Raw genomic sequence first — 72,089 nt, 5'->3', positions numbered from 1 at the left:
TGTGAGGGGAGCCTGTATCCCCAGGAGGAGGGGTAGGTGTTTGGGTAAAGGAGAGTTTGATGAAAGACTTTATTTGTGGCCTTTTCCCTGACCACTTCTCCTGGGTGAAAGAGAAGAGTCACCTGCCCAGCCATGAATGGTTTGTAACAGAGCAGCCAAGCAGCCCCAGAGCTGAAGTGGAGAGAAGAGGAGACAGCAGTAGGTGCAGACTGATAATCACTATCATTTTTCACCCTTCCCTCTTCCTCTATAATCCAACTAACTATTTGCTGGTAGAAAAATTATAGTTAATATTTTTATTAAAAGTAAATAGAACTAAAACTTTTGAAAGTAATAACAGGATAATGTTTGGTTCCAATGGGTGATTTAGTGAGAAGTATGTAAATGCTGAACAACTTTAGTCATAATTGGAATAAAATTAATAATTTACAAGGTATGTTAAAATGTGAAGGGTAGAAACGTAAGAGTAAAGACCTTCAAAAATGCTCTCCTTCATAAAAGCAATGAGAAAACTGCCGTGCTTAAAGAACTTTGTCAGAACACGGGAAATTAACTAATGGCATATTATAACCTAAGGAGCATTTATTCCAGAAAAATGGCTTCATCTCAATAAGAACAGGGTGCTTTGTTGTGTTTTCTCTTTCCCTAGTCGCTTCTCTGCTCTCTAGCAGAGCTCTATGCTGGGAAAATAAATGCCTGTGTTCTTAGTGAACACTAGGAGCCTTTCAGCCACTAGAGGGAGCACTTTCAAAGCTTCATTCCTAGTAAATTATTATGATCTGACTTGTCTGGTCATACCCTGAAGACCCCACTTGCAACAGAGTCTGCATTTTCCTTAACTTTGAGCTCTCCTACTGTGAGCTGCCCTTTACCCAGCAGGCAATTGTTTAACTTCAGGGCTGCCTGAGGTAGTGGATAACAGTGGATGCATAGAGACTAATTAAAACTTTATAAGGGATGGAGCCAACCCCATGGCACAGCAGTTAAATGCACACATTCCACTTCAGCGGCCCGGGGTTCACTGGTTTGGATCCCAGGTACAGACATGGCACTGCTTAGCAAGACATGCTGTGGCAAGAGTCCCAGATATAAAGTAGAGGAAGATGGGCACAGATGTTAACTCAAGGCCAGTCTTCCTCAACAAAAAGAGGAGGATTGGCAGCAGATGTTAGCTCAGGGCTAGTCTTCCTCAAAACAAAAACAAAAACAAAAAAAACCTTATAAGGGAAAGCTGGAAAGTGAGATATGTGTGGAGGCTTTGAAAAGCTCTGACATATTCCTGGAATTTAGAAATCTAAGCACATGCATATGGCTAAGTGCATGCTCAAAAAAGGCCTAAAAAATCTTCATCCTAAGACATGGCTAACACTCAGGCTCTGTGCAAGCTGGAATTGAACTCTAAAGGCACAGTTGTCAAATCCCTGGATGAGTGTGGACGACAAGACCAACATGCACACAGAGAACTTCCCTCAGCAAAGATTGGGAGGCTTATTGGGCACAGGTGTTAAAGCAAATTTGCAAAACATTAGTTGATTACCAGGCTAAATGAGCAGAAACATTAGTAGCCACACACAACAAAGAATGCAAATAAGAAGAATGAGTTCAGAAATGGACCTAAACAAACAGGAAAAACTACAACATACAGCAACAACAACAAGCCCCAGAAAGGGAAAGAATCTGATTTTTAGAGTTTCCATGTTATACTACTTTAAATGTAATTTACTTTTCAAAAGTAATTTAAAAGTTATACTACTTTAAATGACTGGTTTTCAACAAAAAATTATAAGGCATGCAAACAAACAAGAATATATGACACATTCACAAGAAAAAAAGACAATATCCCTGGAAAAGATCAATCAATGGACTGATTTGACCAAGACTTTAAATCTGCTCCTTTAGATATGTTCAGATAACTAAAGGAAATCATATAGGAAAAACAAAAGAAAGCACAACATCAATGCATCAAATAGAAAAGATTGATAAAAAGAGAAATTGTAAGAAAGAAGCAAGTAGAAATTCTGGAGTTGAAGAATACCATAACTGGAGTGAAAAATTCACTGGAAGAGCTCAACAGCAGAAATGAGCAGACAGAAACATAATCAAGGAACTTGAAAATATGTAAACTAACTTATCCAGTCTGAGGAATACAAGGAGAAAATAAGGAAGAAAAATAAAAAGACATTTAGAGACTTATAGGATATCTTCAAGCATAACATCAAATACCTAATGGAATTCTAAAAATAGAGAAGAAAGGAGTAGGAAAAATATGTGAAGAAATATTGGCAGTAAATTTCCCAGATTTTATTTTTTCCAAAACCCTCTAAACTACACTCAAGAAGCTCGATGAGCTCTGAGTAGGTTAAACTCAAAGAGATCCACATCTAGAAATCAGAATCAGATTATTAAAAGATACAGAGTGTCTGGTTCAAGACTGCAATGTAAGAGAATCCTGATGTCATATCCTCCCATGGACATACCAAATCTACACCTATGTATGAAACAATTTCCTCTGAAAAAGACCCCCAAAACTAGCCAAGTGGCTCCTGCACGCAGGGGAAGGAGAAAAAACTCACATAGAAGTCACTGGGAAAGGCTAAGTCACAGTCTCGCCATAAACTCCAACCCTGGCATGGCAACTCACAATCAAGAGAGAACTCAAACCCAAGGTACTCCCTGAGGAGCAAAGACTTTGAATCTCACCTCTTGTACCCCAACTTTTAAGACATGCACCTGACAAACAAGCCACAAAGTATCTAACTTTGAAAGCCAACAGGGCTTGTGTCCATGAGATGCACAAGGTTTTAGTGAATTGAGAAAGAGTCATTAAAGAGCTTATGCATGAGGACTCACAACCCCCAGAGTTGGGGTCACAATCAGACTGAATCTAGGTGCTGACTGAAATTCTCCCATTTGGGACACTAACAGGACTTGGCACACAGTCAACTACTGTGAGCCACTAAAAATACAGTATGTTGCCTGAATGATCCCAAAGGTTTGAGAGACAACCAAGAGCTAGGGCAGGGTTGAATGATAAAGTTCATCTCTTACTTGAGGCCACTCCTTTAAGACTGGGAGAGGTGGCTTTTTCATCTAATGCAGAGAAACCAACACAGAGAGTTAAGGAAAAAGAAGCAACAAAGGAACATGTTCCAAATGGAAGAATAAGATAAAACTTCAGAAAAAGATCTTAATGAAATAGAGAAGAGTGATTTACCTGAAAAAATTTCAAAATAATGGTCATAAAGATGGTCACTGAGCTCAGGGGAAGAATAGATGAAGAAAGGGGGAATTTCAACAAAGAGATAGAAAATATAAGAAAGTACCAAATATCAAGATGGGAAGATGGTGGCACATGATGATTATGAGCTCACCTTCTTCCATGGACTCAACAAACTTACAACTACTCTTGGAACAGTTACCCTTCAGAGAAAACTGAAAATTGGAAACTGGATGAAAGGAACCCCCACAACAAGGGACAGTGCTGAATGAGGTAGAAGAGGAAGAAATTCCTTTCTTAAGAGGATAAAACCACATTTTAGCCACGGCACTTCATGACCAGGAACAATCTTAAGGTATGAAGATTTCTAGAGAAGCAAAAACTAAAGGAGTTCATCACCGCTAGACTGACATTGGAAAAATGTTAAAGGAACATCTTTAAGCTGAAATTAAAGGGCATTCTTTAGTAACAGGAAAACATGTGAAAGTATAAATCTCGCTGGTAAAGGTAAATATATAGTAAAATTCAGAATAATCAAATGTTGTAAAGGTGCTGGGTTAATCACTTAGAAAACTAATATAAAGGGTAAAATTAAAAAGTAGTAAAAATAACTGTAATATCAATAATTTTTTAATGGATACACAAGACACAAGAAGGAAATTGCCATATCAAAAACAAAATGCGTGGGGGGAAGTAAAATATAGAGCTCTAAAACATTCAAGCTTAAGTTGTTATTATCTTAAAATTGACTGTGAATATAAGTTGTTCTATGTAAGCCTCATGGTAACCACAAAGCAAAAACCTATTGTAGATACACAAAAGATAAAGGAGTCTAGCACACCACTACAGTAAATCAGGAAATCACCAGAGAAGAGGGCAAGAGAAGAAAGTAACAAAACAGCCAGAAAACAGTGAACAAAATGGCAATAAGTATAAACCTATCAATAATTACTTTAAAAGTAACTGAACTAAATTCTCCAATTGAATGACATAGAGTGGCTGAATGGAAAAAGAGTAAAACTAGACTCATCTATATGCTGCATAGAAAGACTCATTTTAGAGGTAAGGACACACACACTGACTGAAGTGAAAGGATATAGAAATATAGTCCACACAAATGGAAACTAAAGGAAAGCTGGATTACCTATACTTATATCAGGCAAAATAGACTTTCAGAGAAAGAATGTAATAAGAGACTAAGAAGGTCATTATATAATGATAAAGAGGTCAATTCAATGAGAGGATAGAACATTTGTAATTATTTATGCTCCCAACATAGGAACACCTAAATATATAAAGGAAATCTTAACAGACCTAAAGGAAGAAATAGACAGCAATACAACAATAGTAGGGAACTTTAATACTGCATTTTCACAGATGGATAAGTAATCCACACAGAAATTAAATAAGGAAATATTGGTCTTAAAGGACATGTTAGACTAGACAGACTTAACAGACGAATGCAAAACATTCCAGCCAGCAGCAACAAAATAAACATTCTTTTCAAGGCCACATGCAACAATCTCTAGAATAGATCATATGTTAGGCTACAAAACGTCTTAATAAATTTAAGAGGGTTGAAATCATATCAAGCATCTTTGCTCACAATAATTGTAGGGAACCAGAAATCAATTACAAGAAGTAAATTGGAAAATTCACAAATATGTGGAGACTAAATATCATGCTACTAAACAACCAATGGGCCAAAGAACAAATGAAAAGAAATAAAAAATATCTTGACATAAATGAAAATGGAAATAAAAAATACCAAAACTTATAAGATGCAGCAAAGGCATCTAAGAGGGAAGTTCATAGTGATAAATAAGAAACTTATTTACATGAAGAAACATGAAAAATTTCAAATAAACAACCTAACTTTACACCCAAAGGAACTAGAAAAAGAAGAACAAATGAAGTCCAAAGTTGATAGAGGGAAGGAAATGACAAAGGTCAGAGTGGAAATAAATGAAATAGAGACTAAAAGACAATAAAAAAGATAAATGAAGCTAAAAGCAGGATTTTTGAAAAGATAAACAAAATAAGGTGCTAGATAGACTCACCCAGAAAAAAAAAAAATGAGGACTCAAATAAAATCAGTAATGAAATAGGAGATGGCACTATTGATACCACAGAAATACAAAGGATCATAAGAGAGCACTATGAATAATTATACACCAAAAAATTGGACATCCTAGAAGAAATGGATAAATTCCTAGAAACATGAAACCTACCAAGACTGAATCAGGCTGAAAGAGAAAATCTGAATAGATTGATTACTAGTAAGTTGATTGAATGAGTAGTCAATAACCTCCAACAAACAAAAGCCCAGGACCAGATTCATCATTCACCAGTGAATTCTATGAAACATTTAGAGAAGAATTAATACTAATCCTTCTGAAACACTTCCAAAAACAGAAAATGAGAGACTGCTTCCAAATCCATTTCACAAGGCCCTCATACCAAAACCAGGTAAGCTACTACAAGAAAAAAACTACAGGCCAATATAGCTGATCAATATAGATGCAAAAACTGTAGTAAAATATTAGCAAATCAAATTTAACAATACATTGAATAGATCATACCCCTTGATGAAGTGGGATTTACATGGATGCAAGAATGGTTTAACATTCATAAATCAAACAATGTGATATACCACACTAACAAAATGAAGGCTAAAAGTCATGTGATCATCTCAATAGATATATAAAAAGCATTTAACAAACTAAAGCATAGCTTTTATCATTAAAACTCTCAACAATGTGCGTGTAGAGGGAACATACCTCAATATAATAAAGGCCATGTACAAAAGCCCACAGCTAACATCATACTGACTAGTAAAGAGCTGAAAACTTTTCCTCTAAGATGAGGACATCTAAGACAAGGATGCTTACATTTGCCACTTTTACTCGACACAGGATTAGAACACATGGCTGTTAACAAAAAGACAAGAATTAACCAGTGTTGATGAGGCCGTGGAGAAAAGGGAACACTTGTGTACTGTTGGTGGGAATGTAAATCAGTAGAGCCACAATGGAAAAAGGTATGGATGTCCCTCAAAAAATTTAGAATAAACTACCATATGATCCAGAAATTCCACTTTTGAGTATTTGTCCAAAGTAAAAGAAGACACTAACTCAAAAGATATATGCATCTCCACATTCACTGCAGCATTTTTTATAATAGCCAAGATGTGGAAGCAACTTAAGGTCCATCAATGATGAATGGATAAAGATGATGTGGTGTATATATATATATATACAATGGAATATTATTCAGCTATAAAAAACAGGGAAGTCTTGCCATAGGCCACAACATAGATGGACCTTGAGGGCATTATGCTAAGTGAAATAAGTCAGACCAAGAAAGACAAATACTATATGATCTCACTTATATGTGGAATGTAAATTAAAAAATTGAACTCACTGATACAAAGATCAGATTGACAAATCTGTTACAAAGACCAGGTTGCCAGAGGTGAGGCTTGGAGGTGAGTGAAATGGGTGAAGGTGGTCAAAAAGTACAAACTAGGTATAAAATAAATATGTTTGGGAATGTAATGTACAGTGTGGTGAATATAGTTAATAATACTGTGTTATGTTGGAAAGTTGCTAAGAGAGTAGATCTTTCCTTATCACAAAAAATTTTGTAGCTATGTATGGTGATACATGCTAACTAGATTTATTGTGGGGATCATTGCACAATATATACAAATATTGTGTCATTATGGTGTACACTCAAAACTAATGTAATGTTATATGTCAGTTATATCTCAATAAAAAAAGACTAAGACAAACAGAGATTCCTGAAAGCAGAGATAGAGAAGTTACTCATCACATACTAGGGATCCCCACTGAGATTTACAGCTGATTTCAGAAATCATGGAGGCCAGAGTACACTGGGATGACATATTTGAAATTTTGAGAGAAAAACAACCTGTCAATTTAAATTTTCTACCCAGCAAAATTATCCATCAAACATGAAGGAGAAATTGAGACATACCCAAATAAACAAAAATGAGATTTTGTCACTAGCAGACCTGGCCTATAACAAATACTAAAGGGAATCACTCAGGCTGAAATGAAAGGACACTAGTCAGTAACTAGAATGCACATGAACAAATAAATTGCACCAGTAAAGGTCATTAGATAGATAAATAAAAAAGAAAATATGAATGAGTAGTTTTTTTTGTTGTTGTTCTTTGATATAGTTTTTTCTCCTAACTGGCTTAAAAGAAACTTGCATCATGCAAAAATTATAGATCTGCATTAATGAGCACACAAAGTAAAAGATGGACTTTGTATAAGAATAACAGCACAAAGCAGGATAGAACATAGCTCTATAGGATCGAAGTTTTGTTTACTATTTACCTTATATTGCTATTAATCTTGTTGGGATTGTAGAAATTAGGAAATTAACTTAATCCACACAAGTAAATAAATATTATGAGGAAAACTGTGAACAACTGTAAGGAAAAAATTATGTAAATTAGATTATAGACAAATTTCTAGGAAGATACAACTATCAAAGGTAACAAGAATAAACTGAAAATCTAGGTAAACCTATGCCAAATACAGAGGCTGAATTACTAATCAAAACACTCCCTCAAAGTAAAGCCAGAATGGCTTCACCTTGAATTGTACCAGACATTTAAAGGAGAACTAATGTGAACCCTTCACAAATGCTTCCAAAAAATGTAATAACGGCACTTAGGGACTGACCAACTCATTCTATGAAGCCAGAATCACCCTGATATCAAAACAAGACAACGACATCACAAGAAAACTACAGACCAATATCCTCATGATTATACACGCAAAAATCCTCCACAAATTATTAGCAAACTGAAACCACCAGCATATAAAAAAGGATTATACAACACGACCAAGTGGGACTCTCCTCAGACATGCAGGGTTGGTTCAACATAAGAAAATTAAGCAAGGTAATATGAGATGTTAGTCAATTAAAGGAAAAAACCCACATGATCACCCAGGTAGAGAAAAAAATATTTGACAAAATCCACCACCTTTGCATGAAGAAACCACTCAACAAGTAGCGACTGAGAAGAACTTCTTCCACCTGATTGAAGGTATTTATGAAAAAATGGCAGCTAACATCTTATTTTATGGTGAAAAACTAAAATCTTTCTCCCTAAGGTTAAACAACAACAACACAAGAGTATCTGGTCTCATTGCTTGCATTTAATGTTATACCACAGTTACTAGCCATAACAATTAAGTGAGAAAAAGAAAAAATTCTACACATAGTAGAAAGGAAGATTTTAAACCATCTCTATTTGAAAATGGCATGATTTTATATAAAGAACATCCAAGGGAATACACAAGAAAATATCAGATCTAATAAACTAGTTCTGTAATGTTTTAGGAGACAAGGTAAATATGCAAAAATTAGTTATATTTGTATATACTAGGAACAAACACTCTAAAAATGAGTTAAGAAAGCAACTCCATTAAAATAGAATCAAAAAGGAAAAAAAAAAGCACTTAGCAATAAGTTTAACAAAAGAAATGTAAGACTAGTGTCCTGAAAATGCAAAACATTGTTGAAAGAAATTAAAGAGCTCCTAAATAAATGTAACAATATACTATGTTTATGGATTAGAGATTTAATATTTTAAGTTAGTAATACACCCCAAACTGAACTGCATATTCAATGGAATCCCCTTCAAAATTTCTTCTGGATTTTTTGGGCAGAAATCGAAAGCCAATGCTAAAATTTACGTGGAAATAAAGAAGACCCAGAATAACCAAAACAATCTTGGAAAAGAGAAATAAATTTGGAAGACTCACACTTCATGGTTTCAAGGTTTACTACAAAGCTAAAGTAATCAAGACAATGTAGTAATGACATGAGAATAAATCACTGGAATAAAATTAGAAGAACAGTAGTAAACCCACACAGCAATGGTCAATTGATTTTCAGCAAGGGTGCCCTGAAAACTCAGTGAGAGAAAGAACAGTGTTTCCAACAAATGGTGCTGGGAAAGCTGGATATCCACATGCAAAAGAATGAAGTTTCACCCTTACCTCAGGCTGTATACAAAAATTAACTTCAAGTTAATCAAAGACTTAAGTATAGGCCCTAAAAGCATCAAACTCTTTAAAGAAAACCGGATGAAAATATTCATGACATTGGATTAGACAATAGTTTCTTAGATATGACAGCTAAATTTCAAGCAACCAGATTAAGAACAGATAAATTGCACTTCAATAAAAATTAAAAAAATTGTGCTTCAAAGGACCCTATCAAAAAAGTGAAATAGAAGCTTCCAAATGGGACAAATATTCGCAAGTTATATGTCTACTAAGGGTCTAATGTCAAGAATACATAGCCACCCTGGTGGTCTAATGATGAATATTCAGCACTTTCATTGTTGTGGCACAGATTTGTTTCCTGGTCAGGGAACCACAACAACCTTCTGTTGATTGTCTTCCTTGGTGGTTACATGTTGCTATGGTACTGAAAGCTATGCCACTGGTACTTCAAATACCAGCAGGGTCACCTGTGGTGGGTAGGTTTCAGCCAAACTTCCAGACCAAGATAGACTAGGAAGAAGGACCTGGCCACCCACTTCCAAAAATATTGGCCATGAAAACCCTATGAATAGCAGTGAAGCATTGTCTGATATACTGCTGGAAGATGAGAATCTGGCACAAAAAGACCAGGCAGGGTTCTGCTCTGCTGTACGCAGGGTCTCCAGGAGTCAGAATCCAACCAACAGCACTAACAACAAATCCTCATGTGAGCGAAATCATACATTATCTGTCTTTCTCCATTTGACTTCTTTTGCTTAGCATAATACCCTCAAGGTCCATACTTGTAGTCCCAAATGGCAAGATTTCATTCTGTTTTATGGCTGAGTAGCATTCCATTGTGTGTGTGTGTGTGTGTGTGTGTGTGTGTGTGTATACACCACATCTTCTTTGTCCATTCATCTATCAGTGGGCCTATTATTAGGTAGTTTCCATGTCTTGGTGATTGTAAATAATGTTGCAATGAAAATAGGGGTGCATATATCTTTTCAAATTCCTGTTTTCATATGCTTTGGATAAATACCCAGAAATGGCATAGCTGGATCATATGGTAGTTCTATTCTTACTTTCTGGAGGAATCACCATACTGTTTCCCACAGTGGCTGCACCAGCTTACATTCCCACCAATGGTCTTCGCGGGTTCCCTTTTCTCCACATCCTCTCCAACACTTGTTATTTCTCATCTTTTTAGTAATAGTCATTCTGATGGGCATGAGGTAATCTCTTATTGTGGTTTTGATTTACATTTCCCTAACAATTAATGATGTTGAACATCCTTTTATGTGCCTGTTGGCCATCTATATGTCTTCTTTGGAAAAATGTCTATACAGATCCTCTGTCCATTTTCTAATAGAGTGGTTTGTCTTTTTAATGTTTAGTTGTATGAGTTCTTTATGCATTTTGGATATTAACTCCTTATTGGATGTATGATTTGCAAATATCTTCTCCCAATTTTGGGGTTGTCTTTTTGTTTTGTTGGTGGTCTCCTTTGCTGTACAGAAGCTTTTCAGTTTGATGTAGTCCCATTTGTTTATTTTTGCTTTTGTTTCCCTTGCCTGAGGAGATATATTCAAAAAGACACTGCTAAGATCAATGTCAAAGAGCATACCGCCTATGTTTTCTTCTAGGAATTTGATGGTCACAGGTCTAACATTCAAGTTGTAGCCGCCCCTGACACAGGAAGGGTTAACAATCACTGGAAAAGGCTTGCCAACAAACTGTGACCCAGAGGTGAGAAGGCCGATCAGCCAATGACAGGTAAGACCTCCATGGGAGGCAACCTAAGACAGGCACGGTCACCTCGGGGCACAGATGGAGACACAATATCGACATCGGGAGCAGGAGGGGCTGTTGCCTAGGAGACCTTGCCTGCTCCAAGGTAAAAATATACGAGCACAGCAATAACATGATAATATCAAAATAGAGGGTGATGGAGGGCTCCTTGAGAAATCACTAAGAATTCTTGGCATTTGCTAATTACTTCATCTAGAACACTTGTGTATGTTTAACAGCTGTAAGCTATGTGTATATTGAAATGCTGGTTATAATAAACTCACAGTGGCCATCAGCCCTCTCTGCATCTATCCTGATGTGTACATTGGATTGCGACACCGACACAAGTCTTCAATCCATTTTTAGTCTTTTGCATGGTGTACAACAGTGGTCTGATTTCCTTCTTTTGCATGAGGCTGCCCCCTAGTTGTTTTATGTGCTCCATTGCCTTATATTTCCTTTATGATCTTCTCTCTAGATTTTCTATCCATTACTAAAATTGGGTTACTGAAGGCTCCAACTATTATTGTTGAATTGTGTCTTTCTTCCTTCTAGTCCATCATTTTTTGCCTCATGTATTTTGGGGCTCTGTCTGTAGGTTCACATAAGTTTATAATTGTTGTATCTTCTTGATGTATTGTCATTATAAAATATACTTTGTATCTAGTAATAATTTTTGTCCTAAAGTTTATTTTGTCTGTTACTAGAGATTGAACTCTGCCTTCTTTTAATTCTTTAAAGCACTGCCTGTCCTAGGCTGTCACACGTAGCACCCCCTTCCCCAAACGCTTCTATAGTTGGTATGCATGTGCTTGTTCATGCATTATGGCTTGACACAGGGTGGATGGTACATTGAGATTAGACTTTTTTTTAAAAAGTCTTTGGCATTTTTCCAGCAGGGAGTGTGTATGGACTGACTCACTCCCGGTACTCCTGGCCCCCAGCCACATTACTGTCTCCCCTCTCTAGGCTCCTCCTCCCTGCTCTTGCCTGAGTCCCACCCCGGCTGAGTCCAGGTTCCTGAGGGATGGATGGCATCGGCGCAATGAGGGGAAAATAAAGGGGACGTGAGACTTGGGTTGGTGTTAGCAAGTCCAACTTTACTGTGCACAAGTGTCGTGTTTATATTTTTCAGGATTAGTACAGAAATAGCTCTACAAATATTCTCAGAGAGATAAGGAAGTAAAAAACGAGCACAAGAATATTTATTAGCATTCTATTCTATAGAGCATAAGGTTAATGGTAGTCTTCTCCGCAATTAACTAGTGTTTGTTGTCTCTAAGCTAAAAGAGATAGGTAAAGTTGTAATTCATGGTAAAGTTAAATCAAAGAGAGAAGGTCCAGGCCTCCGGACAGGACAGCAGTCCATCTGGTTACACCCTGGTGGAGCCATCCCTGCCTCCCTCAATCATTTACGCCATTAGTGTAGATGGTTAATGGGAACAAAAGGTGACTCCAGGGTATCTTATCCCCAGGGCTATCTGCATTCTCAGCGGGAAGTTAAACACCTTTACATTTTCGCGCCCTTTAGGTGGTGAAAGCATTCCTTTGTCTTTTAGATTGTGGAGCTAACAGTCCCTTAAGCACACTGCAGGAGAAAGTATCATTTTGTTAGTAAAGTAAAGGGCTGAAAAGCTAAGCTAAACTATATATCTTCAAGAATAAAAAATAGAAATAAGTATAGACATAACCTTGATAGAAAGCATGCATATAATTCAGAAAATATCAGGGGTGTCAGTCGGCCATACTTCACCGAGGGGCATCCCTGCACCCCTCGGCCCTTCTACTCATCAATTATTTATTATTTATTGCTTTTAGGAGAAAACCTCTATAACATTTTAACAGAAAGCAGAAGGTCAAGAATAATATGTAGATACTTCTTGATCATCCAATTAACCAACAAACTTAGAAGGACGATGCATATATATATTTAGACAAAGAACTGGAGGGAGAAGGAAACATTAACCAGATGGAGGCCATAAACCTAATTCGACATCTTATCTGGGCAGGATTCCTTTCTGCTTGTCTCAAAAGGGACTGTGTGATCCTCCATTAATTAACTGAAAAATATCTTGAAAGTTACCTTCAGGTGGTCACATTCTCTTATTATATCTAATTTTCCTGGGAGGTAGTGCCTCCCAAGCAGCCACCCAAAGGAGTGAAAACTGGAGGTTAAGAAAGGAAAAGGAATGAAGGGCAATTAGAAGCAGCACAGGTTTCAGAACTACGTGAGGGGCCGGCCAGTTATTCTTCACCAAGGGGCGACCCTGCACCCCTTGGCTTTAATCGGCTGGACCCTGTCAAACAGCCGATCAAATGATGTAGCCACGGCTCCCGGCACGCTCTCCCTCACCCAAATCAGTTTCGTAATCAAACAGTTCCCAAACAAGGAGTCCTTTCAGGAGAGGTATAGGAACATGAGAGGGAGTGGTGGCATGTGAGAATTGTTCTCCATCATCCTGTGGGTGACCAGGGGATGAGCTGCTTAGATTTTGATTCTGTATAAGAACAAGTTTTGACCACAGGTTGCATGGACCTCCTTTGGGAGATATTTCCCCATTACTAAGTGGGCTGTAGAGGGAATGTTGAAGCCAATGTTGAATATGCCCTTGTCTGAGTTGCTGCCTAGCAGTGTTCGGGGGAGGACAGACTGGACTCCAGGGGACTTGCTTGAGGCCATGCAGTGGGATGGGAGAGGGGCTGTGATGTTGGGGGCTGAGTCCTGAGCTTATTGTCAAGACTCCAGACGCTTTCCCTTGATTTGCTATATGATCTTTTAAGGTTACATAACCCATCTAGGGCTCATGTTTCACATCCATAAAATGGGTTTATATGCAGTAACCCAAGTTCCTTGAGTATGTGGGAGTGTAGCCAGACCTGCAGGCTATAGGGCCTCAAAAACTAGTTCCCAGGACAAAGTAAATACCAATATTTGCATTGGTGACGTGAGAGTTAACACTTCCCACTAAGAGCTTTGTTCTTTGCCCACAGTTTCTTCGTAAGGCAACTGACAGTTGAAGTTTTTAGAAACTGAGAGAGGAAATTTGACTCATTGAAAGGGATAGGACCAGAAGACAGTCCCTGAATCCAGGAGAATCTAGCCCAAACCTGCTGTAAAAATATGATTTCCAGGGCTAACCATAGTCTGGCCCTGAGAAGCAGGGCTGTCAGGGGAAGAGCCATTGACCCAGGGAAGCAGCAACGGCTTGGGGGAGGGTGTGTGCGAGAACCCCAAGATGGCTGTGACTGGCAAAGTGGGGCCTGTCCAACATGGTTCCAGGCAGGTCCTAAAGTGATGCTGTTTGTTCATTCATTCTACGATTATTTATTGAGTACCTACTGTGGCACTGGGGATTGAGTGCTTACTGTGCTTCAGCAAAGAAGGTACTAGGAATAGAGAGATGATCAAATTTAATTCCAACCCACAGGAGGCTTACAGTCCTCAGGGATATACTCAAACAACCATAACAGAAAAAGGAAACTGCTCTAGTGATGTTATGTACAAAATGCACTGTGAACTTAGAAGAAAGAGTCCTCCATTGGCCTGAGCACTCAGAAGATTTCAGAGACAAAGAATGATGGGGCCCCTCCGTGGCCCAGTGGTTAAGTTTGTGCACTCTGCTTCAGCAGCCCAGGGTTCTCTGGGTCAGATCCTGGTGTGCACCTGCACACAGCTCCTCAAGCCATGCTGTGGTGACATCGCACATAGAAGAACTAGAATGACTTACAACTAAGTTATACAATTATGCACTGGGGCTTTGGGGAGGAAAAAAAAAGAGGAAGACTGGTAACAGATATTAGCTCAGAGCTAATCTTCATCACCAAAAAGTATACATTAATAAAAGGAAACAATAAAAAAAGAAAACAAGCAAATAAAAAGAATGAGAGGGTAGTTGACAGGTGGCAAGAAGTTTGCTTTCAAGGACCAGTTTGAGGAGCATGTTCTGCTATGAAAATAGCACACAAAGACACAGAGGTGCAAGGAGCTCAGAATGTTCGAGATGGCAGAAGTAGTGTGTTGCCAGAAACGACAGACTCTCCTTAGGAAGAGTTTTGGTTTCATTTTAGCCTGACACCCTGGTTCTCTGTTGGGGTTGTCTCCCCAGAACTAACCTGCTAGTCGGTGGTCAGCAAACATGGATCACAGTGTCTTTATCTGCAGGCCTGGCTAGACAACAATGCTCCTCTTCTCTGTGTCGCCTGCAGCTGAGCAGGCAGCCTGACTCCTACTGTGGTCCCTGCTCAGGGGCCCGGGCCTCCAGTGGCCTCTTGGCTTCTAGGCTGGATTTGCCTCCTGCAGAGTGAGAGGTTCAGGATGTCCAGAAAAGTATAGCAATTCAGTGGAGCCAGAACACAGGGTCCTGACCATCCAGAGGATTGTTTAAGCCGCCAGGGCCTGGGCAGCTGAGACAGTGTGATCTGCTCTGAGTGTCCCTCACTATTGCACCCACAGTGTTTTAGCTCGGTCACTCTCTGTCCACCCAGTGTTCCAAAAGACCCCTCCCCAGCAGCTCCCTTCTCAGGAAGCCTGGGCAGATGGAAGGGCGCTTTCCCTCCTTCCCTGCCCCTGGAGGGTGAAGATGCTCCACACACTGAGCTCTGAATCTGCTCTGTGCTATTCAGCTTTTCCGATAAAGCTGGGAAGAAAGCACAGTGGTACCACCCAAGTACTCCCTTGGGATCTAAGAATTAAGGGAGAAATGAGCTTCCACCCTAGAACAGAAATCTGGAGTCAGGCTGTCACAGATTGGGAGAAAATACCTGTAAATCACATGTCTGACAGAGCATGGTTATTGTACTTATTTTTTTTTTTTGGAAAATATTGTTATTGTTTCATTAAAAAATGTCATTTATTTAAGTATATAATGGGCTTATAGCAAATTACCACAAATGTAGTGGCTTAAAATGACAGCCATTTATTATCTCACAGTTCCATAAGTGAGAAGTCAGATACAGCGTGGCTGGGTTCTCTGATCAGAGGCTCAAAGCTGAAATCAACATGTCAGCCGAAAGCATTCTTTCATGGGGCTTGGGGTCCTCCTCTAAGCTCACTCTTCTCGTTGGAAGAATTCAGTTCCTTGTGCTAGCATTTTCTTGCTGTGTGTCAGCCAAGTACAATTTTCGACTCCTAGAGGCCACTCTCAAGTTCTCACCGCGGGGCCCTCTCCGTCTGGGCAACAGAGAACTTCTCCCGCTTCCGGTCTCTCTGGTCTCCTCTTCTTCCACAAGCTGGAGAAAACTCTTTTTAAAGGGCTCATGCGATTACGTTCCACCAGCCCAATAATCTCCCTTTCTTAAAGTCAACTGTGCCGTGTAACATAATCTCATCACAGGAGTAAAACCCATCATATGCACAGTCCTAGGGATCAGAGTGGGACTCTTAGGAGCCATTTTATAATTTTGTATATAAATACACCCATATGTATATATAATTGTAATATGTTTGTATTTTATTTATAGTATGATATAAAATATGTAAATATCTTTTACTGCCCAAGAAGTGCAAGAACATGTAGTGTATCCTTCGCTCCGCTCTCCCCTCTATCACTCTCCTCCTAGTTGCACAGATGTGCTCAGGTCCTTGGTCAACACAACGCATTGAATGTCCTCTTAAAGTCAGTTGCTTCTTGGGAATGCCAGGCTCTGATCCCAGCTATGTGTATGACCTTAGTGAAGTAATACAAACAGTAATAATTGTTTGTTGAGTAACGCTATGGTCCAGACTCTGTGCTCAAATCTTTATATGCACACTCATTTTAGCAAGGAGTTTTCAGTGGTGATGTCAACCTTGCAGTTGCTGCTCACGTGACCTAAGGCATGGTGGGCAGCTGGTTAGGGAGGGTCACAGGCTCCGGGTCTGTGGGAGTCACCATTTCCAGGAGATCCTAGGATGCAACCAGCAATAAGCTATGCAACCAGTGTAGCATGAACCGGAGAAGTTTCTTGCATCAGAACTCCATGGGCAACTTTTGGCCAACATGGGAGGTGCACTGACTCCAAGAAATATGAGGAAAGTTTGCTAAAGTCTTTACAGTGAAGGAGAGCCGGGGGCACTCAGATGAGTGCCTATAGTATTCCGATTTGGACTTCTCTAGAGTCTTTTGTTGTAAAGGAGTTTACAATTTGTAGAGGAGTTATGTGTTGCCTCCACAACTCAAAAAGGCCTAAAAGATGTTAAGCATGTTTTAATCAGCATTGTGAGTGTTAAAGGGTCAATAGTTGTTTCTTGGCCATGTCAGGGATAGGGCAGCCCTCAGCTCCCCAGATAAGTTTTAGGAACTTAACCAAGGTGGCAGGGTCTTGTACTGTGTGTGTGGCAATGGCCCATCTCCTTTTTGTAAGCTCCTTTGTGAAGATCTTTAGGTCCTGACTGAGTGTGACAAATGACCCAGCGATCCTACTGCTGGATATATATACAAGAGAATTGAAATCAGGATCGTGAAGAGGAATCTGCACTCCAGTGTTCACTGAAGCATCATTCACAATAGCTAAGATATGGAATCAACCCAAATGTCCAGCAACAGGTAAACAGATGAAGGAAATGTGATATATTCATATAATGGAATATCGTTCAACCTTAAAAAAAAAGAAGAAAATTCTACCATTTGTGAACATGGGTGGACCTGGAAGATATTATAGGAAGTGAAATGTCAGTCACAGAAGAACAAATACTGCATGATTCCACTCACAAGGTCCCTAAAAGAGTCAAAGGTGTAGAAGTAGACAATATAATGGTGCTTACTACGGTTAAGAGGAGGAGGACATGGGGCCTTATTGTTCAATGAGTATGAAGTTACAATTATACAAGATGAGCAAGTTCCAGAGATCTTCTGCACAACATAGTGACTATAGTTATAATAATATACTGTGTACTTAAAAATTTAAGAGAGTAGATCTCATGTTAAGTGTTCATACTGCACACACACACACACGCACGCACAAAAGAACAAAGGGATACTAGGAAATTTTTGGAGGTGATGGGCATGTTTATTACCTGGATTGTGGTGATGGTAACATGAGTGTATACATATGTCCAAACTTACCAAATTGTGTTCATTAACTATGTGCTGTTTTTTTAATAACAATAATACCTTAATAAAGCTGAAAAAAGAAAAAGGAAAGAACCATCAAAAATGGAGTCAGTCTCCTCATTACAGGGCAAAGTCAAAACTCCCCAGCCCTTTCTTAACCCAAGGAAGGCACTGGCTGCTCCTCAGTGTGGGCTCTGACCGAGAATCCTAGGTGAAAGTCACACAGCAGCCTCCCTGAGTCATGTAAATGCAGCGTTAACAGGCTCCTTCAAGGTCTGGAGACATTAATAGAAACGGTGCTTGACTCCTGTTTGAGAAAGAGCAAAGAGGTAGCTGCTGAGAGGTGGGGCTTCTGGGTCTGTGAGGTGGTGGACACAGGAGCAGGTCCTGCTCAGCCTCCAGCTTGTGCCATGCCCCGGGAAGTGGCCGTGTGTGGACTGAAAGGTGATTTCTTAGAGCTGCAGTGATGGCTGGGGCTTAGCTCTCTTGGGAATTGCCACTGGGCGTGTCCAGGGAGATGAGCTTTCCTTCCCTGGCTAGGGAGGGCTTGGTGGCAGCTGCACGGGGCCTTGGCTTCCACAGCCTTGCCCAGGTCATGGCCTTCAGGGACACCTTGTCATTCTTAGCTTTCCACAGACTTAAAGAAATTCTGGAGCAGCTTCAGATCACCTTTGCTGCTTCACCTGCCCACTCCTTGTCCTTGCCAGAGAGACCCATATTCCTCACACACATGACCCTGTAACCAGTGCCTGGCTTCCAGTAACACCACCCCCACCTCAGAACCTCCTCTGCCTCAAGCCTGCTCCTCTCCCACGTCCACCACCTTGGGACAAGCACTGGGGAGCAGTGGGGACAGGAAGAGCTTTCACATGGAGGCCATGGCCAGACTGATGAGGGGTCCACTTCCTGGGTGTTACTCTCGGGAGAGGCAGCTACCACCCCAGAGTCACTATTTCCTGCACTCATGGCTGCCACAGGACTTGGGCCCTCATCTGGCTTCTGCACACAGGAGGAGTCCCTCAGCTGACAGAATCCCCACCTCAGTCTCCTCACATGGAACAGGGACAGGGCTGGCCTGGACTCCTCTTCCTCAAGACATTAGTGATCCTAAGATGCCTGGAATCCCGTGGATGCATGATGGAGGGAGTTGAAGCTCAGGGAGGGTGAGTGTGGACCTCTGACCCCTCCAGTTGCTGATGTGTTAGCACTGTGTCCTGGGACCAGCTGGGCCATGTGGTCATGACTAGTTTGGAGAAATCAGTCCCATGCAGCAAATCTTATCATCTTCCCATGGAACCATCCCAGGGTGTCTGCCCTGCACCCCAGGGCATGCCCCAAAGGGCAGCATTGTGAAAGCTCTAGTGAAACTGCCCCCTGGACTGGACCAGCAGCTGAAAGGAATGCGATATAGACAGGAACAGATGGAAGGAGGAGCCTTGAGTTTGGGAGGAGGCTGACCTGGGTGGCCCAAGGTAGAAACAGACACTATGCTGGCTCCACTGATGTAGGTCTTGAAGGTCACCCCTCTGGGCCACCTCGAGGGGAGCTGAAGGGACTGGGATGCTTTCAGCCTGAAGAAGCAGTGCCCACAACACCTCCGCCATGAAGCCTTTCCTGATTCCACCAAGCAGAAGTGACCTCTCCCTCCTCTGAACTTTTTTGTATCTTTTTTTCTACATAACGCTTTCTGGTATTAAGCCTTGTAATGGGGTAGCTCCATATTGGATTTTTCCACATCAATGTGAATGTGACTCCCCAGTGCTTGGTCTGCCTCTTACTCCTTCATGTGTCCCCAAGGGCCTTGTTCCTAGGAGGTGATTGGCAGAGTGGGTTAATTAATAAATAGGAAGAACGTATCTCGCAGGGAGCTGCCCCTGAAGCCACGGTATGAGATAGTCTCTGCCCCAGTGAGGGCAAGGAATGAATTTAACTTAAACAAGAGGGAGACAGACCAGATACAAGGAAGAACTTACTGATTCAGTAAGCTGATTACACTGTCAGGCAGTGGCAAACCCAAGTAAATCCTACACCTGCTTGAAATCAAGAGATCATTCTCCTATCAAGGTGAGAGCAGGTTGGCTTCTGTGGTACTTACGGTGGTCCAGTTCTGGGCTGGGACAAAAAACAGAGTTGGAACAGAAGTCTCCTCCAGTTGTCTGGGGTTGACCAGAGGCCCAGGGTTAGTGGCCATGAGGCCACTCAGCGCTCAGGAGGAGGGCCTAATGCAGTTTAACAGCACAGAGCAACTGAGCGAGGCTGGGGTTGTCAGGCCACCGGCCCTAAGAAGGGAAGAAACATGTACCTAGGACTTCCTGTGTGACCGAGGCTGCGCCAGGTGCTTAGGACACTTTATCTCATTTCACCCATGCAGCAACGCTGTGAGGTAAGCGTTGTGAGCCCTCTTTTCAGGAGAGGAAACTATGGCTTAGAAAGTTCAGTGAATTAACCCAAAGTCAACATGACTACCTTTGAAATTTGAACAGAGGTCTATTCTAATTTTACTACACCAGTTGCCTTCCTAGAATCATCCTAGTCTTCCTAGGATAGACTGGATGGACTCAGTTTAAAAAGGAGGATTTCTCATCTCTTTTCAATAAGAAGACATTCACGGTTCTGGTTTCCAATGCCCTAGGTGTCTGCAGCAGTGAGGCCAAGAGTTCTGGAGCACATGGTTCTGGAGTTCAGGATTCTGGAGCCTGTGTTCCTCTGAAGGGGATCCGAGGAGGTTCTGTGCTGCTTCATGTGATCAAGGAGCAGGGAGCCGAGCTGGAGGAGATCTCATGTACTTTGGTCCTGAATCAAACTAGAGTCATGCTGCAAGTCCGCAGTGGGTGAGAAGAGGCTCCAACCTGGGTCAGCCTCTAGGACAAGTACAAGCAGAGGATCCATGTGCCCAATACGACGTCCCTGTGGACTGAGACCTTGACCTGTAAGGACAGTGGGCACTACCATGATCCAGCTTAGCTGGAGGAATAGAATTTAACCAGATTTTCTACCTCATAGTCGATGGTGACAGCTGTAGACATATTTTGGGGACCCCTCTCCCTGGTCTAAAGGTGAATCTAGAAGCAGACGGCATAGGCTTTAAGTCAGTACACCAAAAATCCATGCTGTGCTGTGAAGCAGCCAGGCAGGCCATCTTCAACCTGGGCCAACATGACCTGCAACCCTTCATCTCAAGACTGAAGATGGCAGCTGGAGAAACCAGCAACAGGAAAAGATAGAAGGTACCCAGCTCCTACATCCACAGCTGCATTTCTTAGAGATTGAGGGAGCAAATAACGACCCTGGTTCTTGCCTCCCTCCACACATATATAACGTCAGCATCTCTGAACTTGTTTGATGCATAACCAAGGAATTCTTGTCTATGTTACCCTTAATGCATAATCTAGAGAAAAACCAGATGTACCCTAACCCCTTTTTTGACATATATGAAACCTAGTTGTAAGTTTTTTCCTCTTCCCTGAAAGTACACTGTTTTGTTAAAGAGATAGAAGCTGCTCTGAAACTCACACACCTCGGAGCAGGTCCTCAGAATTCCCTAGATTCAAATTCCTCACTTTGATTATCAAATAGACCCCTCGAATTAACCTTCACCCAGACTCTTTATTTCAGTTGACCCAGCCCGCATGTCCTGTCCACTCCACACCCCTCCCCACGCTGCTTCCCAGCTCAGGCATGCCTAGGTCTTGCAGGGTTGAGTGCACCTCAGCCGGCTTCTACAGTCACGGCTGCCCTTCCTGTCCTCCCTCGCTGCATCCTGATGAACTTGGCCAACAGTCTTTCCTCTCCGAGTCTGTGTCTGTGTCTATCTCTCTCTGTTTCCTTCTCTCTGTCTCTCTCTCTGTCTCTGTCTCTGTCTCTCTCTCTCTCTCTCTCTCTCTCTCTCTCTCTCGCTCTCACACCCCCCCAGCCCCCCCGCCCCCCCACATTGTGGCTTGCTGCAAGATCCTATCTTGCTGTTTTGCCTGCCAGAAGCTGTGGATTTCCTGTTCTTCCTCTTTGCATTTCTACTGTATCAAATCCTAATCTCTCAAGGTACAGGTTTGGTAAAAGCCATGTATTCATTGTATTCAGACAACCCAAGGAGAAAAAGTCTGTCAGTAATTTTCAAAATGTTGCTCCATTAGTGTTTTAAAAAAAAGAAAAATGAAAAACTGCTTAAAGCTTTAAAATTACATCAACCTTTAAAAATTGCATTTGGACTAGTCTCCAAGGAAGAACACCATTACCAAAGAAAGTTTTGTTCAGTGAAGAAATAATATAGTGACCATTTCTTACGTGCCCACCATGAAGATTCTGTCAGGGGTGCTATATTTACCATTTATAATTTTTTTAAAAGACTCCACAACTCAAGTTATATTTATAGTTAAGAATATGTCCAAAGTCAGGCAGCTTTGGTAGAGCCAAGAACCAGACTCAGATCTTTGTAACTCTAAAGTCAAGTGCTTTCCATTACAGACTAAAAATACCAAATATCTTTAAAAGAGAGGAAAAAATGTCACCCATTAAGACTGATTGACTCACACAGACAATGCCCTGCAACAGATCTGCAGATAAGCTGGAAACACTATCTGATTATGGATATATATTTACCATCAATACATGGTTAGATTTACTAATGTGTTTTGTCTATTTCTTTGCTCAAAATTTCTACTTTCCCTACTCCCTTCTGCCTGTTCTTTCTTCGAAGTATTTTGGTTTTGCACCATGCGCTTGATTCCTTCCCCAATCTCTTCAAACAGTTAGTGCACACACGTGCCCTGAGCAGGGGGAGGCTCCCCACAGTTCAGTTCCGTGTTTGCCCTGCTGGGCCCTACAGGCTTCACCCATTTTTAAGGTGGTTTCTGGGCTCAGAGTTCCAGTGCGTAGTGAGAATCACACCCACACCCTGAACAGGGCAGGCTTGGATTCCAGTTTCTCACAGATTCCTCTCATGGTCCAGGGCAGGTGGCAGCCCCTGAGCTGATGTGCCGGACAGAAGACGGGAAATTTTTCAGCCTGTATTCACCTGAACCCTTCTTGCAGCATCTCTACAGGCACAAAGCCACACTTTGACTTGTCCCCACCGAGGGATGTATTACATGGGCCTCTGAGGTTTGTATCTGGTCCTAATAACCCCTCAGGACACCAGAACTTCCAGCCCCACTCCTCCCTTTAGCATCCTTTAGTTCCCTCTTGTTTCTGTAACTGGAGTTTTCTGAACATGAGATACATTATTAAACATTTTTATTATGTTTTCGTCAGGCATCATTGTCTGGTCAGAGTGTGAAGAGGGGCTCTGACTCACTTTAAGGGCCCTGTTGTCTGGCAGCTTCCTAAGCGCCTTTTCCACACCTGTGGTCTCTGTGGCCCACAAACTACCCACACCTGGGGCCGAGGCAGCCGTGGCTTCAGGCAGAGACCGGAAGCCCACTGAGAATGCAAACTCTGTGTCCATATTTCTACTTCCAAAATAGGCAAGAGCCATATTTTGTTGATAGAAAAAAGAGATTTCTGTGCTCCAGAACCAACGACTGTAGATGCAGAGAATAAAGTTCTTTCAGCAAGTTACAAACAAAAAACACACCAGGTAAGACACGAGAGTGGTTTTATACATATTTCTGAAATGAAGTAAGCATTAAAGAAATGTATTAAGGATGAGAGTGATGAAAACTTGGGAAAGATGTGATAGGCTATTGCCTCTGGGCTTGACTGCAGAGGGCTGTGGGGCAGGGTGGGAGCAAGCCAGTGATAGGAACTCCAGATAGGATGAGCAAGAACACAAAAGTGAGGGAGCCTGGGTCCCACTTACCACTTCTCTGGAGGGGAGTGCCTCCTCACAGGGAGCCGTGCTTAGTAGAAATCTGGGCATGGTGTGTTTATACAGAAAAGGGCTCTAGAACAGCCAGAAGATCTCTCAGCCTGGGTTCCATATTGGGGAGATTCAGAGGTTCTCACGAGCTCCTCTGGGGGAGACAAAATTCCGAGAGGGGTCACAGGCCAAAAGGCAAGTGAGGTCAGGATAAGGGAAGTCCGAGTGCAGGGACCTCACCATGGGAGGCTGTGACAGGGACCAAGGACATCAGCAGCATCACTCACACTGGCCTGAGACAAACAGGAAGAGCCCCATGAGCAGCAGACGCAGCAGAGGCAGATAGTGAGACCCAGAGACCAGAGCACAGTTCGCTGGCAAAGGCCCACAAGGATGACAGAGAACAGCAAAGAGCTGGCGCTCTCTCCACCTCCACAAGGCAGGGAGAGAGAGGGGGCAGCAAAGAGGGTGAAGCTTGGAGGCAACAGGAAAGGCCTCCCGTGGCTTCTCCTGCGTGGAAATCAAGCAGTTGGGTTCTCTGGGTGTGACAGTGTTTAGGCTGATTCTTTCTCTCACGGGGCATTTTCATAGGTTCCTTGGATATCCCTCCTCTGCCATGCTGGAGATCTCTCACCTACCTTGTCACAGGTAATGCACTCTCAGGATGGTCACTTAAATCTTTCTATTTGGCCCCTGGTGTTGGCTGGTCCATTTCCACACAGACTCTCTCCATTGGAGCTCTATTGCCTCTCCAGATGGACCTGTTGTCAAAGCTCTTTTACGCTCCTACCTCTGGTTGGTGAAAAGTGTGTTCATTTGACTCACCGATCCCGATGCAATTTCTTCCCTCTTGGCAGCCAATGCTTTACTATGGGTTGTTTCAGCAGCATTTCTCCCCTTGGGTTTATCAGGTTTAAAGCAGACCCCTGTCCAGTGCATCCCCAAGCTGCACACGTCTAGCCCTCTGAAGGGCCTCATTGAAGCCCCTTCCACCGTGTTCGAGGTGAGGGGCAGGCACCCATTGGGTTAGGGGGACGCACAGCAGCACAGCTCTCTCTAGGGAAATTCTCTTCCCCCTTATCCCCAAATCCTAACCTTTTTACATCTGTCATTTGGGTAAGAGACCGTTAACATTTCAAACCAGTTTCCAGACCCTTCTTTGAAAATTCTGCATATGGGAAGGCATTTGCCCAAGAAGTTTTATACGGCCTCCAAGTGCTCTGGGGGTTGTGAAGGATCTGAGCATGTGTGGAGGGCAAGCAGGTGTGATTCCAGCTGTGTGATGAGGGGTTGGGGTGTGAGTGGTGGAGAGAGTTGATAGATTGGCTGCTTTCCCTTCTCTAAAATGGAGATTCTGTATCATTTTCTCCTTATATGAATTTGAACAAACTGTTACATCTCTACAAGCCTAAGTTTCTTCAGCTGTGAAGTGCCCTCCATTCCCAGCAGGGCGCTCTGGAATGAAATGAAATAATGGATGAAAAATTTGATCCACAAATGCAAGTATAATTATTGTGTCACCTCTTGGCCCAGAACCAATGCCCATTCCCCAGATCCTGGTTGACTCCATCCACCACACCAGGCTATGGCAATGTCACCCAGAATGCAGGGCCACGGGAGCTGTAGAGGACCTGAACGCAATCTGGGAGAGCAAGAGCCTCCTCAGGGAGCTGGAGCAGAATGGGACACCACATCAGCCCCTGACACTTGAGCCCCAGCTGTGAGGCTGTCCCTGAGCCAGCCCGACATCAGCATCACCTGTGTGGGCAGCAACCATGTGGACCAGAACACTGCCACCAACGGCACTGGGGAAGTCTATTGATCAAGAAAGTGCCCAGCAGGGTGAGTGTGCCCAGCTCCTGAGACACTCCTTTCCCAGGAGATTGGGGGTGCGGTAGGTTGGCGCTCATCACCCCCAGGAAATGTGATATCCAACATCTCCAGCCCTTGGGACAATACCAGATGAGATGAATCAGAGACAGCAAAGGTGGCATGTGACCCAGGAAATTATGGGAGATCAGCAGAATCAGGGCTTTTAGGAAGAGCAAAGAAGAGCTATGTCAGGCACTGATGTTTCTCTCTGCCGTGGTCTAAATCCATCTTGAAGGGCCATTGAGTGGACTAAGAATCATCTCTGTAATAAACAACCTGAAGATGGAAACTTGAAGATAAAGCCAGGTTTTGACCCAATATTAGAGGAGAGCTTTCTGTCGTCAGAGTCATTCAAAAATGGAATAGATGCTTTGGGACACAGTGAGGTCCCTGTCACTGGTGGAATGTAACCACAGGCAAAGTGGTTAACAGGTGGGTTGTTATAAAGTGGAGGATGGAACAGGACTCCACAGTGAGTTTGCTTCCAACATGGACATTCCTGGATTCTAGGAAACTCTCTGTGGCAAAAGCACATAGGATTATTGCAAACCCCAATGTCCCAGTTTCCCAGAACCACCAGGTGGAGTGGAGGGCCTGCACTGAGCCAGCCCACCACAGGGAGTGTGGACAGTCCCAGGACCCATCACCCAGAATCCTCTCCCTCTGCTCCATTTCTGACCCGACGGGGACTACAGCTCTGTTTCCCCCATTGCTGTGGACGTTGCTGGCAAAAGGCCTCTCTCCTCAGGCTCCTTGGGAAGCCGGGAGTTCAGCTCACAAGAAGGGTTTGCAGTAGAAGGGAAGAGAGAGGTGCTCAAGCAGCCAGACAACTGCACTGGGGCCTTCTGTCTTTTCTTGTTCTTTGTCAAGTTTTCTAAATCATAAATGGACACTTTCTACGTTCTGCCAAGTTTAAAAACATATTTGTTGGCATGAAAATGTGTTATTTTTTAAGGTTTGAAGGAATCTACCTGTAATAGCATGTGGCTCTTATACCCTTAAGGAGAAAATACTTAAATAAGTTTTACAATATTTTCTGTACTGATTTTTTGCAGTTTATACACGCATGTAAGTCAATTTTAGTATTCCATATTTTTTAGAAATTGTTGATTTCATGAAGATTTTTAAATTGAATAGACATCAATTACATATTACATTCTCTTAGTTTTTCTAGTTGTTATTGTGGCTCTGCTGCTGTAAATATGAGAGGATCTCACCGAATGGCCTGTGATAAATCAGGTGAAGATTCCAGCCCTGAGAGCTACGGAATCCCATTGCTCAGTTCATGACTTTTCTTTCTGGGTCTGTTTGCTAAAGTGGTTTGGTGGTTCAGCTGGTGGTGTGCGGTGTGTTGAGGGGGTGTCCTCTCCCTCCACTCCCTTCACTACAACTGAGAAATGAGAGAAATACGTGTGAGTATTTCTTTGTTTTTTTTTTGTCTTTTGGAGACTAAATAAAACATCACACACCTGGATCACAGGAGAGGTACAGAGATTCAAGATCAGAGAGAAAGGCAAGACTTAATCTCACAAATGAACATGACCAAAGAAAAATATGTCAATCTGGGGAGGGTTAATAAGAAATGCAGCATAAAGAGAGGTGAGCGACAGAGACAAATGAAGTTCTGTCAGGTGGGCAGGAGAATCCCATGCCCTGAGCAGGTAAATCCCACCCTGGAGATGAAGAGCTCAGATTAGAAAGCCATTGGCATCCACACTAGCAGTGTCTACTCACCTGTCCTGACTCAGGGCTCCCCGAGCAGCCCAGTGACACCTTCCTTTCCTGTGTAGCCTATCTTTGGGAGAGGACACACCGCTCAGGCTAACAGGACCATCCAGCCCAGTTAGCAAGTGTGCCTCTTACTACAAATTAATAAATCAGCATTCTGGTGGTGCCTATCAGTGTCTTTTGACATTTGTTAGCAAGATTTTGCATCTCCAACACAAATCACACAGGACAATGGATGAAATGGAGCTTCTGGGCTCAGGCTCAGAGTCTTTGTGTCAGATTTTGAACCTTGGTGAGCACATCAAAGTAATTCCAACCTGTGGGGTCTCATCATTCACTCATTCTTTCACTCAACCAACATTACCTGCACTGTGTGCTGAGCACACAGTGAGAACTGTCTTGGAAGACAAACTCAGTCTCTCCTTGCCATGTGCACTCCCATTTGAATTTAATGAAGGCTTCATGTAGACCAACGTTTTAGTTCTCTATCCTGATCATGCATCACAATGACCTATTGAGTTTTTAAAAATACAGATGATCACCAGTTTGGGGTAGGGTCCAAGCTTCTGTTTTTAAAATCTCTTCCATTGATCTGAGGAACAGCCAGGTTGGTGAGCTGGGTCATGGGGAGTGTCCATTTGAATCACTTAGACCACAATTTTCGCTTTGCCTGCCCTGTGTAGAGAGATCCAGAGATATTTGGGATTATTTCAATAAAGATTCTGAAGGCATCAATTCAACACAATAGAAAATGAAAATGAACATAAATACTTTAATGACTTTCCAAGATGATGTGCTTCTGGTTGGCACATATGTGGCGTTATCTGTCTGAAACACAGCTCTGCTCATGTCACTGCCCTACTCAAAAATTGTAATAGATGACCTTTTTTCTGATAAGTGTTATAGAGACTCTGATGCTACAGAAAAAGAGATTCCAAAAGTAACCACTGTTAACTTCATGACATATCAGCTTTTAGACTTCCTTTATGCCAACATAAACATATGTTTGTATATATTTATAATACAGGATAACATACATATTGACTGATAACTCATTTAATATCTCAGGGACAATTTCCCACTTAAATATATAAAGACGCAATTTATCCTTCTTATTACGTCTATAGTACTCCACTATATGCGGATAGACTACCTTATTTAACCAGTGTACAGCTGTCAAGAGTGGGGGCTTTAGAATCCAACTCCAAAATTTAACCCCTGCTCTGCCACTTCCTAGTTATGTGACCTGGAGCAAGTTCATTAACATATCAGTGTTGCAGTTTCCTGGGAAGAATAATGGTATTTGCATAATAGGATTTGCAGTTTACACTTTGAGGCCTCCATTCCCATTGTCTTTAAACTACAGCCCAGATTAAACGGCCCCTGACTCACAGCCTTTTGAAGAACAATGAAGAAAAACAGAGCTTGGAGGAGGGAGGATGGCGCCTGGAGGAGTTGGCAGCTTTAAATAGGGAGGTCAGGGGAGAAGATAACCTTTGTACAAAGACCTGAAGGAGGTCAGGAAGTGAGACAGGCAGACACGTGGAGGAAGAGAATTCTAGGCAGAGCAAAGGCCCTGAGGCAGGAGCATGCATGGTACATTGAAGGAAGGACAAAAAGCCCAGTGTCCTAAAGTGTATTAAGGGAGGAGGAGAGTGTGAGAGATGAGGTCTGATGGTACAGAGCCTTGCAGATAAACTGGACCCAAGGGGAGTTCTGAGCTAAGGAGTAATGCGATGCTACTTAGGTTTTGTAAAGACCACTCTGGATGATATTTCAAAAATAGATATTAAGGAGTTAAGAAAAAAGTAGGGAGACTGAGGTTACTGCAATAATACAGGTGAGAAATGGACCTGGGGCCAGGGAGGAGGTGAGATGTATTTTGTTATGAATATATGTATCAATATATATGGATATATAAATATTTGAATACATGTACTGAATGAAAAGATACCAGTATTTGCTGATAGACTGTGGGGTATGAGAAAAAGAATGAAGTCAAGTATGACACCAAGGTTTTGTGGCTAGAGCAAATGGAAGGATTGAGGTGACATTTTTGGGATGGAAAACTGAATGGGCAGCATACAGTCTGAATTGGGGAGTCTCAATTTAGATGAGTCAAGCTGGAGATGCCTGTTATACATGCGAGTGGAGATGGCCAGGAAACAGTTGGAAATTTATGGTGTGGAGTCCAGGGGAGGGATCACATCTGTGAGTCCCTTTTGCCACATAAGGTCATAAAGTCACAGGTTCTGGGGACTAGTGCGTGGCCATAACATCAGAAAGAGAATGAGTGCAGGTAGTAAAGAGAGGTGGTCTGGGTTGTCTGGGTATGAGCCCTGGGATATCGCAGAACTTGGAGGTTGGAGAGATGGGAAAGAAACTGATAAAGGAAACTAAGGAGCAACCACTGAGTAGGAGGAAAAGAATGGCGAGTGGGGAACGCAAGGTAAAGACAGTCTTTCGAGGAAGTATAGGTCCATTGCTGCTGAGAGGTCACAGGAGATGAGGGCTAAGAATTGACCACTGGAGTTAACAACCCGGAGTTTCCTGAGAACCCGGACAAGAGCAGATTCAATGGAGTGGTGGAGTCAATTCATGACAAGAGAAAATTCCAGTGAGGAGATGTCATCATTTTCTCTCTCAGCTTTCTGCTCAGCTTGAGGGAAAAGAGGTCAGACACAGACTTTTTATGGATCCCCCTACTCCTCCCTTATCCATGCGCCATCCAGCAGGTTCTTAACATTGCTTCATAATGCTCAAGCCTGTAGCTCAGAACTTTGCTTTCTGAGGACATGGATGAAGCAGCTGAGCTGAGCTGAGCTGGGAGGGAAACAAAGAGACCCAGGAATCTAGGCCAAGAGACAAGGTACCACAGTTTATAGTACCAGTGGGTCCATCTCTGACACAAGAGCTGGGATTCAAGGCAGAAGGCAGATGCTTTGAGGAGGCAAGGACTCGCATGGAGGGGAGAAGCTCCCGCACACCACAGTGCACGCTGACTCAGGTCCTCAGACAACATGAGGCTGGAGCTGGAGCAGGGAAGTCCCCACTTCAGATCTCTGGGCCAGGGAGAGTCATGAGAGCTCATCAGCGGGGTCATGGGAGGTCATCATGTCCATTCTTGCTTCCACATGGACTCACCACCAGAAGGACCTGCAGCAGCCTCTGTGCTCTTGGTCTCAGCCTACTGAGCCCCTGTGGGAGGTTGGGTGGCCCAGATCCTTCACACAGAGAGGTGCTTGTCTTCTTGGTCCTGACCTCCTACAGGCCCAACACCCTCCTGAGGGAGCCCCAGGTTAGTCCAGCACGGAAGACTCATGGCTAATCCAGGACAGACTGTGGCAGTGGCCTTAGTTATGTCCAAGGCATTTGAAAAAGTCAGATGTAGGAGAGACCATTTCCAAACCTTTGGAACCAGACAGGATCCATGGAACACATGACTTGGAAGGAGGTTTTAGGCAGGATGGTAGTATTTCAATAGGCAGGGTTGGGAGCAAGGAACAGGGAGAGGGAACTCTCATTCTAGACAGAGGGATGTCAGTGAACAAAGAGAGGTTGCCCTGGTCTGAGGCCAGCATGATTGTGGGGGACTGAGAGTCAGCAGAAGAGTTTGGAGAGGGCTGATTCAGACCTTCCCACAAGCTTCACCCCTCACAACCCACTGCAGCCCCATTGGGGTGGGTCAGAGGACACTGCACATCCATTCTAACCACCAAGGGCCCCTATCCAAGACAGGAGAACTAAAGCTGTTTTCCTAAGAATGCACCTTCCAACTTTGGGCCTCTGGAATCATTCTCTGGAAACAGAAGAATAGAAAGGGCCTGAAAGCACAGGCGGTCAAGAACAAGGGCTCTGGCTAGTACATAATGTACATTAGACACTCCCTCCAACACTCCCACACACACACTGCTCAACATCCCCAAGGGAGCTTTACGCAAGGTACAAAGGAAGCCGCAGGCTGCTGCCTTTGTGGGCTCCCACCCATCCATGCTGCCTCCATTGACCCTCAACTCAGCAATCAGCACCAAGGGCCTCACTCTCTCCTTTGTGGCATGGTCAACACCTCTACACAGTTCCCATGCTTGTGCTCGTGTTCTCAGAAAGACATACAGAAATGGTTGTGGAGATTAACACATGCACAGTCAGGAGGGTCCCCTTCGGGAAGCTTCACGAGGAGAGCGGTCAGGAGCCGAGTCAATGACAGAGGAAGAACCGATCTCCTGCAGGCATGGGGATCATGGAGTGCAGCTTGGAGAGGCTTCAGAGAAAGTGACAGGGCCACATGTGCCCAGGGAGTTGAGGACACAAGGGTCAGAGTAACACAGACCAGGGGCAGCTGGAGCTGGACCAGAGGTGGAAGAGGCAGGTGTCTGCAGGGATCAAGCTCAGCGTGGAGGTGTCCTAGGAATGCTGATTCTCCTGCTTTCTCCAAGTAAATTATCTTCATGATCTGGCCTGACTTCTGGACCTCACTGCAGACAGTAGTGAGAGTCTCCTTTGCTTCTAGATGTCATTCACCAATATCCTAGGAATGCAAGACAGCGAGTTCCTAGAACAGCTGAGGGATAGAGAGGCCCCAGAGGGACCCACATGGAACCAATACTACTGATATGAACTGCATGGGAATTCCCCCAGAGTCTCCACTGCTACACTGGCCCCCATTGTAAATTTTCTTAGTAAATCCAGTGACTATCTAGAAAGAGTTAAAGAGACAGCAGGGCCAGAAATGCCCAGACCCAGGCACAGAGGGACCTGGGAGAGCCCTGTTTGGCACTGCTCCAAGCTCTCGTCTTCTTCCTGACCCCTCAAGACTCCTGCTGGCTCAGCTCTGCATAGTGGATGTCACCATGATGGTTCCTGTGTTCCTCCTGCAATTCTATACCTGAGTCATGCACAGAGTGGAGCTTGAATCTGGGCCTTGGAAACCTGTAACCTCCCCCACTGCTATGAACTCCAAGGCCATGTCTACAAACCATGCCCTCCACAGGGACATTCCCTGAGCAGTAAAATGCAGGAGAAAGGGAGCCAAGGACCCAGGAGGGATGGGAAGTATCTAAGCCAGAAAGGAGAAGTGCAACCTGCCTCTTCCAGCCTCCATCTTCTTCTCACGTGTCTTCCAAAGGCAGAGTCCAGCCCCGAGGAAGAACAGCACGGCCACGGTGATCCTTCGGATGGCTTGCAGGGGGCCTGCAGTGACCTGTCCATGCGAATCTGTTTCCCTCACACAGAGAGAGTGGAGAAGTTTAAGGCAAGAGAGAACTTGAGATACCCATTGCCAAGGAGAGATAGAGAGAGCAGGTGGAGAAGTCTGAAGGTCCAGGTTCAGAAGCCGAAGAGAGAGGAGCATGGAGATTCATTCATTCAACCAGTTCCCGAGTTCCTCCTTCATGCCAGGGATATTGAGATGAACCAGACTTGGTCCACGCCCTTGGAGCTCATCACCCAGCAGGGAAGACAGAGAATAACAAAGTCTGCCAGCCAGAGGGATCACAGTGCAATAGAGGTTTACACCTTGCACATAGGTCTTCAGGGAAGGCCTCCCAGAGGAGGTGATGGGTAACCTGAGTCTTGAGGAAGGAATAGGAGTTTACCAGATACTCATGACGGGCAGGACATTCCAGGAGGGAGATGCACCATATTGAGGACATGACCATGTTAAAAAGCCAGCTCCTGGGAGTTGTCAGCACCCCACTGTGGCAGACAGGAGAGGGAGAGGACAGGGAGGAGCCGGGCAAGGAAGGTCAGAGGCAGGCAGGAGTCTGTTCTCAGAGGGTCTAGTGGGTCACGCTGAGTGTTGAACTTTATCTGAGGCTCCAGTATGGGGGTGAGGGGAGGGTCACAGGGAGTTTTCTGTGATGCTGACACATCATATCCCTCCAGCAGCTCATGGAGGAAAGGGTAGAGTGACGAGGCTGCACTCAGGGGTACCAGGTCATCCGTTCATTCAATGGAACACTGTGAACAAACTGCCAGAAGCTGAGCTTGGTACAGGGATTCAGAGGAGAAGAGAGGTCCCTGCCCTCAAGGTGCTCCAGGCTCTGGAGGATACAGGTACATAAACAGAGCATTGCCGCTCAGTGGGGGCCCAGGGACCTTCCTTAAAGGTGATGCCTGAGGACAGGATGGCTACAGCCCCTGCAGGGCCCTGAGCAAAATGAGGATGAGGAGCCGTGTTCAAAGATTGTCAGAAATTTCAAGATGGCCACCGCAGAGCTTTAAACCCAGCACAGAGCTCTGTGTGACAACATGGGACACATGCTACTGAACTCAGCCGTGCGTGAGGGAAATCCTTCAATAGGAATAAGGCAAGAAATGAAGGAAAAGGTGGGAGGAATGATGGGGGATGAAACAGCACCTCCAGAGGCTCACAACCTTGAGTAGCAGAAGGCATTCAGGACTCCAAGCAAGCAGGTCGGTGTGAGTGTGTCAGTGACCAAAACATGAGCAGAGGAGCATCAGAGCCCTGAATCCTACAGAGAGTCCCTGGAGGTCAAACCCTTCAGGCGACACAGACAAATGACACAATCCAGGTTCTTTCCCGAAGACCACTCTGCATTCCCTGTGGAGGACGGGTTGGGTGGGAGAGGTGCTGGACAGCTGCTGCCCACCAGCAGGGGCAAGAGGTGAGAGGCATAGACATGACGGTCATTTAAAGGGAGAAACAAGTTGGATGTGCCTCCCAGACTCCTTCAGGGGGTGACAAGGTGGGGGTGGTGCTGATAAACATGGTGGGGAGAAAAGCCCAGAATCCTCAGACCCCAGAGCTCCCTGAGCTCCGACAGTGCCCCTCCCCTCCAGCAGGTTGTACTCACCATAGTCACAGAATTCCCCAAGGAATGTGGTGACAGTTTTCTCATCCTCGGAGTTGCTGACCACACAGGTGAGGCTGGCATTGGGCTGGCTCAGAGGCAGGCTCACAGCCAGGGTCCAGGAGTTGTAGGCTGGTTCCAGCTCCCTTGGGAGGTCCTTGCTTTCCCAGGTCACATGCAGCTCCTCTGTGACCCCTGCAGCCCTGCACTCCAGCGTGATGTTGCACCAGCCTCCTGTGGTGGACACTGACTTGACCAGGATCTGGGGAAGGGGCACGGGCTCTAGGGTGGGAGGGACAAGAGAATGGAACCTCATGTGAGTGGACAACATTACAATTTACACATTCTCATCCACTATCTCACTGAAGCTCTGTCTTCCTCCCTCTAGGAAGGTGAGACATTTTATAGATGAAATAGAATTTACCCAAAGCTAAATATGTTGCAAGAGACAAGAAGGAAGGGAGCCACTGAGTTAAGCCTTATGTGACTGCACTAGACTGAGCAAGGCTTAAAGTCTCCCTCAAGAAAATAAAGCTGCTGCTCTACCTCCCCAAGGCCCATTATTTTTAAAAAATGAGTCTTTCCTAGAAGGAGAAGAAGTCAGGAATGAAGGACTTGTCCTGGTCCTGGGCCCTCGCCCTGCTTCTCCTGCTGAGATGATGCCTGGACTACACAGCCCACGGTGAAGAAGGACGTCTGGCCAGTTCTGGGAGTCCAGAGGCAGACTCCACGCACCCCAAAGTGGAGACATTTGTGGGAGATGCAGTGGTAGCCACTAAGAATGACACCCCCGAGTGTGGTTAGAACGTGCCACTGGACCTGTGGTACACAGAGGAAGATAAGTGACAGGTTTACAAGCCAGTCATAGAAATCCCATGGGGCCCTAAAGCTGTCAAAGCCACTCTCCATAGGAGGGTATTTCTCTATGCAGAGGAGCTGTAGGGTAAGAAAGAGGTGCTAAATGAGGTCTTCAGAAGTGTGGCAGGCTAGACTTGCTCCTACGTCTATGGAGGCTCTTGGGGCTGGATTTCGTGAGTGAGGCTGGCCTCGACTGGGGCTGAGGAAGATCACAGGGCATAGGGGAGATGAACAACAAAAGAATTTCTGAATTACGGCAGGCAGAATAGTGCCTCCCCGCCAGAGATGTCCACATCCCAATCCTCAGGACCTGTGAATATGTTAGGTTAGTGACAAAGAGGAATTCAGGTAATAGATAGAATTAAAGTTGCTAATCAGCTGACATTAAAATAGTGAGATTATTCTGGATTCTGTATGATACCAATGTAATCACAAGGACCCTTAAAAGTAAAAGAAGCAAGGAGAATTCAGAAGGATGCAATGTGAGGAGGACTTATACCACCATTGCTGGCTTTGAAGACAGAGGAAGGCAGGCAGCCACCAGGAGGTGGAAAAGGCAAGAAAATGTTTCTCCCCTGGCCCCTCCAGAAAGGAACACAGCCCTGCCAACACCCTGACTTTAGCCAAGAGAGACCTGTGTCTGAATTCTGACCTACAGCACAGAAAGATAATAAATTTGTGTTGATTTAAGCCTCTAAATTTGTAGCACAGTAGTCCACCCTTATCAGTGGTTTCGCGTTCTGCAGTTTCAGTTATCCATGGTCAACCACGGACTGAAAATATTACATGGAAAACTCTAGAAATAAACAGGTCATGTTTTAAATTGCGAGCTATTCTGAGCAGCATGTCGAAATATCTCATCATCCCACTCCACCCAGCCTGGGATGTGAATCACCACTTTGTCCAGTGTACCCACACTGTGTACACTACCCGCCCACTAGTCACTTAGAAACTGTCTCAGTTATCAGATGACTATGGCATTATTGCAGTGCTTGTATTCAAGTAACCCTTATTTTACTTAATAATAGCCCCACAAAGCAAGAACAGTGATGCTAGCAATTCGGATGTGCCAAAGAGAAGCTGAAAAGTGAAAAGGTGAAAATTCTTGACTTAATAAAGAAAGAAAAAACATTGTATGCCAAGGTTGCTAAGATCTATGGTAAATTTTATTACGGTATGTTGCTATAATTGTTCTATTTTATTATTATGTATTATTGTTGATCTCTTACAGTGCCCAATTTATAAATGAAACTATCATAGGTATGTAAGTATAGGAAAAATATCATATGTAAGAATTCTGTACTATCCACAGTTTTATGCATCCACTAGGGGTCCTGGAATGTATCCCTCATGGATAAGGGGTGACTACTGTAATATGCTATAGCAGCAATAGAAAACTAATACACAAATCAAGAAAACTTAACCCTATAAAGAAAAATAAGTGTTATGGCAGAAATTAAATTTCTGCAAATTTCCATTTTCCTCTCCCAAAACACTGAAGTGACTTCATCCCTGGTGTGAATCTCAGCTCTGCTCTCCGTTTGTGCTGAACCCACTTGTCCTAATTTCAAGAGAGAAAACACAGCCTGAAGTCTGGCTCTGGGAACGAGTCCTGCAAAATAGGGCCTGTGTAACACTCATAGGCACAAAAGAAGGTCATAGCCATGGGATTGAGGTGAGGGGGTGTCACGTACCATAGACAGTGAGGTCGAAAATCTGGTTAGATTCCATTCCCCCAATTAAGCTGGCTCGAGCTCGGTACTGCCCACTGTCCTCAGGGGCCAAGTTCTCAATCCTCAGCGACGTCATGTTGGGCACATGGACCCTCTGCATGTACTTGTCCTGGAGGCTGACCCAGGTTGGAGTCCCTTCTGACCCGTTATGGACTTGCAGCATGACTCTGTGTTTAACGGCGGGGCCAAAGGCCCAAACGATCTCCTCCAGCTCACTTCCTGGCTCCTTGATCAGATGAAACCACACAGAACCTCCTCGGATCCTCTTCAGAGAAATGTAGGATCCAGAATCCTGAACTCCAGCGCCATGTGCTCCAGAATTCTTGACCCCAGTGCTGCAGACACCTAGGGCATTGGAAACAGGAATGTGAATGTTTTTAGATCAAGAATAAAAGAGAGAACCACAGGACCCATCTTTTGTGTGTGTGTGTGGTGAGGAAGATTGACCTTGAGCTAAGAACAGTTTCCAATCTTCCTCTTTTTTTGCTTGAGGAAGATTGCCACTGAGCTAACATCTGTGCTAATCTTGCTTTACTTTTTATGGGGGATGCTGCCATAGCATGGCTTGATGAGCAGTGTGTAGGTCCGCACACAGGATCTGAACCCATGAACTCTGGGCTGCTGAAGTGGAGCTCAAGAACATTCATTCCAGCATTCCTCCCTGTCTATGTAGGTGTGGTCTCTGAATCTTTCTTTGAACAGGTTGGAACAGCCTCCTGATTCCCTCATTACTTAATGAGTGAAGTAAAAGTGTTCTTTAACACCTCAGTCAATCATGGCATTAGAGTTAATTGCATGTTGAAACATGCAATTTTGGGTACAACAATGGACACTGACTGTAAGTGCTCTATTTAACCTGGGGCTCAAGGGAACAGCCCCTTTCCAATGGGGAAATGTGCAGATGGACGAACTGAGAGACAGCATTTCAGTCTCCATGGTGGCACCTTCCTAAGGGATTTTCACAGTAATTCTGACTGAATTATGTTTGTCTATTTTCCCCCAGTGTTGGTAAGAGGGGGTCAGCACAGGGAAACAGAGAGAAAGAAGCTGATGTTTTCTGCTCCACAGACAGAAACTGAGAAGCTATGGCCGAGATTCTCAGCCAGCTGCTTCTGAACAGCACAACTGCAGTGAGCTTTCCTGAGCAGGATTTGTAGACCGAGTTCCACACACTGTGTGGAAGGAGATGATGTCTTTCCAGATGGTCTGGAGACCCCTCTCAGGAGCAAAGACAACAGAACCTATGGAGAAAATGCTATATAATTTAACATATTTCTCCACTTAAATAATATTGAAGAAGTGGAGAAAGCCTACATTTTACTGCTAACGCTCAGTTATCTGGTTAAAGGGGTCTAATGCACAACTCATCAGGAATTCAAGACAACCTGTGTGTAAATTCTCTCTAGTCCACTAAATTTCATATAATTCCCCGCAACTTCATATAGTGGCTTGGAAATTAGAACAAAAAAATTCAAGAATGAAAGCTTTCACCTGAATTCCAATTCACTAGTTGTTATTTTCCCATTAGTTCTTTATTTAGTGTTGTTTTACATAAACATAAAATCTCTGATAAAGTCATAGATGAGATATTTGGCCGTCCTTAGCACAGTCTTTCTTTCAGTTTCCTTTTTGCTTAACCCTCCCCTGTCTCTACCTCTCTCTCCTCAATTTCCTCCCCAAGTTCACCCTCTCCTGGAACCCACCTTAGCAGTCTGCTGTTTCCTTCCACATTTTCTCCATATATAAACATGTGGGTATGTAGACACCCTTAAATTATGAAGGTTCTTGTTCATATTCAAAATGAGAATTTCATTGCATTCAGTCTCCTGCATTTTGCTCATGGAAATTCAGGCATCTGACTTCATGGAAATGGGAAATCTCATCCAGACAACTGGTGCATTTGTTTTTTTATCCTCCATATTATTCAGTTTGTTCTATCGTTTCTGAACTAATGGGTACCCCCTTCGTTTCCAGAGTTTTTCTCTAAAACAGTGCTTTGTCAGTCTGGGAGTGGAGGGAGATGCAACCCATAAGCATGAAAAAGGCATCCTCCTAGAAGATTCACTTTATGCCAAGATAAATGCTTCTTAACATTTAAGGTGAAAACTAACACTGTAGTGGAATGCAAAATTCACAAGTAATTTGAAGTTAAATGTGAAACTCCCTGGGACTCTCTCCTTGGTGCTTGGAGTTGATCCCAAAACCCAGGTGGGGAGAGCTTGTTCACTCTCCTTTTTCAGAGAAGCCCAGACTGGAGTTGATTCCTCCAGCCCAGACATGGCTGTGCCAGGTCAGACCCGTCCTCCATACGACAGCTGCAGAGGCTGGCAGGTCCCCTCTGACTTCCAGGCCAGGGGTGCCCCATTCCCACCAGGGAACACTGTCCCCAGGAGCAGCTTCTTTGTCTGTCTCCCTCCCTCTCCCCAGGCAGCTCCAGGCTTTCCTGGCTTCCCTGTCATTGTAGCAGAAGTGGCCTCACCTCCCTGTTGATGGTCCCTTGATGTGGCCAAGGCCGCCCTAGCTCAGGGTTCCCAGACTCCCCACAACCAAAATGCCATCGGTTCTTTCTGTTCACTCCTGGACTCGAAACCAAATGCAGTGCGTTTGCTAAATTAAAGACTTGTTTTGTCTTTTTGTCCACCAAAGACAGCAGACAGGGGAGAGAGACCCTATCCCCTGCTCCACCCCGCTGCCCTCCCTCCCAGGAGCCCAGACCACTCACTGAAGAGGAGGCTGCTGAAGCCCAGGAGCCAGGAGGCCCAGCAGAGGAGGGGAGTCTTCTGAGCAGGGCCCCATCGCAGGCTCCCTGCCAGCCTGTTCCGCTGCAGAGGAAACATCTAGGAGGCAGAGACAAAAGCAGAGGAAAAGCTTCACTCAGACAAGCCGCTTATGCTCTTCCCTCCCCAGGGGTGGAGCTAAGTATTAGTTCTGGCATGGAAGCCCAATAGTTAGAGCCATTCAGATCTTTCCTACCATCCCCAGCACCTACAGTAGGACATCACTCGTAATTACAGAATAAATCATAAACAGCCTCACTCTATCCTATGCCAGGCACTGTGTTGGAGAGACCCCTCCCTGTGGCAAAATCAGCTCAGTGATCTCACCCTTTACATCCCACGCACCCGTCAAACCCTTACCTTCTTTTCTGGTCAACACCCTGCCCCAGACAACCCTATCCAGCAAGACTAGCCTGTGGTCAGCTCAGAGGTCACTCTAGCATATCCAGCCTGGGCTAAGCCTTTCATGTCCTCTTTTCCCATCCTATTTAATGAGTCAAATTTCATTCAGATTTTCCACAAATTCCAACTGTCACTTGCCTAGGTGAGAAGCTCTGAGCAAAAAAGCAAAGCTCTTTGTGTGAAGTGTCAAATCCCCACACCCCAATGCACATGTTGCCGTTTGCCTATTGCTTGCACCTACATGGCTTTCTCAGTGGCCACTAGTGCTAGTGATGCTCCCCACACAGGGCGTAGACTAACCTCTACAGACACTGACAGGCTCTTAGCTGCATCACAACAGGCTTTTCCTCTAAGCCTCTGCCAGCCCTGCTCCCGCTATCACAGAGCGGCAGGGACAGAGACCTGCACATCCTCCTGGCCACAGCCTCCGCTGCCTCAGACTCACCACCCCTACTGAGGGTCAGGCCCCGGACTCTTCCCCGAGAGTGGATACTCTGCAACATCTGAGAACTCTTGCCTCCCGCACCCTAGGGGAGCAGCCCCATCTTCCTAATCCCCAGGCAGTGCCTCCTTCTCCTCCCCACGGAAGCTTCCCCCTCAGCTGCCCAGGTAGAACACCCCAAGGCTGGAGCGCAGGACTGGCCCCATGACCGTGCACTCAAGGTAGTGAGGGCACTGAGTACTAAACCCATTTTATGAATGTGAAACCCAAGTCCTAAGGGGTTGTACAACTTTTGAAAGGTCACACAGCAAATCAAGGGTCAGGGTCTGAATTCTTAACAACAAACTCTGGAAAAAAGTTCCCAAAGTCACAGCTGCTGTCCAATCCTACTGTGTGACCTCAAGCAAGCCACCTGATTCCAGTCTGTGTGTCCTCTAAACTGCTCTGCAGCATCCCAGACAAGATAATATTCAACACTGGCTTGAATCCTCACAACCCCACCTAGTAATGAGGACTTTACTTCAAAAGGCAGTCCATGAGTCCTATGGTCTGAAACTTCTTGTATGGAGTCAAAATCTGGGCAGCTCCTCCACTGGTCACTCTCAGGGTCATGGGGAGCAAGTCTCCTAGATCCCCTTCCTCTATGTACCTACACCTCTTGTGAGAGCTCTCTTCATGTGAGAACTGTTGAGTTACAAAAAGCAATTGCTTAAGGGGGTTAGGGAGGAGGAGCCTAGAGATAGGGAACCAGCAATGCAGGTGCAGGCCAGGGACACTGCAGAGAACCAGACTGTAGACTTTTTCATGCTGGGAAAACCACAGGGAATTTTTAGAAATCCAGATATCTAACCTAATTTCTACATCCCAGCCATCCTCTGCCAAGGTGTAACACACAAACAGGCATACACACCAGCTGCAAAACCTTTGGTAAGAGTGTGCTACACACAACTACCTGATGCCAGGAACGTTTCCAGAATTAAAGGAGGGCACACCTGGATCTACAGCAGCATGACGTGTGTGTCAGGAAGGGCCAGGTAGGAGAAAAATGTAGAGTTCAGTGAGCTGAGCACACAGGAAGAACAAGAGGCCTGAGAGGTGACCATGAGAATGTAAGTTCCTAGGAAGTCACAGAAATTGTAGGGAATTCTTTAGACCTCCAAGGGAGTTGGTGGGTGATCATGTCTATTTTATTTGAATTCCAAAGGGCAAGGCACCCTAGTTGAGAGAGGGTCATGTGAAGGATACATTTATTGAATACCTCTTCTATGCCAGAGACTTTCCATGTGTTCTTTCAACTAATCCACAATATATGTTTAATTAAATCCCCAAAACATCATATTATCTAAGCATTACATGCACTAATGAAAGAGTATCCTGAAAGTTCAAAGAGATTAAATAACTTGTTCAAGGTCATATTTTACATAAATGGCAAAGTGCTCACAAGCTGATATCATCCCAGCCATGGATATGCTCTAGGGGAAAAGGAACATGTAGATTCTGAGAAATTCAAGTCATGACTGTGAAAGACCCTGGAAACAGAGAGATTGGTTGCTTTACAATGTGAAAGGAAAGTATATTCCCAGGAGGAGGGCTAGGTGTTTAGGTAAAGGAAACTTTGGAGGAGAGGATCTGAATTATGTTTTTTTCCTGACCATTATTTCTGGGTAAGAGCAAAGAGCCACCTGCGCAGCCATGAATAGTTTTCAGGAGAGCAGCAGGACAGCCCCAGAGTTGAACTGGAGAGAGGAGGAGACAGGAGTAGGTACCATCAGGTCATCACTAGCCGCTTTTTTCTTCCTTCTCTCTTCCTCTATAATTCAACTAATTATTTGCTGATAAAAAACATTATAATTAATATTTTTATTAAAAACAATACAACTAAAACTTTAAAAAGTCACAAGATAATGTTCTGTTTTAATAGGTCATTCAGCCAGAAGTATGTAAATACTGAGAAATTTTAACCACAATTAGAAAACAATTAATAATTTACAATGTATGATATAATGTGGTGAGTAGAGGCCAGCCCAGTGGCTTAGTGCTTAGGCTCACAAGCTCTGCTTTGGAGGTCTGGGGTTTATGGGATCAGATACCAGGAACTGACTTACATGCCTCTTTAATCAAGCCATGCAGTGGAGGCGTCCCACATGAAAAGAGAGGAAGACTGGCAAAGGTGCTAGCTCAGGGACAATCTTCCTCATCAAAAATAAATAAATAAATAAATAAATAAATAAATAAATAAATAAAATGAAGAGTAGAAAATTTCAGAGTAAAGATCTTCAAAAATTCTTCTCGACACAGTGAGAAAACTTGTCTACTTTTTAGAGAACTTTTCAGAATCCTAGAAATCAAATAATGGCTTGCAGTAACCTGAGAAGCATTTATTCAAGAAAAATGGTTTAACTTCAATAAGAGCAGGGAGTTTTCATTGTGTTTTAACTTTCCATAGTCACTTCTCTGCTCTGCAGCAGTGCTGTTCACTTGAAAAATAAATGCCTGTATTCTTGGTGGACACTGGCAGCCTTGCAGCCACTAGAGAGAACCCTTTAAAAGCCTCATTCCCAGTAAATTATTGTGAGTTGACATATCTGGTGGTACGCCTGAAGACCCTACTTATAACAGAGTCTGTATCCCACTTAACTTAGAGATCTCCCACTGTGAACATCCTCTTACCCAGCAGAATTTGAAAAAGCAATTACAGGCAATTGTTTAACTTCAAGGCTGCCTGAGGTAGTGGATAACAATCGATGCAAATAGACTAATTAAAGCTTGATAAGGGAAAGCTAGGAAGTGAGATATCCATAGAGGCTTGAAAAGCCCTGACATATTCCTGGAATTTAGAAGTCTAAGCACATGCATATGGCTGTGGGCATGCTCAGAAAAAGACTGAGAAGGCCTTCATCCTCACCTATAGCTAACAGTGGGGCTCTATGCCAACAGGAATTGAATTCTAATGGCACAGTTGTCAAATGCCTGCATGAGTATGGAAGACAACACCAACATGCCCAGAGAGACCTTCCCTCAGCAGACTGGGAGACTGATTGTGTCCAGGCATTTAAGGAAATCTCTGCACAGTGTAAGCTGACTACTAGGCTAAATGAGCAGAAACATTAGTAGTCGCACACAGCAAAGAATGCAAATGAGAAGAATTAGTTCAGAAATGGAACCTAACAAACAAGGAAAACTACAACATACAGCAACAACGAGAAACCCTAGAAATGGATAAAATCAGATTTTCAGAGATGCCATATTATACAGTTTTAAATGACCAGTTTTCAACAAAGAAATTATAAGGTATGCAGAGAAACAAGAATACATGATACATTTACACTGGGAAAAATATCCCAGGAGAGGCATAATCGTTGGACTTCCTTGACAAAGACTTTAAATCAGGTTTTTAATATTCTCAAAGAACTAAAGGAAATCATGTATGAAGAACTAAAGAAAAGTATAAGATCAATGTATAAAATAAAGAATATCAATAAAGATATAGAAATTGTAACAAAGAACCAAGTAGAAATTCTGGAGTTGAAGAATATGATAACTGAAGTGAAAAATTCACTGTAAGAGCTCGACAGCAAATACAAGCAGACAAAAATAATCACTGAACTTGAAGATATGCAAATTTAGATCATCCAATCTGATGAATAGGAAAAAGAAATAATGAATCACAATAAAAAGATATTCAGAGACTAGGTCAAGAAGGTGGTATAGGCAGACTCTGAATTCATCTCCTCCGATGAACACAACCAGGTTACAACTATTTTTGGAAAAATTACCCTGGATAGAAAACTGAAAACTGGATAAAAAGAATCCCCACAACAAGGGACAGTCCTGACTAAGGCAGAAGAGGCAGAAATTCCAGCTGGAGAGAAAAAAGCCACCTTCAGGAGCAGCAGAGTTTCTCAGGCAGCCAGCGGGAGTCACCCTAAGGTGCGCAGCCCTCCCTGGAGGAGTGAGGTCCTGAGCAGGGGCTGATACTGCTACAAGCATCCTTCAGACTTAGCACAACTGAGACGAAGGTCTTACTATCTGGCTTTGATGGCCATTAACTGCAGCGGGGAATACCCCCAGAAAAGCTATCAGACGAAAGCCAAAAAGATCTGGATCTCAAAGGGCCCATGCACAAAATCACCCATCTCAGCAACCTAAAGTCACCAGAGAGAAGGCTGACAATCTTTTGGTGAAAAAAGACTCACCTGGTAGACTCTGGGTGCATCTCAGTGAGAGGAGAGACCTCTCTGGAGACTGAGACATTGGTGGTGGCCATTGTTGTGACAAAGTCCAGGTCACAATCCAGTGCTGACACAGACCCCAGCAGACGCCACTGAGGTTCTTCCCCTGGCCTGTTAGCCCAGGGGTCTGCCAAACCAACTAGAGTGCAGATTTAATCTAGTTCAGGCAGGGCAGACAGCCTGCCCTAGGGACAATCCCCACCCAACAGCAAGCTCTCAGGCTACTTGTTGGCCTGCATTTACTGGGTGCCTTGATTCTCTACAGTCAGGTGAGTATGTCTACCTCTGATGGGCAGGACCTGTGTGAGAATGAGGTGAACTGTGGGGGGCATTGGTGGAGAGGTGGGGGCCTCTGCAGTGGGGCATCAGGGTACACTCCAGGGGGTTGGGAAGTGTGCATGGACCAGGACTGTGTTGATGGTGTGTGTGGTCCTCTGGGGGGTGGGGCTTATCAGCAGAAGAAGACGTGTGCTTCACAAGTAGCCATAAAAAGGATCAGCCCCACCTTCTAAATCTTGAAACAATTGAGTGCTCCATGCCTAGGGTCAGCTCCACTCAGCTGCACTGCTAAGAGTACTGACAAAGGCCTTGTAGGCCTGAGGGCTAGAGCAACTGTAAGCCCTTGAACCTAGCAACCAGCTACTCTGGATACCTACCCAATTAAGAGGAAAACTGCAACAGAAGTGTGCTGTTAGACCTTGTAGCCAATGGTGCTGAGGCTCCCCAAACAAGATGTACAAACAGCTGGCCAGGAAAGGAAAGACTAGGCTCCCTGGGTACCTGCATTGAGAGCAACCCTGCCACAGCAGAAGGACACAAGTAGCACACAAAGCAGTCACTCCTAGGTTATTTGGACTGGTGACAAGGGGGAAGGACACTGTTGGGCCTCAAAAGGCATCTCTTATGTAAGGTCACTTCTCCAAGATCAGGAGACATTGTCAACTCACCTAATACATAGATATAGGCACAGAGAAAGAGGCATAATGAAGATACAAAGAAATACATTCCAAGCAAGGGAACAGGACAAAACCCAAGAAAAAGGACTAAATGAAACAGAAATAGGCAACCTACTTGAGAAAGAGTTCAAACAAACACTCATAAGGATGCTCACAGATATTGAGAGAAGACTGGATGAACACAGTGAGCTCATCAACAAAGAACTGGAAAATATAAAAAAGAACCAATCAGAAATGAAGAATACAATACTGGAAAAGAAAAATTCACTAGAGGGACTCAATAGCAGAGTAGATGATACAGAAGAATGGATCAGAGAGCTAGATGAAAGACTAGAGGAAATCATCCAAGCAGAACAGAAAAAAGAAAAAAAGAATTAGACGGAATGAGAACAGTATAAGGTAACTCTGGGACAATATCAAGCACACTAACATTCGTATTGTATGTGTCCCAGAAGGAGAAGAGAGAGACAAAGGGGCAGAAAATTTATTTGAAGAAATGGTAGCTGAAAATTTTCCTAACCTAAGGAAGGAAACAGACATCCAAGTACAGGAAGCACAGAGAGCTCCAAACAAAATAAGCCCAAAGAGGCCCACACCAAGGTATATTATAATTAAAATGTCCAAAATTAAAGATAAAGAGAGAATCCAAAAAGGGGCAAGAAAAAGGCAACAAATGACATACAAGTGAAAACCCATAAGGCTATCAGTGGACTTCTCAGCCCAAACCCTACAAGTGAGAAGAGAATGGCAAGAAATATTTAAAGTGCTAAAAGAAAAAACTTACAGCCAAGAATACTCTATCCAGCAAGGTTATCATTCAGAATGGAAAGAGAGATAAAGAGCTTCCCAGAGAAGCAAAAATTAAGAGTTTATCACCAAAAAATCGGTTCTACAAGAAATGCTGAAGGGACTTATTTAAGTGGGAAAGGGATGAACATAAATAGGGATAAAAAAAGTTATCACCCCCCCAAAAAAAAGCAGGCAATAAAATCACTAGTACAGGTAAAAATATAGTAAAAGTAGCAGATCAACCACCTGTGAAGATAATATGAAGGTTAAAAGACAAAAGTATTAAAAGTACCTATTTCAATGATAACAGGGCAATGGATAGAAACACACAAAACAAGAGATTAGATATGATTACAAAAACATAAAATGTGGGAGGAGGGGAGTGAAAAACTAGAGCTTTTAAAAAGAAGTCAAGTTAAAGAGTCTATCAACTCAATATAGACTGTTATATACATAGAATATTATATAGGATCCTCATGGTAATCACAAATTAGAAACCTATAATAAGTAAGCAAGTAAGTAAGACAAAAGAAATCAAACATATTACTAAAGAAAGCAATCAAACCACAAGGGAAGAGAGCAAGAGAAAGAGAAAGAAAAAGAGAAGAAATACTAAAACACCCAGAAAAGAAAGTAGCAAAATGACAATAAATACATATTTATCAAAAGCTACTTTAAATGTCAAGGTACTAAATGTTCCATTTAAGAGGCATAGGGTAGCCAATTGGATAAAAAAACAAGACCATATATACGCTGCATACAAGAGGCACACCTCAGACCTGAAAACACTCTCAAACTGAAAACGAAAGGATGGGAAAAGACATTCCATGTAAATGGCAAAGAAAAGAAAGTGGGAGTGCAATACTCATATCAGAAAAAATAGACTTTAAAACAAAAACTGTAACAAGATACTAAGAAGGGCACTACATAATGATAAAGGGAACAATCCAACAAGAGAATATAACACTTGTACATATCTATGCACCCAATATACGAGCACCTAACTATATAAAGCAATTATTAGCAGACATAAAAATAGAAATATACAGTAACACAATAATAGTAGGGGACTTTAACACTTCACTTGCATTAATGGGTCGATCATCCAAACAGAAAGTAAACAAGTAAATAGTGGAATTAAAGGAAAAATTTGGCCAGATGGACTTAATAGAACACTCCATCCAAAATCAGAATAAACATTCATCTCAAGTGTGCATGGAACATTCTCAAAGATAGACCATATGTTGGGAAACAAGAGAAGGATCAATAAATTTAAGAAGACTGAAATCATATCAAGCATCTTTTGCAACCATAATGCTTTCAATCTAGAAATTAATTACAAGATAAAAGCTGGGAAAGTGACAAATACGTGGAGACAAAACAACAGGCTACTGAACAATGAGTGGATCAATGAAGAAATTAAAGCAGATATCAAATAATATCTGGAGGCAAATGAAAATGAAAACACACCATACCAACTCACATGGGATGCAGCAAAAGCAGTCCTAAGAGGGAAATTCATAGCAATACAGGCTCACCTTAACAAACAAGAAAAATCTCAAATAAGTAATCTTAAACTACACCTAACAGAAATATAAAAAGAACAAATGAAACCCAAAGTTAGCGGAAGGAGGAAAACAATAAAAATTAGAGCAGAAGTAAGTGAAATAGAAACCAAAACACAGTAGAAAGGATCAATGAAACTAACAGCTGGTTCTTTGAGAAGATAAACAAAATTGACAAACCCTTAACCAGGCTCAGTAAGAAAAAAGAGAGAAGATTCAAATAAATAAAATTAAAAATTAATGAGGAGAAGCTACAAGAGATACCACAGAAATACAAAGGATTATAAGAGAATACTATGAAAAATTATATGCCAACAAATTGGACAATCTAGAAGAAATGGATAAATTCTTAGGTAATGTAACCTCCTAAACTGAATCAAGAAGAAATAGGAAATTTCAATAGACCAATCACAAGTAAAGAGATTGAAACTGTAATCAAAAACTTCCCCCAAAATAAGAGTACAACATCAGACATCTTCTTTGGAGAATTCCACCAAAGATTCAAAGATTTAAAACTTATCTTTCTCAAACTATTCCAAAAAGCTGATGAAGACTGAACACTTCATAACTTATTCTACAAGGCCAACATCACCCTGATCCCAAAACCAGGCAAGGACAGCACAAAGAAGGAAAATTACAGGCCAATACCAGCAGTGAATATAGATGCAAAAATCCTCAACAAAATATTGGCAAATCGAATACAGAAATACATTAAAAGGATTATACACCATGATCAAGTGGGATGCATACCAGAGACTCAGGTATGGTTCAACATCTGCAAATCAATCAACGTGATACACCACATTAACAAAATGAGGAATAAAAACCACATGATAATCTCAATAGGTGCAGGGAAAGCATTTGACAAGATTCAACATCCATTTGTGGTAAAGACCTTCAATAAAAGGAGTGTAGAAGGAAAATACCTCAGCATGATAAAGGTCGTATATGACAAACCCACAGCCAAAATCACGTTCAATGGGGGAAAATTGAAAGCCATCCCTCTGAGAACAGGAACGAGGCAATGGTGCCCACTTACACCACTCTTATTCAACATAGTACTGGAGGTTTTGGCTAGAGCAATTAGACAAGAAAAAGAAATAAAAGGTACCCAAATTGGCAATGAAGAAGTGAAACTCGTATTCTATGCAGCTGACATGATTTTATATATAGAAAACCCTAAGAATCTATCAGGAAACTATTAGAAATAATAAAAAATAACAGCAAAGTTGCAGGGTACAAAATCAACTTACAAAAATCAGTTGCATTTCTATACTCTAATAACTAACTAACAGAAAGAGAATCAAAAATACAATCCCATTTACAATAGCAACAAAAAGAACAAAATATCTAGGAATAAATTTAATTAAGGAGGTGAAAGATCTATACAGTGAAAACTATAAAACATTATTGAAAGACATCAATGATGACATAAACAAATGGAACGATATTCCATGCACATGGATTGGAAGAATAAACATAGTTAAAATGTCCATGCTACCTAAAGCAATCTATAGATTCAATGCAATCCCAGTCAGAATCCCAAGGACATTCTTCACAGAAATAGAATAAAGAATCCTAAAATTCATATAGGGCAAGAAAAGACCCTGAATAGCTAAAGCAATCCTGAGAAAAAAGAGCAAACCTGGAGACATCACAATCCCAGTCTTCAAAATATGCTACAAATCTATAGTGATCAAAACAGCCTTGATCTGGTACAAAAACAGACACACAGGTCAATGGAATGGATTTGAAAGCCCAGAAATAAAACCACACATCTACAGACAGCTAATATTCTATAAAGGAGCCAAGAACATACAATGGAGAAAGCAAAGTCGTATATCTGATAAGGGGTTAATCTCCATAATATATTAGCAACTCATACAGCTCAACAACAAAAAGGAAACAACCCAATCAAAAAATGGGCAGAGGATATGAACAGACATTTTTCCAAAGAAGATATACAGAAGGCCAACTGGCACATGAAAAGCTGTTCAACATCACTAATAATTAGGGAAATGCAAATCAAAACTACAATGAGATATCATCTTACACCTGTTAGAATGGCTATAATTACCAAGACAAAAAACAACAAATGTTGGAGAGGATGTGGAGAAAAGGGAACACTCATACACTGCTGGTGAAAATGCAAACTGGTGCAGCCACTATGGAAAACAGTATGGAGATTTCTCAAAAAATTAAAAATAGAAATACCATACAATCTAGGTATCCCACTACAGGGTATTTATCCAAAGAACTTGAAATCAACAATTCAAAGATACTTATGCACCCCTATATTCATTGCAGCATTATTCACAATAGCCAAGATGTGGAAGTAACCAAAGTGTCCATCAACAGATGATTGGATAAAGAAGATGTGGCGTATATATATATATATATATATATATATATATATATATATATATACACACACAATGGAATACTACTCAGCCATAAAAAAGATAAAATCTTCCCATTTGCAACAATGTAGATGGACTTTGAGGGTATGATGTTAAGTGAAATAAGCCAGACAGAGAAACGCAAACATCACATTATTTCACTCATATGTGGAAGATAAACAAACACATGGACAAAGAGAACAGATTAGTGGTTACCAGAGGGGAAGGGGGCTGGGGTTGGACATACGGGGTAAAGGGGCACATATACATGGTGACTGAGAAATAATAATGTACAACTGAAATTTCACAATGTTATAAATTATTATGACCTCAATAAACTAAGAATAAAAGAAGGCCTTAAGCACAAACACACACACAAAGGGATATCTTGCCATATGTGACAACATAGATGGACTTTGACAGAATTATGCTAAGTAAAATAATCAGACAGAGAAAGACAAATACTGTATGCTCTCACAAATATGTGGATTGTAAAGAAAAATGAACTAATCAATGCAAACAACAGTTTGGTGGTTGCAGAGGTGGGGGCTGGGGGTTGGGAGAAATGGGTGAGGGTGGTCAAAAGAGACAAACGAAGTATAAAATACATGTGTCTGGGGATTTAATGGACCATGTGGTGCAAATGCTTAATAAGCCTGTACCATATGCATATTTGAAAGTCGTTAAGAGAGAAGATCTTAAAAGTTCTCATCACACACAAAAAATATGTAACGATGTGTGGTGATGGATGTTAACTAGATTTATTGTGGTGATAATTTCACAATATATACAAATATCATGTCATTATGTTGTATCCCTGAAACTAACATACTTTTATATGTCAATTATATCTCAATTAAAAAAAGACAGGAGCCGGCCTGGTGGCACAGCAGTTAAGTTCACATGTTCCACTTCAGCAGCCTGGCGTTTGCCAGTTCGGATCCCGGGTTTGGACATGGCACCGCTTGGCAAGCCATGCTGTGGTAGGTGTCCCACGTATAAAGTAGAGGAAGATGGGCACGGATGTTAGCTCAGGCCCAGTCTTCCTCAGCAAAAAAAAAAGAGGAGGATTGGCAGTAGTTAGCTCAGGGCTAATCTTTCTCAAAAACAAACAAACAAAAAAACAAAAATAAAGCATTTTGTACTTCAAAGGACGCTATCAAAAAAGTGGAATACAATGTAGAGAATGGGACAAAATATTTGCAAATAAGATACATGATAAGGGTTTAGTATCCAGAGTACATAGCTAGGCTGGTGGTCTAGTGATTAAGATTCAGCACTCTCACCGTCATGCCCCAGATTTGTTTCCTGGTGAGGGAACCACATCACCCTTCTGTTGGTTGTCATACTGTGGTGGTTACGTGTTGCTGTGATACTGAAAGCTATGCCACCAATATTTCAAATACCAGCAGGCTCACCCAGGGTGGCCAGGTTCACTAGAACTTCCAGACCAAGATAGACTAGGAAGAATGACCTGGCCACCCACTTCCAAATATATTGGCCATGAAAAACCCTATGAATAGCAGTGAAACATTGTCTGATATAGTGCTGGAAGATGAGAGGATGGCACAAAAAGACTAGGCAGGGTTCCACACTGCTGTACACAGGTTTCTAGGAGTCAGAATCTACTTGACAGCACTAACAACAATTCCAGAATACATAACAGATTCTAACATCTTAACAATAAAAAGACAAAAATCTGGGCCAGCCTAGTGGCATAGTGGTTAAGTTTGTGTGCTGTGCTTTGGTAGCCCAGTGTTCGCAGGTTCGGATCCTGGGTGTGGACCTAGACGCAGCTCATCAAGCCAAGCTGTGGTGGCATCCTATGTACAAAATAGAGGAAGATTGGCTCAGATGATAGCTCAGGCCTACTCTTCCTCAAGCAAAAAGAGGGAGATTGGCTACAGATTTAGCTCAAGCATTTGAGAAATGCAAATCAAAGCTACATTGAGGTAACACGCCATACTCACTAGATAGAATCTTTTCGTATTTTTGAATCAAAAAGTTGGACAATAACAAATGTTGATGAGGATGTTGAGACACTGAATCATCACTCACCACTGGTGGAAACATAAAATAGTGCAGCCAATTTGGAAAACAGATTATCATTCTTGCAAAATGTTCATCCGACAGCTACCATATGACTCACATTCTACTCCTGGGTATACTTCCAAGAAAACTGAAAACACATGCACACAAAAACTTGGCATTGTTTCTAAGTGCAAATAACTGAAATATTTATCAGCTGAAAAATGGATAAACAAAATGTTGTATATCTATTCAACCAAATATTTAATGATTTTCTACCTTCTGCTTGTTTGGAGTTTGTTTTGTTATTCATTTTCTAGTTTCTTAAGTTGTAAATTTTGGTTATTGATTTAAGGTCTTTCTTTGCTTTTTATATAGGAATTTATAGCTATAAATTTTCCTTTAAGTACTGCTTTCAATATATCCCATAAGTTTGGGTATGTTGTTTCCAGTTTTTCCATCTCAAAATAGTTTCTAATTCCCTTGTGATGTTTTCTTTTATGCTTTGATTATTGAAACTGTGTTATTTAATCTCCAGGTGTTTGTGAGCTTGCCAAATTTCCTTTGCTGATTTCTAATTTTATTTCATTGAGGTTGGAGAATCTACTTCATATAATTTCAATCTTTTTAAATTTACTGAAGTTTGTTTTATGGCCTAACAAATTGTGTTTTCAGAAGAATGTTCCATGCTTACTTGAGAAGAATGTGTAAACTGCTAAATAGTGAGCCTTTCAATAGATGGAGGGTAGACTGTTCAATAGATGTCTATCAGGTCTAATTCTTTTTGTTTTATTGAGCTAACGTGATTTATAACATTATATAGATTTCAGGTGTACATCAGTATAATTTGACTTCTGTATACACTACATCATGTTCACTGCCAAAAGTCTACTTGTCATCTTTCACTGTACAAATGGCCCCCTTTACCCATTTTGCCTTCCCCCATCCCCTTTCCCCTCTGGTAACCACCCTTCTATTTTCTGTATCTATGTGTTTGTTGTTGTTTTTCTTCCACATGTGAGTGAAATCACACATTATCTGTGTTTCTCCATCTGACTTATTTTACTGAGCATAATACCCTCAAGGTCCATCCACGTTGTTTCAAATGGGAAGATTTAACCTCTTTTATGGCTGAGTAGTATTCCTTTGTATATATATACCACATCATAATCTGTTCATCCATCAGTGGGCACTTAGGTTGTCTCCACATCTTGGAGATTGTAAATAATGTTGCAATGAACATAGGGATGCATATATCTTTTCAAATTCGTGTTTTTGTATGCTTTGGATAAATACCCAGAACTGGTATAGCTGGATCATATGATAATCCTACTCTTAACTTTTGGGGAACCACCATGCTGTTTAATTTATAGGGAATCAGTCATCATAGTGGCTGCACCAGTTTACATTCCCACCAACAGGGTTCGAAGGTTCCCTTTTCTCCACATCCTCTCCAGCACTTACTATTTCTCATCTTTTTAGTAACAGTCATTCTGATGGGCACAAGTTAATAACTTATTGTGGTTTTGATTTTCATTTCCCTAATAACTAGTGATGTTGAACATCTTCTCACGTGCCTGTTGGCCATCTGTATGCCTTTTTTTGAAAAATGTCTATGTGGATCTTTGGTCCATTTTCTAACCAGGTTGTTTTTTTGGTTGTTGAGTTGTATGAGTTCCTTATACATTTTTAATATTAACTCCTGATTGGATGTATGATTTGAAAATATCTTCTCCTAATTGGTAAATTGTATCTTAATTTTGCTGATGGTTTCCTTTGCTGTGCAGAAGTTTTTTAATTTGGTGTGGTCCCATTTGTGTATTTTTTCTTTTCTTTCACTTGACTGAGGAGATATATTCAAAAAGATACTACTATGACCAATGTCAAAAAGCATATTGCCTATGTTTTCTTCCAGGAATTTATTTTTTTTTTTGGAGGAAGATTAGCCCTGAGCTGTCTGCTGCCAATCCTCTTCTTTTTGCTTTTTGCTTTTTGCTGAAGCATATTGGCCTTGAGCTAACATCTGTGCCCATCTTCCTATACTTTATATGTGGGATGGCTTTCACAGCATGGCTTGGTAAGTGGTGTATAGGTCTCCACTGGGATCCCAACTGGTGAACCCCGAGTCACCAAAACAGAATGTGTGAACTTAACCAATGCACCATCAGGCTGGCCCCCTAGGAATTTTAAGGTCACAGGTCTGGCATTTAAGTCGTTAATCCATTTTGAGTTAGTTTTTGTATATGGTGTAATACAGTGATATAGTTTCATTCTCTTGCATGTGGCTGTCCACGAATTGTTTTATATGCACTATTGCCTTCTCTTTCCTTGATGATCTTCTCTCCAGATTTTCTATCCATTACTAAAATTATGATATCAAAGTCTCCAAGTATTATTATTGAATTGGGTATTTCTAACTTCTATTCTTTCATTTTTTTCTCCTATATTTTGGGGCTCTGCAGGTTCGTAAAAGTTTAGAGTTGCTATATCTTCTTGATGTATTGTCATTATAAAGTATACCTCTTTTTGTCTAGTAAGAATTTTTGTCCTAAAATCTATTTTGTCTGAAATTAGTACATCCACTCCTGTTGTTTTAGCTATTGTTTGCATGGCATATCTTTTGCCATCTTTTTGTTTTCATTCTCTTTTTATCCTTGAATCTAAAGCATGTCCCCTATTGACAGCAAATAGATGGATCTTGGGTTTTATTTTATTTATTCTGCCAATCTCTGCCTTTGAATTAGAACTATTAATCTATTTACATTGAGTGTATTATTGATAACATAAAATTCAGCTTTGCCACTTGTAAGATTTACATCTGCCGTTTTTCTATTAATTATCTATATGTCTTATGTACTTTTTGTTTTGCTATTCTGCCGTTGGTATTTTCTTTCTGTTAAAAAGTAATTTCCACCATCTAAGCCCACCTCTGAAAATAACACTGATGTCACACCCAGAACCCTAGCTGCAAGAGAGCCTTGGAAATGTGCGTTAGCTGTCCTGCTCCTGCAGTATAGGAATCCCACTGAGCGCCTGCATACCATATCCACCACCATTTCTTCACCACCCTGCTAAAATTCCATGGGTCAATTCATAAACACTCTGCCCAGTCTCCTAAAAGCACATTTCCTGCTGATGCTCAGTCTGACTGACTTAGTAAATTATAAACCTTGGATCAATCTAACTGTCCTCCACCTCTGCTCAACACTCACCCTGCCTGACAAAATCACTAACCTCCCTGACAACATCCTTATAAACTCACAATATCTAGCCTCAAGCAATCTTTAACACCACTCAGTAACCAGTCATGTGTATGACAGCCATTTAAATAGAAATAATATAAACTTACAATAGCTTATATATTTAAACAAATAATAGAAATTTATAATATCTAGCACTTAGTGAGTTCTTGCTAGCTGACATACAATGTTATAAGAATTCTGAGTGAGTTAACTCATTTAATCCTCATAAATACTCAGTGAGATAGGTATCATTATCTTCACTTTCTAGATTGGAAAACTGAGACATTGAAAGACTGAGTCATTTGTTCAAGTCCATATAGCTGGGAAGTATTAGAATCAGGATTCAAATACAGATAGTTTGGCTCCAGTGCTCACCTTTTCATCATTCTACTGACCGCCTCTCACATTCAAAAACATCCATCAGCTATGGATCAAATTGTGTCCCCTCAAATTCATATATTGAAGCTTTAATTGCCATGTGATGGTATTTGGGGATGGGGCTTTGTGAGGATTTTAGGTTTTGATGAGGTCCATGAGGGTTGGGCCCTCATGGTGAGATTACTGCTATGAGACACATTCTCTCTCTCTCTCCCCCACATGAGGACACAAGGGAAAGGTGACCATTTTTAATCCAGGAAGTTATTGAAAGCCAGGAAGTGATCTCTCACCAGAGCCCAATCATGCTAGTACTCTGATCTGTGACTTCCAGCCTCCAGAAGTATGGGCAAATTAATTTATGTTGGTTAAGCCAACTTCTATATTATTTTGTTTATTTTGTAATGGCAGATGAACAGACTAAGACACCATCCTACTTTATCACTCTTGTCAAATGACAGGGCCTCCCATTTCTCAGGGAAAAATAGACAGCAGAAAGGGATGATTTCAACTTCCTATCACCAGAATTTTAACTGACTTGCATTTATTTATGTCTGTCCTAACTTTCTCTCCTGTTACCATAGAAAACATTCAGCTCCTAGTGTCTAAAGTTAGTACCTTCACTGCACTTCAAGTCCTTTCTCCTCCCACCCCTTTGGGACCTTGGCTTTCTAATATATTTCCTCTTTCTTTGCTGTGTTCCACTTATCCATCTCTGCCCACTCCCTCCTGAAGCCCTTAAATAGTCTCAGAATTCTCTTTTCTTAACATCTCTCTTAACTTCACACTCTAACTGTTCTCCTATTTCTCCCTCTTTCACATCACAGTCATGCTTCTGCACTTTCTTCAAGACACTTCCTCCTTGCCTTCCTCTCCTAGTATTCAGAACATTATCAAGTGAGCTCTCCAGTAGTTGACATTATTGACCTCTCTCTACTTCTTCAAACACTCTCTTTTTAGGGTTTCCTTGATGTCACGCTACCCTGGATCTCCTCTTTCCCAACTGCTAGCCTCTTCAGGCTCTTTCACTGGCTCCTTTTCCTCTACATCCATTCTTATCGCAAATGTTGATGCTTCCAAGGGTTTTGTTATAGCCCCCTTTTCATCTCATTTTTCATTCTCTCACTAGGACATCTACTCTGCGGACTCTAATTATAATTCGCATATTGCTAATGTCCAAATCTATATCAATACCCCACACCACCTGCCTAGCGTCAGACCCTGCATTCAACTTGACTAGACATCTCCACTGGGGCTCACTCTCAACATGTCCAATGCTTCATCCATTAGCTTAATTTACAACTTATTTATGTGTTCCCACTCTCAGTCAGTGATCCACTCCAGGAACCTGGACCTTTTCCTTGGCTCCTTCCTGTCCTTCCACCTCCTAGGGTGGTTGATCAAGTACCTACAACATATCAGGTCCCATGCTAAGCACGTCACATGCAATGATTTTATTTTATTTTCACAATCTCAAGACTGAAAAGGGAAATAGTGAAACTTTAACTTTTTCTAGCACTTATTGGTAGGGATATTGAATCAGGATTCCCTAACTACAGCAGGTGGCAATATTATTATTAACTACTCTCTAAACAATCTGTGGGAGAAGCGCCCAACTTGAATTAAAAAATGTTTCATATTTTCATTTGAGACCACACAGTAAGGGGGATGGATCAGGGACTGGAGGTGAGTACACATCTTAACACCTACAGAGCCTAAAGGGGCTCCTGCCACCAGTGCACTGCCCCACCCTCTAATCCATTCTGCAGAGCTTGATTAGATTAATCTTCATCTCTGCACACTCCTTCAAGAACCTCAATACACTCCCCACAACCCAGAATCCAAACTTCTTAACCTGATCTTATGTTTTTCATTAATATTTTGAAGTATGAAATTTTTTCTGTTGGATATCTTTCTTGTAATCCTGCTAAACTCAATTATTAGTTCTAGAGGGTTTTCTACATAGACAAGCATGTTGTCTACAAATAATGGTAGGTTTCCCCTGCCTCCTTCCCAATTTGTAGACGTTTTATTTTGTTTTCTTGACACAATGTGCTGGCTAGGACTTTCAATACAATGTTGAATAGAACTGCTGAAACTGGATATCTTTTCTTATTTCCAATATGAGGGAAAAGGCATTCAGTTTTTCCCCAGTAAGACTGACTTAACTGTAGGTTTTGGGAATATACCCTTTTTCTGATTTATCAGTTTCATTGGTCTCTGTTATTATCTTTATTGTTTCCTTCTTACTGCTTGCGCTGGGTGCTTTTAATTTCCAAGTTTCACAAGATGAGAGCTTATCCCTATCAAAATTCCAACAGCATTTTTCACAGAAATAGAACAAAGAATGCTAAAATGTATATGGAACAACAAAAGACCCTTAATAGAAAAAGGAATCCTGAGAAAAACGACCAAAGCTGGAGATATCACATTCCCTGATTACAAGATATACTACAAAGCTGTAGTAACCAAAACAGCATGGCATTGGCAGAAAAACAGACAAACGGAACAGAATTGAGAGCCCATAAATAAACCCACACACCTAGGGACAGCTAATTTTTGACAATGGAGACAAGAACATACAATGGAGAAAGGAAAGTCTTTTCAACAAACAGAGTTGGGAAAATTGGACAGCCACGTGCAAAATAATGAAAGCAGATCATTATCTTACACCATACACAAAAACTAACTCAAAATAAATTAAAGACTTGAATGTTAGACCTGAAACCATGAAACTTTTGGAAGAAAACATAGGCAGTACTCTCTTTGACATCGGTCTTAGCAGCATATTTTCAAATATCGTGTCTGACTGGGCAAGGGAAACAATAGAAAAAATAAACAAATGGGACTACATCAAATTAAAAACCTTCTGCACAGCAAAGGAAACCATCAACAAAACAAAAAGACAAACCAACAATTGGGAGAAGATATTTGCAAACCGTGTATCAGATAAGGGGTTAATATCCAAAATATACAAACAACTCATACATCTCAACAAAAAACCCCCTAACAACCCAATTAAAAAAGGGCCAAAAGATCTGAATAGACATTTCTCCAAAGAAGATATACAGATGGCCAACAGGCACACGAAAAGATATTCAACATCATTAGCTATCAGGGAAATGCAAATCAAAACTACAATGAGATATCACCTCACTCTTGTCAAAATGACTATAATCAACAAGATAGGAGACAGCAAGTGTCAGAGAGGATGTGGAGAGAAGGGAACTCTCATACACTGCTGGTGGGAGTGCAAACTGATGCAGCCACTATGGAAAACAGTATGAAGATTCCTCAAGAAATTAAGAATAGAACTACCATATGATCCAGCTATTCCACTGCTGGGTATTTATCCAAAGAACATGAAAACACAAGTGCATCAAGATACATGACCCCCTATGTTCATCACAGTATTATTCACAATGGGGAAGACTGGGAAGCAACCTAGGTGCTCATCAATGGATGAATGGATAAAGAAGATATGGTATATATACATAGTGGAATACTACTCAGCCATAAGAAATGATGAAATCTGTCCATTTGTCACAAGATGGATGGACCTTGAGGGCATTATGCTAGGTGAAATAAGTTAGAGGGAGAAAGTCAAATACCATATGATCACACTCATATGTAGAAGAGGAAAACAATAACAAACAGTCACATGGAAACAGAGATTGGCTTGGTGGTTAGCAGAAGGGAAGGGGGGAGGGATGAAGGCAAAAGAGGTGATTAGGCACATGAGTGTAGTGATAGATTGTAATTAGTCTTTGGATGGTGAACATGATGTAATATACACAGAAATTGAAATATAATGATGTACATCTGAAATTTTCTAATGTTATAAACCAACGTTACTGCAATAAAAAAATAAAAAATTAAATTAAAATTAAAAAAGATGAGAGCTTAAGTCATTTATGATAGATTTCTTCTTTTTTAATGTAAGCCTTTAATCCTACAATTTTTCTGTAAGCACTACTTTGACTTCATCTCATAAATTTTGATGTATTTTATTTTCATTTTCATTCAGTACAATTACTTTCTAATTTACTTGGAGATTTCCTCTGAGATTTCCTCTTTGACCCACAGAAAATTTACATGTGTCTTGTATAATTTCTAAGGGTTTGGAGAGGTTCTGTTCTCTTTCTATTATTAATTTCTAGTCTAATTCCATTATGGTCAGACAATATACCTTATATTTTTCAAATGTTTTAAATTTTTAAAGGTTTGTTTTCTAACCGAGGATAGGACATTTCTTGCTGAATTTTCCACGTGCTTTGAAAAAAATACATACTGTTGTTGTTCTGTGGGACATTTTAAAATGTTAATTAAGTCAAATTCGTTGATGATCGTGTTCAGTTCTTGTATATTCTTGCTTTTTTTCTATCTACTACTTTCACTTCTGGGAGAGGAGTATCACAGCCTCTAACTATAACAGTGGATTTGCCTCTTTCTCCTTTCAGTTCTGTCAGTTTTTGCTTCTCATGTTTTGAAGCTCTGCTGTTCAGTGCATACAAATTTAGGATTGTTGTCTCTTCTTTGTGAATTGGCCCCTTCATCATTATCTGATACTGTGAAATTGTGATTTATAATAGAAATATATATTCCATCCTCTCTCCATTTCTGGCACAGAGCTCCTGAAACCCTTAGAATTTCCTGTGATGAGAGAGATAAAGGTGCCTTTTATTATGTTAACGAGGTGACTTTTGGATTGCACCTAAGGATAGGAGCTGGTTCCCAGTAGAGCCAACCATGTGATTAGAAGTTTGTTACTTTCAGTCCCACCCACTTCCCACCTTCCTGATTTCTTGGCAGTGGAGAGGGCCTGGGGATTGAATCAATCACCAATTGTCAGTTTAATCAGTCCTGCCTATGTAATGAAGCCTTCATGAAAACCTAAAAGCACAGGGTTCAGAGAGCTTTCAGATTGGTGAGTATGTGGAAATTTGGGGAGAGTGGTGCACTTAGAGAGAGCATGGAAGCTCCATGCCCTTTTCTCATACCTTGCCTTATGCATCTCTTTCCATCTGGCTGTTCCTGAGGTATATTCTTTTGTAATAAACTGGTAATCTAGTAATTAAAATGTTTCTGTGAGTTCTGTAAACTACTCCAGCAAATCGATCAAACGCGACAAGAGGGTCGTGGGAACCTCTAGACAGTCAGTCGGCAGTACAGGTAACAACCTGGGCTTGTGATTGCCATCTGAAATGGAGGGGGCATTGTCTTGTAGGATTGAACTTTTAAACTGTAGAATCTGATGCTCTCTCTGGTAGATAGTGTCAAAATTGAGCTGAACTGTAGGACACACAGCTGATGTCCAAGAATTGCTTATAGGTCTGGGGAAACACCTCCCAACACACACACACTTTGAAGTTGGTACTAGAAGCCTATTAGATATCCATCATTATTTCTGGTAATTTTTGTGCTCAGAAGTCTACTTTCTCTGTTACTAACTAGCTATTCTAGCTTTCTTTGAATTAATATTTTCATGGCATATGTTTCTCTCCTCTTATTTTTAACCTATGTGTATCATTAATTTTAAGGCCAAGCCAGACAGAGACACTTTAGTCCTGTGTCCAGTTGCCTGCTCCCAGCTGAGGGATCCCCTTTGCCATCCTCTGCCTCTTCCTGTTCCTCCCTATCTGGATCCAGGTTAAAGGCCCTGCACAAATTGCATCACCCCCTTATCCATGCATGCCCCCTGGTTTTCCTGACAGCTGATTTTTATTAGATCCTCTCTCTAAACTCTCTTTTCTTCCTGGCTTCTCTCCATTCTCAGTTACTATCACAATGAGTGACATTTTTTCTTTTTTGCTATCACAGGGACCATGCAGCCTGAGATGGTTCCCAGGGCCCCATCTACTCCTATCTCTCGGCCTTAGCAGGGCTGCATCCAGTGTGTGACAATGATAATAATGTCCTTTGTGCTAAAGTTCCAGAACTAGACCCAAGGGGGAAGAGACATGTGGGGAAAGCACTATGAAGAGAGAACTGGAGGGTTCTCCTCACAACTCCAGCCCCTGCTGAGGTTGTAAGGACAAGAATAACGACGACAATTTATAGTGGTGTCTCTTGTCAAAGATGATTTCCCTTTCATGAATTAAAAAAAAGGCCATAAAAAATGAGTCAAGGGGACAAAGGTGAAAGGAGAGAAAGTCTGTCAAGTATGGACACGCATCCAACTAACAGCCACAGTCCACATAGCAGGATAGTCACTGACAGTCCAGGCCAAGAGCAGGCGAGGGAGGCCTCAGGACACTAGAGGCACAAACTCCCTGGAGAGACAGTTCTTATTTTAAATACTCACTTTCTTTCCTGCTTCTGGGTATAAAAGGTTGAACATCTTAAGTCCCAGAAAACCTGGCTTGCTCCTGCCTCTCATCCCCTCAGACATATTGTTTTATCAGTTATCCCCTCTCTAGTCTTATGTCAACTTCTCCCCCTCTCCCAAATCTGTTCTGTTGTCCTGAAAATATGACTGAGCCTCTTCCACTAAGAAAATCAAAAATTTGCTAAATCTTATGACCTCCTTCCTGATCCATCTCTTTCTTGCTCATCACAGGCAAGCTTTCTGGAAGAAAAGTCTATATATGTATTTATTTTTTGCTGAGGATGATTTGCCCTGATTTGCAGACAATCTTCCTTTTTGTGCAGAGGAAGAGTCTCCCTGATCCAACATCTATTGCCAATCTTCTTCTATTTTACATGATGGTCACTGCCCCAGCATGGCCATGAGTGGTGTAGTTCTGCGCCCAGGAGCCGAACCCAGGCAGGTGAAGTTTAGTGTGCTGAACATAACCACTAGGCCACCAGAGCTGGTCCCAGAAAGATCTACATTTTTTTTGTTTCCATCTCTTCAGTTCTTACCCATGTATCTCCCTGGCTTTCACTGTGCTCACTGTAATGAATTAGGAAAGTCTCATTCACCAGAATTTCCCAGGAAGATGCTGGTGAGGGCTGGAAGCTGACAAGATTGCTCTCTCAGACAATGTATTAGAGTGAGGGGCAGTGGATTCTACATCCCACAGGACACTACAGGGCAGGAGAGTGGTCACAGGTGAGGACCTCAGGCTTTAGAGGGAGGCTGTGATGGAGGTGATGGCAAAGAGGAGAAGGCCCGTGTGTTGCTAGTGAGACTGATACTTCCCTGTGATAGACCAGAATCTAATGTCCACAAAAAACATGTTCTTGGCTCAACTGGGTTTTTTTCGTGGAAACCAGGGTAGAAGAAAACCAAGAGAGCAGGTGTGAATGCAGACAAGATGTGGTTAATGTGGGAGGGAAAGGAAGTGGGGGGACTATGAGCTGGTGAAGTGGTATATTTCAAAGGCACAGGGGGCCTTGTATTGTGTCAAACCCTAGAAAAGGGTCAAACCAAGTTCAATCAGCTCTTTGAGGACAAGATTGGCAGATCCCATGGCCTGGCTCATCCAACACCCATTAAGTCCCTGATCGAGGATGCCTCCCTGTGCTGCAGGGGATGCAAAGCTAAGAACTATGTTTTCCACATTCTCTATGACTAAGGTCCCAGCAATCATTTTTACACACACACGCCTTTTATTTGAGACTAGTTACACTGGGTCTAGGCAGGGGGGAGGACATCTGCTTTGCTGGCATGGAACGCTGGCAGAGAGAGAATGGGCACAGGCTAGCAGCTCCTGATCCTGCAGTTTCCTGTTCATGCAGAGGCAGCAGCCCTCTTAGCAGCCAAATTCTGCAGTGTGGTTCTGGAAGTCATTTCTGGGATCTGATTTGAGTTTGTTCCTTCAGCCCTATTAAGACATTGTTGAGTTAATATATACCCTTTATTCAAGATTTTTCTTCTTAGAGTAGCTGAAGAGAAGACTGAGTCTAACTAAAAACTTGACAAATACAACAAACAAAATCAAAATAGCTCCCTTGCAAGAGAATCTAAAGGAAAATAGAATATGGAATTCTCTAACAGAGTGGGTGGGAAAGCCAGAAGGACATAGCATATTTTATTTCATTTATTTTCTAGAGCATCAAAAAAGAATATAAGAACAGCTGCACAGTTCTGTGTGAGACAGTTTTGAAATATCTCTATTTTGCGAGGCTGGGCAGCCTAAGAAACATTATTCTGAGGGTGAGGGGCCTCCAAGGTTGGGCAATGGGAGCTCTTGTGTTCAGGTCACTGAAATTGGCCTCTGTGCCCATGACAATGAAGTGGGAGCCCTGCCCTGAACTAAGTTCTAAAGGGTTAAGGATGGGAGAAGTCTGACTGATGGCTAAATGGGGACACTGCTCAATCTGTTCTTGCTGAATCTACGTAACAAACATTCCCATGGTCTCCAGTCCATCAGGGGCATCCAGAGCTAAATCATCTTCAATGCCTCTCACTTGTCTAGCACGTTCCAGTTTTCAAAGCACTTCCACCTATGAGAGACAGGCATCATTAGTATTACCTTCCCATTTCACAGATGAGGAAACTGAGGGTGCATAGAGTTTCATGAATAAACCCAGGGTCTGGAAGCCAGTAGGTGGCAGAACCAGGTGGTCAGCCTTTCAGACCCATGGCTAGATCCAGGTCCCTCTCAGGGAAATGAATCTCCCACACTAAGATGGCTTCAGAGCTTGAAAAGCCACACTGAGGGGAAGGGATGTCTGTCTCACAGTGGCCTCTCACCTCCCTCACACCACCCCCATGCAGGGGAACCAAGGCCTGTGGCTGCATCTCACAGCCTCTGAGAATCAAGGTGGCCCCTGGCCAACCACAGCCGCCTCCCTCTGCACTCAGTGTGTCACAAATGGGCCTGCACCTCCAGCCCAGCCCACGCCTGCAAAGCCTGCCGGCCTGAGGAGACTCAGCTGGTCTTCCAGCAGGACCTGGACCCTCAGGTCTGTGACCTGGAGGCTGGTGAACCCTCCTCCCTCCCTGGGGCAGGGAGCACTGTCCTCCTAGTGAGTGTCTCAGTCTGCCTTTCACAAAGTCTTTTCATTAGTCTTAACCATCCCATCAGTCATGCCAACTACATTACCTTTTAAACCTGGAGAAGCTCCACTGGTGGGGACAGCTCCCTTCTCCTGCCTGAGCCCAGCAGCCTTGCAGGGCTCCCTACTAACCTCAGTTTGTTGGTGACACTCATCCCAACCACATCAGTCGGCCCCTTCCTGCCAGACTTCCTTTATCACAAGGTTTCCCTTGCGGGTCTTGGCTGGACAGGTTCCCACCATCTCTCGTCCATCCAGTGGGGGAGGACAGACCACGACACCCAGTACAACCTTCTGCCCACCTGGCGGCTCAGGCCACACCACTCTACCCCACAGGGCAGCGGGTGTGTTCTGCAGATCCCACACAGTCACTGAGAATGTGTACTCATACCTTTGAGACCTCCACCTCCTCCCACCTCCTGCTGGAGGGAGAACCCCAGCAGGACAGTGAACTGGGAAAAGACCTCCCCATTTATAATGGTCAATCCTCATCCCCTGTGGACCTAAGAAAGGACGCTCCATCAGCCTCCAGACTGTGTGCCTGCTCCTGCTCCCTGGAGTAAGACCCTTCCCTCCTGTCTCCTGACACATGTCTGCTGACCCTTCCAGAAGCAGCTCAAATGGCCTCCCTGTGGGCCTGCCCTGTTCTGTCTCAGATGGAATTAGATGCTCTCTGTGTTGGGTGCTCATAGAACTTTAGCAAGTCAGCACAAATGAGTTTGTGATACCAACAGGCATCATTTGCTCTTGCTCTCCCTCTTCTGATGCAGGACCAAGGTCCTGTGAACAGGTGAGGCAAGGAGGCCACTCAGGCTGGTGCAAGTGCAGGTCGGCACCTGACAGTGGGTGTCTCATTGTCTCACCCTCGTCCCGACCCTGCCTGAGAGGACCCTGGGGTGTCACTTATGCTCTCAGACAGGATAAGCAGCTTTCAGCTAAACTATACATGGCAGCCATCACTGGTTTCCATTCAGCAAATATTTACTGAGCACGCCTGTGTCTCGGCGCTGCCAGGGACTTCCCTTCCCGTCCTGGTCACCATCTGCTGCTTCACTGAGCCCTGAGGTGGCTTCACAGGCAGCATGACCTCATCTAGCACCTCCTCTTCTGACAGACACTCGGCCCCTGAGGGCCCAAACCACAGCGTTCTGTGGGAAAACAAAGGTGAACTCCTCTCTGCTAGTTGTGCCCACAGACCCTGAGCATTCACATGTACACTGTCTTTCCCTAGCTAACACCACAGCCCACCCAGTCCTTGGTGGGTGCCTTACCTCCCTAGGACCCAGTCATGAGTCCATCATGGGTTGGGCCCAAAGACAACTTCCAGTGTCAGCCATCTTGCTTTCCAGTGGAGACATAGCGTATACATATTTTACCATTCAAATTCAATTATTTGCCCTCAACAACAAAAACTGAGAGAAAAAATTAGTAATTTAAATTGTGCAGCACTTCTACTCTAAGAGTATTTATTAAAAACCTGGAAGACTTGGAAGGAACTTGAGATGGAAGCTGTAAATCCATGGGTTCCTTTGGGTTCCCTTCGCCCATCTCTCTGCTCCCACCAGCCTTTTCTAGTGGGCAGTGGTGTGCTGACAAATGCTTAACTGCAGGCTTCTCAGGAGGAAAAAGCCCTGGTTTCCAGCATTTGCCAATTTCTGTGGTGTAAGTACTCCCAGTAGGGCACATTTCAAACTACCGCCTTGATGACATGAACATAGAGCTGGGAAAAGACGCATGAAAGCAGCTCTCACAGCCAGTTCCAGCTGGCTCCAGCACACCACTGTCTGTGGGGGAATCCTGTCTTGTTTAAAGAAGACAGTGTGAAGGAAGATTCTTTCTGTTTTTCTATTTTATTGAGGTCATATTGGTTTATAGCATCATACATTTCAGGTTTACATCATTATATTTTGGCTTCTGTATAGACTGCATCATGTTCACCACCAAAAGTTAAGCTTCCGTCCATCACCATACATATGTGCCCATTTACCATTTTCACCCTCCCTCCACTCTCCTCCCCTCTGGAAACCACCAATCTATTCTCCTTATATATGTGTGTGTTTGATTGTCTTCCACATGTGAATGAAATCATATGGTATTTGTCTTTCTCCGTCTGACCTATTTTGCTTAGCATAATACCCTCCAGTTCCATCCACGTTGCCAAAAAGTGGCATGATTTTGCCCTTTTTTGTAGCTAAGTAGTATTCCATCGTACATATATACCACATCTTCTTTATTCATTCATCCAACTATGGACATTTAGGTTGTCTCCAAGTCTTGGCTATTGTGAATAATGCTGCAATGAACAAAGGGATACATAGATCTTGCAAATTAGTGTTTTCACATTCCTTTTATAAATATGCAGAAGAGGAATCAATTGCCAATGGAAATTGAAGCTTCCTTAAAAAAAAAAAAAGGCTGGTTTTGGGGCACTTCTGGGTTGGTGAACAGGTGGAGATTCAGGAAGAGTGGTGTGCCCAGAGAGAGCATGAAGCTCTGTGCTCCTTCCCACACACCTTGCCCTATGCATCTCTTCCATCTGACTGTGTCTGAATTATATCTTTTTATAATAACTGGAAATCTAGTAAGTAAAATATTTCTCTGAGTTCTGTGAGCCACTCTAGCAAATTTATCAAACTCAAGGAGGGGATCATGGCAATCTCTGATTTATAGCCAGTTAGTCAGAAGCACAGGTGACACCTAGACTTACTGATTGGTGTCTGAAGTGTGTGTGGGGGGAGTCTTGTAGGACCAAGCCCTTAACCTGGAGAACTTGGTGCTATCCTCAGGTAGGTAGTGTAAGAATTGAGCTATTTGCTTGGTAGTGTGGAAAAAACACACGCTGGAATTGAAATTCCATTAATTGATTTTTGGATGTTAAACCAACCTTGAATTCTTGGGAAGAAGTTCATGGAGTATAATTATTTTTATATGTTGCTGGATTTGGTTTGCTATTATTTTGTTGAAAATTATTACATTCATATTCCTAAGACATATGGATCTGTAAGTTTTCTGGTGATGTCTTTTTCTGGTTTTGGTATCAAGGTAATAGTGGTCTCATAAAATGAGTTAGAAGTGTTCTTTCCTCTTCTATTTTTTGGAAGAATTTGTGAAGAACTGGTATGAATTCTTCTCTGAATCTTTGATAGAATTCATCAGGGAAGCCATCTGGGTCTGGAATTTTCTTTGTGGTTAGTTTGCTGATTACTTATTCAATGTCTTCACTTGTTATAGATCTATTCCGATTATCCATTTCTTTCTGTGTTACTTTTGGTAGTTTGTGTCTTTTCCAAAAATTTGTCCATTTCATCTATATTATCTCTCTTACGGGTATAAAAGTACTCATACCATTCCTTTGTCTCTTCCTTATAGCTGTAAGGTCATTAGTAGTGACCTCTCTTTCATTTCTGATTCTAGTACTTTTAATCTTCTTTGGGTTTTTTTGCTCAAACTAGTTTACAATTACCAATTTAGTTGATCTTTTCAAAGAACCAGCTTTTGCTTTCATTGATTTTATCTATTGTTTTTCTATTTCATTAATTTCCATTCTAATATTTACTATTCCTTTCTTGTGCTTATGTTAGTTTTAGTTTGCTCTTCTTTTTCGAGGGTCTTTGGTGAAACATAATGTTATTAATTTGAGATCATTTTTCTTTCTTAATACATGTATTTACAGGTATAAATTTCCCTCCAAGCACTGTACTAGCTATGCCCCATAAGTTTTGGTATGTTGCGTCTTTATTTCCATCAACTCAAAGCATCTTCTGATTTTCTTTTTGATTTATTCCTTGACCCACTGGTTATTTAGGAGGATGTTGTTTAATTTCCACATATTTCTTGGTTTCTCAAATTTTCCCCTGTTACTAATTTCTAGCTTCCTTCCATTGTGATTGTAGAAGATACTATTATTTCTATCCTTCAAAATTTATTGAGATTGATTTTATGGACTAACATATGGTCTATCCTTGAGAATGTTCATGTACAATTGAGAATAATATATATTCTGTTGTGGTTTGGTGGAATGTTCCATAAAAGTCTGTTAAATCTAATTGGTTCATAGTGTTGCTCAACTCTTCTATTTCCTTTTTTTCTTTTGTCTAGCTGTTCTGTCCATTTTTTAAAGTGGCATGTGGAAGTCACCAACGGTTGCTGTTGAATTGCCCCTTTATCTGTCAGTTTTTGCTTCATGTATTTTTAGTGGACTGTTTGTGGTGCTCTGTGATCAAGTACATATATGTTTTACTATTGTTATATCTTCACGCTATATGTTTTTACATGATTTTTTAACCTTTTACTTTTAATCTATGTGTCTTTGAATCTAAATTGTATTTCCTGTAGACAACATATAGTTGGATGAATTTTTTTTTAATCCAGTTTGACAATCTCTGCCTTTCAATTGGATTGTTTAGTCAATTCACATTTAATGGACTTATTTAATGTTATTATTCATATACTTTGATTTATGTTTGTCATTTCATTTTTGTTTTTCTGTATGTTTCATATCTTTTTTGTGTCTGTTTTCCTCCTTTACTGCTTTCTTTTGCATTGAGTGAATATTTTTGAGTGCTGCACTTTAATGTTATCAATAATATTTTCATTGTATTTTTGAGGTTTTCTTTTTAGAGATTTTTCTAGGGTTTCCCATAAATATCTTTACTTAGAATCAGCTTCAGGTTTATACTAGCTTAATACTAGTAATATATAGACATGTTTTTCTCATATAGCTCTAGTGTCTTTTTCCCATGTTTATGGTATTATTTTTATATATATTACATCTATTAACATTAGAAACCCAAAAATAAATTGTTAAAATTCTTACTTCACATCTGTAGTCATTTCCTTAACCCATACAGCTTTTCCCAAGGTATAGCCTCCATTCCATGAGTTGGGGTTTTGCAGAAATAACCAAATTACCCACCTTGGACCACACTTGTCTGGGACTTAGTTTCAGCAACTAAGGGGGCAAGAGGAAAAACACTGAGTCCTGCTCCCACCTGGAAGAAAGATCTCTGGCTGGGCGGTCTTAGGTGGGGGGAGTTGGAGAGCCCTGTGTTCTCGGCTACAGCAGTCTGCAGTGGAGTCTCTGCCTTCCTAAGCTGAGAGGGAGAAGAAAAGGAGCAGTTTTGTCCAAATACCATGGACTCCCACCTTTTTTACTGAGTTTTCATAGATTTTCTTGAGTAGATGTTTCTTCCTTTGCTGATTATCCTAAGGACCATTTCTAGAGGCTTTACTTTTAAAAAATAATTTTACCAGTTTCATTGGCAGGCATGTTAAGTGGTATCATGACAGAAGTCAACCAATCTTTCCAATACAATCTTGATTGCTTTTATCAACAGGCCTTTACAATACCATCTGAGCTGTAGCTATTACTTAGCTAACTCAGCAATAAGCCTTAGACTCTCATTCTGTTTTCCTTGCCTGATAATCAACTTTCTGGTATTTTTCCAGCCAAATGACATTTCCTTTATTGGCTTTTATTTTAGTTACTCTTACTTCTAAAGATGCTTGCGATAATTTTCTAACCACTTTGTGGCAATAAAGTCTATTCATGTCCTAAAAAGTGGAACTATAATAAGGCCTGTGGGTTTGGGTAGAATCTGTGTCTATGGATGAGAAATCTCGTTCTCTATTCCTAACACTTGAAAAAGTGCTGCCACCTCAAGTAGTACCAGGCAGAACTAGTGCCCGGATCTTAGTTTTAATACTGTTCCTAAACAAGAAGAACTGGAGCTTTTTGGAGAAATGGGTGAATCTAGGTCTGGGGCAGGAAATATACAAGATCAACCTGGAGCATCTTGCAGTGCCAGAAAGTGAGAAATGCTAAACACAAAACAAAACGAAACAAACAAAAAACAGCCTACGATTATGAAGATATGTCAAAGAGACAGAGGAGTCAACTAAAGGAACTCCCAAAAGCCAAAGCTAAAACAATTTGAGCCAAAAAATAAACAAGTATTAGACTATATCCTAAAATAGAAAATAAATATCAATGAATTCATACTGTATGAACAACTGAATAAATAAATAAATGGAGGAGAAGAGACAAATTTTCCATACAGAAGAAATTAAAACAAAGAGTCATATATTATTTAATTTAATCTTTTAAACAGCTTGACGAGGTCAGTCTTGTTAACATCCATTTTGGACTCATGAGAAATCAGAGGTTCTGAGAAGTTGGGTGACTTGCCCAGGGTCACACAGCCAAGGGAAGGGGAAGCCAGGCTTCCAGCCCCAGCAGTCAGGCACCCAAGCTGTGAGTGCTCCAGGTGTGAAAACATCCAGACAAGTGCCTTACAGGTTCCAAGCACGGTGCATCCATCACCTCAGCCTGGCTCAAAACTGATCTGAGAGGCAGGGAGGACTATCCACAGTCTACAGAAAAAAAACAAAAACAAAAACAAAACCCACCTCAAAGGTGAACAGTGAGGATGGAAAGAGTGACAGAGACCTAAGGGCCGGAGCTGGGTTTGCTGTTTACTGCGGTGCCTTTTCTCAGTCCAGGCTCCCCTTCCAGGGATCAAAATATTCTCTCCAGAGCTGAGTATTGCCCCCCCCCCCCCAAAAACTCCCTAGCCATGAAAACCCCTGTGTCCCATCTCCCCTCCTCCAGGCGATCTGCCCTCCCTTCTTAGAGTCTGTCTCAATGGGTGAGGCGGAGGCTCCCCACTCTCCTCTGAGGAAGTTTCACCACAAAATCTCTTATCTGGATCAAGACCTTGAATCTGAGACTCAGGATCCTCAAGGGTCCCCCATTTCCAGTGGTAACAACACCCCACTCCCAGCCCAAAACAGTTCTCAACTAGCGCAATTGGAGATGTGGACCTCGAGATCCCCTACCCGAACCCCGAGCCCCGACCTCTCCTACATCAGGACCTCGCCCCTGACTTCTCACCTGCGCTCATACTGCCTGGACTTGGCTCCTAACCGCTGAATCCTGCGGGCATGTTTGCTATGTACTGCTGCCCCAGCTACTGACCACCCTCTCCCAGTTTCTCTGCCTCTCACCACTCCTACCCGCCCCTGTGGTCAATCTGGGAGCCAAACGGGAAGACTGACCCCACAGCGCCG

General features: G+C 42.3%; 1 protein-coding gene across 4 annotated transcripts; it reads right to left on the bottom strand.

Annotated features, from left to right (window-relative positions):
* Positions 1-27,896: 27,896 nt before the first annotated feature.
* On the bottom strand, positions 27,897-44,745 carry LOC102148294 (T-lymphocyte surface antigen Ly-9). Of its 4 annotated transcripts, XM_070266999.1 has the most exons (7): positions 44,686-44,731; positions 39,591-39,705; positions 36,830-37,213; positions 34,281-34,559; positions 32,551-32,679; positions 31,796-31,993; positions 27,897-28,140 (listed from the first exon to the last, which is right to left on the bottom strand). In XM_070266999.1, the coding sequence occupies exons 2-6, from the start codon at positions 39,703-39,705 to the stop codon at positions 31,983-31,985; spliced, it is 918 nt and encodes a 305-aa protein (XP_070123100.1). In that variant the 5' UTR covers positions 44,686-44,731; the 3' UTR covers positions 27,897-28,140; positions 31,796-31,982. The 4 variants fall into 4 exon arrangements, with proteins under 4 accessions (XP_070123100.1, XP_014583865.1, XP_014583866.1 ...); XM_014728379.3 differs by lacking the exon at positions 31,796-31,993; XM_014728380.3 differs by lacking the exons at positions 31,796-31,993; positions 32,551-32,679 and having other exon boundaries at positions 44,686-44,745.
* Positions 44,746-72,089: the final 27,344 nt, after the last annotated feature.

This window comes from Equus caballus, chromosome 5 (assembly GCF_041296265.1).
Source record: "Equus caballus isolate H_3958 breed thoroughbred chromosome 5, TB-T2T, whole genome shotgun sequence".
Taxonomy (NCBI): Eukaryota; Metazoa; Chordata; class Mammalia; order Perissodactyla; family Equidae; genus Equus; species Equus caballus.
Note: the sequence above shows the minus strand (reverse complement) of the source record. Positions and strands in the feature narration are given on the sequence as shown.

Excerpts from the sequence above, each read along its gene's own strand:
- LOC102148294 (XM_014728379.3), bottom strand. The coding sequence starts at position 39,705 with ATGTTTCCTCTGCAGCGGAACAGGCTGGCAGGGAGCCTGCGATGGGGC. Across the intron at positions 37,214-39,590 it reads CTTCAGCAGCCTCCTCTTCA|GTGTCTGCAGCACTGGGGTC; the intron begins GTGAGTGGTCTG and ends CCAATGCCCTAG. Across the intron at positions 28,141-32,550 it reads GAAGATGGAGGCTGGAAGAG|GGCAGGCAAAGCGAAAATTG; the intron begins GCAGGTTGCACT and ends CTCTCTACACAG.